The following is a 72,089-nucleotide window of genomic DNA, read 5'->3' on the forward strand; positions in this document are numbered from 1 at the left end:
CACAACTACTGAGCCTGGGCTCTGGAGCCCGCGAGCCACAGCTACTGAGCCCGTGAGCCACAACTACTGAAGCCCGCGTGCCTAGAGCCCGTGCTCCACAACAAGAGAAGCCACCGCGATGAGAAGCCTGCGCACCACAACAAAGAGTAGCCCCCGCTCGCCGCAACTAGAGAAAGCCGGTGTGCAGCAAGGAAGACCCAACGCAGCCATAAATAAATAAATAAATTTTTTTAAACAAAGAAACCACTGTGACATCAAGTCCTCCCTGAAGCTCCAGCCCACGGTCTGCCCTGTGGGTTTCAGACTTGCCAGCCCCCAGCATGATTGGTGAGATCAATCTTTAGATAAAGAAAGGAACGAGTGAATATAGGTGACGTAGATAAGATACATGGACACGTTCGCTTGCTAATTTGTTTGTTTATTTGTCGGCAGGATCCACTGGAGCACCTTGACTGACACGGGGTTTAACCTCTGTCTCCCCATCTGTGTGATGGTAATAATGTCCACCTCATGGGATTAAGAATTCAAGGATGGATTATATCACACGCACGATTATGGGATGCTGCCGGCTGCAAAGTGATTCGTCAAAGCCGGTGAAATCCGTGTTTCGGTGGGTGTGGGTAAGGGATTGTCCCCAGCTGTGGGGTGGTTGGAGGCCCAGGTGATGCTGGGGCTGAGGGTGGCTGGGGGCTAGGGTCGAGTACTGCCGCGTGTCTGCAGAGACCTTCCCCGGGCACAGGAAGGAGGCAATGAACATCGCTGGGCTGACCAGTTCTTATCAGATCTCTTCCTCCTTTGAATGATCACCTTCTTCTGTTTGTTCTTTTACAATAAGAAATAACCCTCTCTTACTCCTAATCTGCTCCGGACGGGTCTGAAGTTAACTTCCAGGGAAGCAGCGAGCAGTCTTTAAGGAGAGGTCCAGGGAAATGCACTTGGGAGCCAGGAGGGAAACTGAGGCCTGGCCCGGTGGGGCCGGTTTCCCAGGAAAGCCAGTGAGGAAGAGGGTGCAGGGGGTCAAAGGCTCCCCTTCTTCTGCCAGGGAGCCCAGCGCCCAGGCGGCAGGACACAGGGTGGGAGGGCTGTCCCTGCGGAGCCCAGGCATCGCTTGGGGATGGTTCTATTGGACCTTGGTGCTTTTCTGCTCTATGACTTTAGCCACCAAGTGTCACTTGCGTGGACTCACAGTCAACACCTCGGAACAGGAAATTGCTTTATTATTATGCTAAACGGGCACTGTGCTTGGATAGAGGAATGGTTAATGAAAATGATTGCACTAACATGCAAGATAAAGTGCTAAAAAATGCCGTGAGAGTCAACAGCCGACGTAATTTGTGCTGTTATTAGGGACAATTTGTGACTTTTTAAAAGTCGAGTGGGTCCAAATGTCAAATGGGGAAAACATTAGTTAAAACGCCCAGGAGTAATGAATGATTTAGAGAAGAAAGAAATCCAGTGAGATTTAAACCTTTCGGTTTTAATTCACTACTTAAAAACGTGCACAACTTCCATCCCACATTAAGTACACATGTCCTGCCCCCTCCTGATGCTGCCTGCCTTTCTCCATGGACGTGTCGCCTGGAAGACGTGAGACTTTCTCCACAAATAAAGATTTTCCAGAAAAGTCATCACTTTCTCCCCCAGTCCCTTCATTCTCATCTCCCAGCCCTTTTGAGCAAAATAGTCCTTGAAAGTCCTGGCTGGTGTCACGTGAGATGAAGGTCTCCCGCTGGACGTGTAAGACTTAAGGATGAGGGAGAATTATCTGACAGCCGTTTATGGCGTCTTCATGGTTTCAACAAAAACCTCCACCCGTGGAATCTGGGAGGTGTCATGTCGCTGAAACCTTGTAAATGCAGAAGGTGGAGGGACTGAGTCGTTCGTTTGTTCACTCATTCATTCACTCAGTGAGGACCTAACAGGCCAAACTCTCAGGATACAAAATGAACAAGAAGAGATACGATCCTTTATGGTGACTTTAGTGTTGTACTGATTTTTTTCCCAGTGCTCAGGCCAAGAGAAACCGTGAACAGGCCTGTGTGTTCAGTAGTTGGGTCCAAACAACGAGAATTTATGGAAATGAAAGAAAACAACAATACTTTGATTTCATTTTCCAATCACCAAAATTCCTCATCAAGGGGATGTGAGTGTCCACTGGGCGCTGAACGACCTAGGGACACCTGTCATCACACTGGGCTCTGTCACAGTCCTTTCCTGTTCAACGTAGACCTTCACACCATACTTGCTTTTTATCTCAGCAACTGTCGAGCGGCAGGCTTTACAAGCATGATGTTATTGGAGGGAATGGAGAACAGCCTGATACTAAAAACCGTGAAATCCCTGGAGCCGACGGCCAGTCTGTGGTGGGCCAGCTGGACCACTGAAGCTGAGGGTCTAGGCCTTTCCCGTGAAAATGCAAACTCTCTTGCAGTGTCCTGTGGGTTCGCTATGACACCCCGGGGCGCCCGGGCGCGCACCTTGGGCACCGCAGTCTAGGCAATGTGATGCAACGTCTGGCTTCGGATGGTTTGATTCCCCAGGGTGCTTGCTGGTCCACGTTAACGCAGAAATGGAGAGAAAGCTTAGAAAGCTTTTCCGTCGCTTGACACAGGGTGTTGCTTCTGATTAAGGCTTGCACTTTGCCTGTGTTTCCTTTTTATTTTTTCTAGCAATTTATTTTCATTTAATTTTGCAAAGGAGTGTCTTTAATGGATTGGAATTAAAAAGCAAACTGGGGGGGCTTCCCTGGTGGCGCAGTGGTAGAGAGTCCGCCTGCCGATGCAGGGGGTGCGGGTTCGTGTCCCGGTCCGGGAGGATCCCACATGCCGCGGAGCGGCTGGGCCCGTGAGCCATGGCCGCTGAGCCTGCGCGTCCGGAGCCTGTGCTCCGCGACGGGAGAGGCCACGGCAGTGAGAGGCCTGCGCACCGCAAAAAAAACAAAAAACAAAAAACCCCGCAAACTGGTGCTTCCCCACAGATAGCTTGCGAAGCACTCTTCTGGGGGGTTCTAACAGGAAAAACAGACATAAAAAAGGATGCTTCCAAAATCTGAAAATAAAAACTAGGCATTATTATTAAATTATCACAACTAAATGCAGCAATTGTAAACCCTTTAAAGGCCCGGTTAATAAGAAACTGCTGATTTGTTTTTGCAAGGTCCTGGAATATTTATTTAGCTAAAAGATATTTTTGCAAATATAGTAAAAAGTTTTTGCACCGCCAGATGAAGCATCAGTTTTATTGTACAAAATAGTTTAAGTTGGAGCTGACCGGCTTTCTAAAGCCTAATTAGAAGTCCCCGGCCACCCTTCCTCCCCCGCCCTCCCCCACTTTCCTTCCTCCCTCCCCTCCCCACCCCTTGCTCTCTTCCCCATCACAGAAATGTTCTGGGTAGAAACTCAGCCTTACCCTTGAGAGCACTGAGATTCTGTAATACCACGTCCTAGTGGTAAAGGTTTATCATTTGGTCACCTGTCCTTAAAATCACTTGAGTGAGACATCACTATACTAATTATTTAATAAATGCTTTTTGTTTGGAATCAGGGAGATGGACTCTTTGAATGTGCTTCAAAGAACGTAAAAGAAGGAAAAAGGAAAACAGAGCATCATCCAGTGTGCTGTAGTACAATGAGTTTTTCCTACATTTGCTAATTGGAACATTATAGCTAGAGAAACTGTTATAAATTAGAAACGTTCACAGAATTTAGAGCCAAAAACAATGACACAGAAGTGTAATTAATTTATCCTCCGGGTTTTGGTGACTCACTTCTAACACTTCTAACATTGTCTTGCGTTGACAAGCGACGTGCGGTTAGGCAGAGAAACGTTTAGTAAATACGAAGTGCATCGCGCTGTCCAGCGGGTGCTCGCAAGGTAAACGTGCCTGGGTCGTTCTAAAGCTGTTTTCTGGGAGTGAAGTGTGTGATGGCGGCAGGGTGGGGCTTGGGGACAGCGGGCGGAGCCTCTTCCTGGGGAGGGCGCCTCGGAGTCTGGGGTCTCACTCTCAGAAGGAGGTGCTGTCACCTCACAGCTCCTGCAAGTGGGTCTGTAAAGACTCATCGGCACTTTAAGGGGAGAAAGTGTATTCTCCCGTCTGCTCTTCTACCCATTGACTATTTTGTCTTTTTGTTGGTTCGTAGCTTTTGATGTTAAAAATAGGATGGATAATATTTGTAATGCCTAAGAGCGGCTTCTGTCTTCTCTTCAGCAGAGAGGGAGTTTCAACTTCTGAATTTTAAAAGTCTTTTGCTTGGAAAAAGCTTTCCAAGATGCAGGAGAGCAAACAGGGCTGCCGTCAAGAGATTCAATGTGGAGAGCGATGTACATTCCTCCACACATCCACGCCACTCCTCAACCTTCCAGTTCCAAGAAGATTCCAATACTGCCCCAAATATTTGATCCTTAAAAAAAAAAGATTCCAAGTGTATGTCAAATGAAATCAAATTTAGCTCTAAGGACACCGACTTCATTTACATTCTGATTTTGTAAGTGCTACCCGGTATGTAGAAAGCTTTTTACCCCCATTTTATAAACCTCTAAAAATCAGGGCATTGAATCTTGCCGTCAATAGAAGGGATTAAGGGTCAAAGGTCAAGTTCATTTCAAACCAGATTAAAACAGTTAGATTCTGAAGTTGGCACGATGAATTTTTTGCACACTACATGAGGTGAAATGTTTCCTTTTTCTTTTTAGATGGGCGATCCTGTTTGTGAGTGTCTTTAAAGTGGAAAATCAAAAGTTTGTACTACAACTCCTTGGTTTTAGAATTCTTCACACAGGATTCAAGTTACAACGTCCACATTTCAGTCCTAAAAGAAATATATTTTTTTCGGTCAGAAGGTGATTCAAAGGAGCTATCATTGAAAATTTCCGGGGAGTCCAGTGGTTAGGACTCCAGACTTCCACTGCAGGGTGACACGGGTTCGATCCCTGGTTGGGGAACTAAGATTCCCACAAGTCACGCAGCATGGGCAAAAAAAAAAAAAAGAAGAAGCTATCATATACAAACACCAGGAGAATATGAATTCTCTAGTCCAAAATGGAATTATTTTCAATAAGAGACACTGTTAGTTATTTACACACCAAGAAGGAACTTGACCATTTAAAAAAGAAATGTACTAATCGTTTTGCAAATCAGAAAAGAGGAAGGCAGAAAAATGCACATACCCCACCGGCCCTCTGGTCTTCGCACGGTCTAAGGTCTGGGTGTCATTCCTTTAGAAGGTCCTCACTGCGTGTCTCCCGGGTGCCGATTCTCCAGGTAGTTTCCTCCTGACCTGTACCCACTGTCGGGGGCTGAGTGTCTAGGCGCCAAAGGCTGCATTTGTTAGGGGCTGTTTGCACGAAGGGCTTGGACCCCAGTCTCAGCGGCTCCTGAACAGCTTCGTGTTGACTTTGGTCAGAACTGACTCACTGTGTTTTATACCGGAAGCTTCCAGGTGTGTCCAGGAAGGGTGTGGGACCGCCACGCTCCTTGTAGGAAGGTCCTCGGGGAGGAGGTATAGTAGGGCTGGCATTTGAAATCTGAGGCGCCCCAGAGATCGTCTCCCCCCTCACTTTGGAAATGGAGAAATTAAGGCTCAGGGGACCAGGAAGTGACTCCCCGCAGCCACAGTGAGTCATTTAATCTGGAGTATATTTTCCTCAGTAATGAAGGCATTTATACTTAAACCGTCTCTTACTAATCATCGTGTTCTTGTCGTGTGTAGGGGTTTCCTCCCTGACGATCTGTTATTAAATTGATGCTGAGTCTTGTAATTAATGATGCCTCAGGCCATACGAGCCGTGAGTATAACGTCCACATCTGTTTTATTCGCCAAAGTGTATCCAGTGCTTCGACCACTGCAACACATGTAAAAACTGGGTACAAAATATTAGCAACTCGAATCCTGCTGTACGTGTTAAAAGAATAATCTATCTTGACCAAGCTGGGTTTAACTCAGGGATTCAAGGGTGCTATTGGGAAAATACATGCAGGTAACTGGTCCCATTTATAGACTAAAGGAGAGTAAATATACAATTATTGCAATAAAGAAAGAAAAGTATTTGATAATCGTCAACATTCAGTAACGCTAAACTTTTAATAAACTAGCAATAGAAAGAATCTTTCTTAACCCACTTGAGGGTATATACCAGCAGCCTTCAATAATGGTCATTCTTAATGGTAAATAATTTCAAAGTGCTATCTCTAAAATCAGGGATAAAGAAGGATGCCAGCCATCAACAATTCTATGTAATCCTGTACTTAAAATTTTATTCATCCAAGAAAAGAGATAAAAGTTTAAGGACTGATAAGGAAAATTATAAAAATAACACTGTCAGAATTTGCAAACAATATGATTATCCACATGAAAAAACCTAGCAAAATGCACACACATTTATATTTAATAAGAGAGCTAAGCAAAGTATGCCCATGTCACAATACAAAAGTCAGTAATAATTTTATTCATCAGCAAACTATAGGTAGCAAATACAGGTTTCAAAAAAAAAAGACCACTTAAAATTGTAACAACAACAACAAAATAATGAACTTGAAGTAGCCATTGATGACATTCACCATTTATTTCCAATTCTTTTCCCAAGCTTGGAGGACGGTCCCTCCCACCCTATGGAGTTTAGCTGTGGCCATGTGAGCAGAAGTGACCCATGCTGAGTGGTCACCACATGTTCGGTACGGCAGCTGCTCCTTCAGCCTGGACAGAATCACCAGCTGGTCTCTATATCCAAGGAACAAGGATGTGAAAAACATCATTGTTGTTTTAGGCCTCTGAGGTTTGGGAATTGTTTGTTACTGCAGTGAAATCCACCTTTATCCTGTCTAGTCTAGAAACTAGTACCAGAAGTGAGGTGCTATGCAAAACCAAAATCCTACAACAATGATGTTTCGAAGTAGGTTCATCCACTGTAACAAACGTACGAACTGGTGGGGGACTTTGATGAGGGGAGGCTGTGCACGGCGGAGCAGGGGGCATATGGAAATCTCTGTGCCTGCCACGCAATTTTGCTCTGAATCTAAAAAAATAAAATCTATTAAAAAATCCGAAATATGTGGCATTGTCAGGGTAGTTAGGCGTTGAGAAGAAGGGAAACTTCCTGAAGGCTGAAAGGCGTCCATCCGTGTCAGGCTGGATAAAGCCCTGGGTGAGAAAGGTCCGTCTTGGGTGCCCAGGGAACTCGGCTCAGGTGTGACAGGTGTGCCTGTGGGTGTGTTAGTGGCCCGGGGCTGCCGTAACAAAAATATCGTAAGCCGGGTGGCTTGAAACAACAGAAATGTATCCTCTCACAGTTTGGAGGCCAAAAGTGAGACATCAAGGTGTGGGCATGGGTGGCCGTGCTCCCTCTGAAGGGTCTGGGGTGGGGTTCCTTCCTTGCCTCTCCCAGCTCCTGGTGGCTCCCGGGAACCTGGTGTTTCTCAGTTCTCAGCTGCATCGCTCTGGTCTCTGCCCCCCTCTTCACTCGGCCCCCTCCCTGTGTGACTCTGGCTGTGTCTTCACATGGCATCCTCCCTGACGGTCCTCTTCCAAGGACTCCAGGGATTAGATTTAGAGCCTATTTAATCCACTGTGACCTCACCTTGATCTCACCTGCAAAGACCCTATTCCAGACGCGGTCACATCCACAGGCACCACTAAGGATGACGACTTCAACGTCTCTTTTTGGGGATGGGGGGGCACACAGTTCAAGCCACAGCAGCTGATGTCTGCATTTGGCAAAGCATTGCATACAGCGTCAGGCTCACAGAAGAGCTGGCTAACTTACAAGCAGGAGTTGAGGGGAAGAGCCTACAAATTCATGGACCTGCAAGATTAGAAAAGACGGCAGCTTCTCCACTCCTAACGGTGAAGAATAAACTCGGACATGCTGTGAACCACTGAGACTGTTCTACATCAGACTAAGACAGCATCAAGGGTGCGGTCATGATACCCGTTGTTAAAACTTCTTCATAGTTGAAGCTGTAAGGGACCCCCTTGGTCAGAGACTCCTTTAGGGTAAATGGAACGGCTCGCGGCAGAGGCTGGGTGAGGCTCCCCCAGCAGGCAGGTCAACGGAGAAAAATGCTGGGGCAGAAAAAGCAGGGAGATAGAGCAAATCGAAGAGGAAGGTCTGGATAAGAACCAAGCGTTCAGCTCTCGGCACCCGGAGCTCAGCAAAATCAAACAGATAAAAACTAAGCTTCATGCACATTTTACTGCCCAGAGAGGCACCAGCCGCGGCTGAAAGAGGCAAAGAGGCTGCGATTTTAGGGACTTAAATGACCTCTGGGTCCCACTGCCCAGAAACAAGAAGGAGACTGGGAAGGGGTTTACATCTCTGATGCTTGTATCGAATGTGACCAAAGGGGGTGATGGAAGAGGAGGAAACTTCTAGAAGGAAGGGCAAGTGGCAGGGAGAACCGTGAGCAAGAAGCCACACCCAGGAGCGGAATCAGGACCTACTTGAGGGATGTCGCCCACCCTGGGAGCAGGGGACCCCACCCTGGGAGCAGGGGACCCCGCCCTGGGAGCAGGGTCTACACATCCGCTCAGCAGCGTTTTGGAAATGTCTCCATTCAATTTAAGAAGTTCTTCTGAGTCCAAAGTTACCAAAGAGGGCAAAACCACAAGCCAGAAATTGGGAAAAGATGTTTGAAACACAAAGAAAACAGCGAAAGTTCGTTATCTAAAATACGTAAAGAAGCCTTAGAAATCGGTGAGAAAGAGATCAGACGACAATAAAATGAGCAACAAATAGAGATGGTCACAAGCAAGCAAGTCTGAATGGTGTAAAATAGGAAAAGACCTTCACTGAGCTCAGTGGAAAGCCAGCTAAGGCAGCGGTGAGAGGATTTCACAGGGCAGAGTCGAAGGGGTCCAAGAGCACCCAGTGCAGGTGAGCACGCGGGGCTACGGAGCTTCCCGCACCCTCTGCTGGGTGTGTAAGTCGCTACAACAAACACTCCGAACTGGCCGACTATTGGCTGTCTTAATCCACCTTTGTTCTTCTAGAATTAAGGTGAAAACACGATCTCCTGGCCGCATCCACTACAATTAAACGTCCACCTGCTTGTGGGATGGTTTATGCTTCATGTAGATGCCACGTGTCCAAAAGTGCATCTGAGGGACAGTAGAGCCGTGAGACGGTCCCCCGCAAGATTTCGTTGTCACATCGCTGCAGTCGCTCTTTCCACGCCTGTCTTTTTCTTTTTTTTTTTTTTTTCCAGTACGTGGGCCTCTCACGGCTGTGGCCTCTCCTGTTGCAGAGCACAGGCTCCGGACGCACAGGCTCAGGGCCATGGCTCACGGGCCCAGCCGCTCCGCGGCATGTGGGATCCTCCTGGACTGGGGCACGAACCCGCGTCCCCTGCATCGGCAGGCGGACTCTCAACCACTGCGCCACCAGGGAAGCCCTCCACGCCTCTCTTAAACGCTCTATATGTTAAGGTGAAAGGTCTTTGAGAAGCTCTGCATTTAAACAGCCAAGCTCCCACATAAACAAAGAAAATGACCTTCCTTCCAACACGTGACCCACGATCCCCGACTGTATTTGACTACGGATAGGAGACAGAGGCACGGCCCCTGCCCTCTGGGGAGCATTCTTCTTCCCGGACACCTGCGATCTATGAGGCTTTCTTTCTCTTAAGCAACAAAGTCTCGATTCTAAATGAGCAGATCCTCCAAACTAGTCGTATCTTTTCCTCATCGCCTGAGCAGCCTTTATCGAAGCCCTTGCAGTTACAGGGTCGCGTGCGGGAGTGAACACTGTCGCGTGTGAGAACGACCACCGATGGACCCGCCGCCTGTGAGAGCAGCGTCCGCTGAGCACCCTCCCCACCGAGGGATGGAATTCTTCACTCTACCATCGTCACGTCCGTACACTTTGGGTCAGTCTCCGCTGACCATCAGATACAGGGCAAACACAATGCAAACTGAGGAGGAAAATGGAAAACCTTGGATTTGGAAAAGATGGAGAATTTTTTGAGATGAACGAGTTATCGGCCAATGAGGATCCGGGCAGAGACGAATTGACCAGAAGAAGATGGACCCGCGGGCTGTCCTGACGGCCCCTCGAAGGGAGTGACGGGAATTCAGGAGCGAGGGAGGCCCTCGGGGACCTTGCTGAGGCCCTTCAGCACTTCGGCAACATGGACCTTTTCGATCGTGAGGCAAAAATCACAAGTAAAAGATATTCTATGTGGTTGTTATACAATTTTACCAGAAACAACTTCACACAGAAAAGTGCGCATAAGATGGAATTTTGGCCGGATTCCTCCGTAGCCGCAGTTGCAGCCCACATTTTGTCAGAGTGCCATAAAGTAAACCTTTAAAAGACACAATGTTTCCTCTTAACAACTTAAAAATCTCAAGCCAGGTGTTTTCAGAGCTCACTGTGAAGTTTTGGCCTCCATGCTGGCTGGCTGTCCCAGCACCGGTTATCAGTCTTATTGTGGGGAGTCAGGCGGCCCCGGCCAAGCTCTCTTCGCAGAAACTGGTGGCATCCTCGGTTCGTGTGCCTGGCGGAGCCTGACCCCGTCTCCCGTCTCCTGGGGACTTCAGCACGCGGCCAGGTCTGCACTGGGGCTCACCGCGCCTGGGCTCTGCCGTGGCTGCAGGATGTGCACCTCCCTGCGTCTCTCTCCTGGGGGCCCCAAGTCTGCAGGGCTCCTGGGAGAGTGGTGCCTCGTGGGGCTGCCTTCCTCTAAGGTCAGTATCAGTGGAGAGCGCGTTTTTGCCCCGTTCTCTGGGGAAAGTCTCTTCTGCTTAGAACGAGGGCTGGGATCGGCTCGTGCACAGAGGCACTGGCCAGGAGGCCCCCTAAGCCCCCTCTGCTGCAGCAGCTCCAGGCACACAGTGTCGCCTCCTGTGGGTGACAGTGAGATTACTGGTCGTATTCTTACCGGGAGGGCCTGGGGTGACCGCAGGCTGGCCTTTTGGTGCTCAGCTCTGTCTGCTCTGCCCCAGGCTCTCAGCTGCTGCCAGTCTTCTCAGGGGTGTGGGCTGCTTGGACCAGACAGGCGGGCAGGGCCAGGGCGCCGTGGGCAGGCAGGCTGGACCGCAGGGTGAGGAGGGTTTGAGCTTCGTTCTGAGCAGCTGAGTTTCTGGGGGTTTGGAGAAGGACATGCAGTGACAAACTAAGAAGTTACTCGATCTTCTGATTTAACTCCGTTGCCCCCGGAAAGCCCAACCTGGGCACCTTCCCTAGTCATAGTTCAGGTCTCCGCCCTTCTCCGACTTCCTATTCAGTACAGTGATGGCTTCGACAGAGGGCCGTGCAGCCTGCGTGTGGGGTAAGAAGGTCCCCGGAGGGTCACGTGTGGGCACCTGCTGACCTATGACTCATGGGCGCAGGTGACTGGCCACCACCGAGGCAGGTTTTGCCAAGATGATCACAGCCTCCTGCTGGCCTGCGAGCCCACCCTGATCTCTTCTTGTGACATCGAGTCGCTTCAGGAGACAATATGTCTAGAAAACTGTCCAAGCTCCCGCCTGGCAAAGAGACCGTGGCCAACGCTGGGGTCTGCGGGGACGTGCGCGCATGGCCAGCAGAAACGTGCAGACACGCTCGCCCCCGGCGTCGCCCCCGCCGGCCCACGTGGACGGCAGCCTCCTCGCCGCCACAGTGACGAAGCGACTCAGGCTCAGCCCGCTGTGTTTCCCCCAAGCTACCCCGATGTGCTGTCACGACAGAGCTGGCAAGGCCTCAGCCCCTGCACTGGCCCCTCTAAGGGTGCTTCCCACCCCTCCAGCAAGGGCGGCGCAAGACCAGACGGAAGGCAACGGCTTCCAAGCAGGAGGCGTGGCTAGTCTTCCAGTAGGCATCTGGGCAAAGCTGTCGAGAAGCTTCACTTCGGAGGATCGTCTCAGTGAGACAAGTTCCCTCCAAAAACGTACGGAGTGGTAAGGACCTCGCCCCTGAGGTCTCGAGAGTCCCTAAGCAGCACAGTCAGCACCTGGGCCCTGGGTCGTCCAAGGTCTTTTCTCAGGGTCCTCATTTTATTCATCTCATTCGCACCCAGCTCAGGGCCATGGAAAAGGTCTCAGCAAATACGTGTTGGTTGACTATTTGGTTTTTCAATTTTTTGCCATCGTGGGAGATCACTTGGCTGTTTCCGAGCTCAGGTGATTAATCACGAGAAGGACAGTAGCTGATATTCTGAGCAATCGCTGTGTACGCAGCACGTGCGGAGCACTTTGTATTACAGTATCTCCCTAATCCCATTATTGGTCTCATTGTACAGAGGAGGGAATTGAGACCTTAAATACACTCCCGTGTCACACTGTGTGCAAGCGTATTTAGGTCTAGTTACAAAGATCACGTTTTTCTTCCGTCATATTTATCCAAACACGAAATGTACAAATTTTCAGGATTGCAAAACTCATTTCCAACAATGCAATTAGAACCGTGCAGCACTCGGCACTTTATGAGGCATTTTAAGTGTATTCTCTCATTTATCAGTAGTTAGAAATCATCCCAAGAGGCGGGCAGGGTAGCACTTGATGGAAAGAGGAAGCTCGAGGGAGGACGATTCCTCAGGGTCACGTTGGGGTCCAGCCTGGGTCCCGTCTCGTGTCTCTGAGACTCTGTCGTTCATCAGAACCGGCAGCAACGCCCCAGAGTGTGAGGGGCCATGAGGTAACCAGGGTTTGAAGCGCGTCTGTGCTGTGCATGTGAGGCAAGACACACAGCTCAGTGACACTGGGGACACACACACTCAGGAGCAGGACCCGCGACGCCGATGGGACGTCTTTGAATTACAGAGGTGAAATAGTTTGTAGGAGGGAGAGGCAGATTCTAAGAGTTCTTTACATCGGCGAAATCTGGCCACTGGATTCAACGAGATGCACGGAATTGTATTTATTTGTTTTCCTTCCGAGCTGTGGCCGACCGTGTGGGCACTGACCCCACGTTAATGCAAAGAAGAACCTCATCTGTTTTCACCAACAGGTTGGGGGTGGGGGTGGGTTGAGGGTCATATTTAAAGTATCGTCTTTGGGTGTAAAACTGATGCACCATGGCGGGGGCAGATCAGGAGCTGAGAGCTGAGCTTCCCGCAGTTCTGCGGGAGGAGAACGCAAAGTCAAAAATACAGAGCTTCCCTGGTGGCGCAGTGGCTGAGAGCCCGCCTGCCGATGCAGGGGACACGGGTTCGTGCCCCGGTCCAGGAAGATCCCACGTGCCGCGGAGCGGCTGGGCCCGTGAGCCATGGCCGCTGAGCCTGCGCGTCCGGAGCCTGTTCTCTGCAACGGGAGAGGCCACAACAGGGAGAGGCCCGCGTACCGCAAAAAAAAAAAAAAAAAAAAAAAAAACACAAAGTTAGGGATCAGCGTGAAGATTTGTTTCGAATGATGAGAAATCACAGCAAAGTACGAATGTTAATACACTGATCAGTTCCTCAGATGTCGTAAAATCTGGGGAAAACGGTGTTACCCGCCTGGCCCTCCTCTGTGAGAACTTTCCTCCATGGTCTGCCTGCCTGCTCTGGCATTTCCCACAGAGAGAAGAGAAATACAGTTCAGTCTTTACTCTTCCAGGTCAATGCGAATTTGTTTTCAATTATTGATCATTTAGAAAATGTTGTTTTAAAACCAGCTTTTTTTTTTTCTTCTTGGCCACACCGTGTGGCCTGTGGGATGTTGGTTCCCTGACCAGGGATCGAACCCGGGCCCTGGGCAGTGAAGGCTCAGAGTCCTAAGCATGCGACCGCCAGGGAAAGTCCCACAGCAGCTTCTCATACACTACCTCAAATTATTTTTATTACATACATGTCAATTTTTTATTGAAGTAAGTTGATTTATGATATATTGGTTTCAGGTGTACATCATAGTGGTTTTTATAGATTATACTCCATTTAAACTTGTAAAAATGTTGGCTGTATTCCCTATGGAGTACAACATATCCTTGTAGATTATGTACGTTATATAGAGTCGTTTGTACTTCTTAATCCCCTGCCCCGTCTTGCCCCTCCCCCCTCCTTCTCCCCACTGGTCACCACGAGTTTATTCTCCGTATCTGTGAGCCTGTTTCTGTTTCCTTATATTCAGTTATTGGTTTTGTTTTTTAGATTTCACATATGTGATAACATACACCACCTCAAATTTTAAAAGATTGTTAGCAAATTTGGGGAAAACCTATCAAGTTTCTTTCCTGTAGGAGCTGTAAGATTTCAATTAATTTAAAATTTTCTTGTCCTGTGAAGAATTCCGATTATTCCTGAGTTGACGGCCCTCACTTCCCAGCCCGGGGTCACAGTCCCCCTTGCACTAAGGAGCCTGTGTGAACCACACAGAAATGTCAACTAATCCAAGCATCATGGGTCCCTAACACCTTGGCCAGGCCCCAGAAAGGCCAGCGGTCACTTGGTCCCAGCACCTCGTACGGGGAAGTGACGCAGGGTGAGGGGCAGTGGTGAGGAGAGACAGGATCTGATGGATTAACGCACCTTCCTTCTGCGAGCTGTGCAAACACGGGCGACCCTGCGAGCCCCAGCCGGGCCCCCAGGATCTCCACTCCCAGGTGTGGGCGGGTGACGGTGGAGGCAGGTCAACGCCAGGCAAGTTCTTTATGGGCAGCACCCTTCACACATCCACAGGGTTTATCCCGTCACTCCCTGAAGACTGAGCCAGGGAACAGGACCGGCTCTGCAGGGCCTCGCACAGCCACAGAGCAAGGAAAAGAGGTCGGAAAAGCCGGACGCAGAAGCATGGCTAAGAGAGACATGAGCAGCCCCTGTGTAGTGGGTTCCGTTGGGCTCGGGCTCAGCTCACGCGGTCCCGCCCCACGGGCTTCCCCCTTTGCCCCCTGACAAGTGAGGTGGTGGCGGCTTCACGGGGTGGATTTCTCAGGCGTTTTCCTTGTACCTAAGATGCTGTCCCCGGGGCTTAGCAGCAGCTGGATTTCAAAAACAACTAGTCGTTTGAGTGGACCTTAAGCAGTCAGTGATGGCCAGGAACGCCACACTGCAGAAAAGAGGGGACCCACGGGCCAGGGGTGTAAAAGGTCAGGATCGCTGACCTGGAATGCTTGGCGTAGCCCCGGGCTGCTCCCAGCGGGCAGGTCTGGAGCCGTGGAGGTGGATGACCGAGAGGTTCCACGCCTTCTGCTGGTTTCCAACAGCGCCAGCTGGTGTTCCTCGCCTCCACCCTACCAGGCTGGACCTCGAGCCAGCGGCGAACCTGACTTGACATTGACAGAATGTGAAGCAACCACGGTAACAGGCACAGGGGAAAAAAGCAGAGAGAAAAGAAGATGTAAAAAGTAACCGTCATTTATATTAATTTCTCTGCAGCCGCCGAGGCTTGGGATAAGAAAAATTGCATCAGGAATAAAATTCTAAGCCTGAAACAGTGGTTAATTTTGCAGTCATTGGAGCAGAAGGCATGCAAAAAAAAATATCATGAACATTTCAGGGGACTATTTTCCTCGTAGAAAGCTTATTCTTATAATATTACCGCATTTCAAAAAATACAATTTTAGAGGAAAAAAAAATGAACTCTAGCTCTTTGCCGTGATAGGCGACAGGTCAGAAAAGCATTTCAGAATAATTTTACACCTTTTAACCTTAAAAAATACTTTGCTGACAATTGAGAAAGGGCCTTAAAAGAACCTCTGATAGGCATTCTCACAGCGGGGTTGCCGCGTCCCATCACCGCGGGCGCTTCTGCATAATGTCTCCTGTAATAAGGAGTGAGCTGCACATCACAGAGGCTGGAGAGCGGTGTTAAGAGCGCAATCCTTGGCAAGAGCCGCTATTAGTCATGACACTGGAAGTTTGTTATGTGAAACTCTTGGGAAGACATAAAGGAAGTAAACTGTTTAAAATTTTGATCTGAGCTGGGAAATAACGACTTTGTCCTAGGATATTGTCTGCATTTAAATGCATACTCAGCCTTCTCTGTTTTTCCTTTCTGTTCATAGTTGGACAGTCTTGTTAAACAAAAACCCTACACGGTGTGGTTACGTGCATGACGCTCTCCCCAATTCTGTGGCTGGAAGAGGTCATTGTCAGAAAACTATGGTAACAATTACTGGTGACGATTACGCGGATATGATCAAGGATGGGGCCACGTTCCCCAGCTGCAAGTCCTATTCAAACTTGGGGAAAACTCGACAGTATTTCACTGTAACAGACACAGAAATCCACCCATCAAGGAAAGATACTCCAGGATTGACATCTGTGCCTATTGCAGCAGGGATGACCCAGAATCACAGGGAGCTCAGACTCGGGAGGGGGAAGGGAGGGGGCCGGGGGACAATGGATTTCTTGTGGTTTTCAACAAAGATATTACTAGAGAAAAGGAGAGGGGGAGGAGGTGGGAGAGACGTGTTTCTCAGCAAGGTTTTCTTCTTTCCCACTGAGAGACCCTCTCAAGGAGGTGGTGGTCCCGGGGTCGCTCTCAGAAAGGAATGTTCTGCCCCTTCCTGCTTGCGGTCCATTTCATGGGAATGGAACTGACCTCGGGATTGGATTTGACTAACTGCTCAGAGACGGAGACCTTCGTCGTGTTATGGGTACTCAGAGATGCAATGTGTGACCAGCCGTGGCTGCGATCCTGTCTGAAGCCTTCTTGGGAGATGCAGAGAGGGGGTCAGCTGATGCCCTTTGCTTTTATTTTATTGTTTTCTTTCTTTTGTTTTTTCCTTCTTTTTAACTTTCTCTTACTGTTTGGATGACAATGTCTCTTTCAAGTCATGCAGGACTTTTTCGAAATTTCCTTCCTCCAGCTCCAGGGCCCACTCTTGGGAGTGCCCGTGGGCATGCTGGGTTTCCTTCTCACTGCAGAGGCCCACAGGGCTCGGAACCGGCGGCAGCACCCTCAGCTGTATCTCAGGAACAGGGGCTTTGCTTTTCTTGGGCAACTAACTCAGTTTACAGGGGGCTCCGTATCTCGTAAACCCGGAGGAACGGCCTGGAGTGGGAGGGATGTGCTCATGGTGTGTGTGTGTGTGTGTGTGTTGGGGGGGGAGGTGGCAGCTGGAGTGGGAGGGATGTGCTCATGGTGTGTGTGTGTGTGTTGGGGGTGGGGGTGGGGGTGTGAGTATGTTGGGGGGGGTGGCTGCTGGCTGTTTGTGCTGCCCGGAGAGGGGCTTCCTAACCATCGTCTGGTTTTGCTGCTAAGAGAAGAATGTCGCAGAGTAAGATCTGGGGTCTCACAAAATCATAGGAAATTGTTCTAAGTTTTTAATTATAGTTTAATAAGTCACGGATAGGCTGTTTTTCCATTTTTTAGTCCTCAAATGACTCTATCCCACCCCAAAACATCGATTGCACGTGATTACATTTGAATATTCTATTTTATGGTGAAATGTGGAGCCTTGTTTGGGACTGAGACACAGTCAGGTAAGTGACTTGTCCCAGGGCTGTGAGCCGTGTGGGGCCCCGGTGTGACTACCCTGCACCCCGACCAGGTGAGGCTGTGACCCACAAGATCAAGGACAACGACACCGGAGCCCCACAGGGCCGGCTCCACAGTCAGTGCCCAGGTCACGCTGGTGTCTGTGGAAATTCCTGCTTGTCAGGAGTAATCTGTCCGTTTCTCTAGTGTTGTTAGGGAGCCTGATACACAGAGGTGCGCACACACCCCCGATAGGAAACTCTTTCAGGACCTACCAGAGACTGCCATTTCACCTCTTCCTCGTGAAGCGTCTCGTGCTGCCTTTCCGGGGGGTGAAATGGCAGCTGAATCAGTTGGTTCTTTCCTAAGACGTCTATTCTTTAAAGAAATGAAAATGATGCTTTGCTCTTGGTACATATTCTTCGAGATTCCCAAATGCTGGAAAATACAACTCTGCCCTCCCCGGTTTTCTTGTCGTGGCTGGTGTGCACCTAGGTAGCCCCGTGTCAGGAATGGACACACCAATCGTACTTAAACTGAGTAACTGATGAATGACCGGGGAGGAGAGAAAAGTCCCCACTTCCCGGACACCCTTCTGTTCACCCTGCTTCCAGCGTGGCTTGGGAAGCTTAACATCTCACGTTCTGAGCACCTCCTCACCGCGTCTAAAGAAATGGCAGGTGAGAAAATGACTGGGCTCCTTTCTCAGCTCAAGACACAAGATTTGCGGTCTACACACAGATTTAGAAAGGTCAGTGCCATGGCAGATGGAGAAATAAATTTCAGTTATTTTAAAACCGTTAATTTTCAGCAAATGGAGTTCTTTGCAGAGACTTCCTGAGGACACTGGCGTTTAGAGGGAACAGATCTCTGCTCCGTGTAAACTTAACTGTATCCTCTGTGCCCGACTCGGTAGCAATGCGATTAAGTTAAAGTCTGCGAACACTTGGGTCTCTATCGAGAGCATCCGGTTAAGCAGAGCCGCTGGGAAGGCCAAGATGTGGGCAAAGTGACCGGTCTTTGGGTTAAGCGGGAGGCACTCAGGACCTGAGCCACTCGAGTGGGGATCCTGGCCCCTCCTCGTGGACCACCCCCCCCAGTCTCAGTGTCCTGGGCTGCGACAGCAGGAGGAGAGGTGAGGCCCCGCCGGTGACGGTGCCGCCAGCACAGCCCCGCGGCGCAGGCCGAGGCTGCCGTGAGCGCCCAGCTTCCCTCCGCATGTCCCTGTGGAGCTGAAGAGGAAATGCCGTGGCCGCCTTTTTATTGGAGTAGAAATACCACGAGCAGCCTTCACCCTCCATACAAAGACAAGCAGATAAACAAGGGGGTCAGACTGCCCGCCTCCCCCTGGTCTGGGCGGAGAGCCTGGCTGGGCATCGGCCCTGCGATCCCCATGTCCCCTTGTCCCCGCGGCACGTCCGCCGCAGGACCTGCGTGAGGGTCCCGCGGGGGAGGCTGCAGAGGGAGCTGTGGGCGGGGCAGGGGGATGAAAGCCAGCATCCTGGGGGGACGATGCCACACCTGGAGGGGAGCAGTGACTGACGGGGCACGAACACTTTGTGTCAAGACCTGATCACGTCGTTCATTTGCAATCACATTCTAATCAATGCTATTTACACATATCACTCACCGCTATGGAGCGATGTGTCAGCACCTTCACACGGGGCCGCCTGGTGACAAGGCCTAATTATTGGTAGGAAATGTCATCCTTTCAAAGCAGCAGAATGAGAGAATTTTCATACTTCATGCCCCGGAACCGAGTCCACGTGAGCTTTGTGCTGAGACAGAGGCTGACGTTGGTACCGAGGAGGGAGTTCCGGGCCAGGGCAAAGCCAAGGCAGGGAGCATTTAGGGGCCCCGCCCCGCCCCCCCGCCCCCCCGCGGTCACCTGCAGCTTGGGCTGACAAGTGACGCTGACTGATGCTTAACTGCACCTTTCATTCAGTCATTCATTCATTCAAAGAATCCATTACATTTATGAAACTTCACTCTCTGTGCAAGTTTGATTCAACCTCCTGCCTCTAGCCAGAATCCCTCCAAGCACGCGGAGGTCCTAGCCCATCCTCTGCTCTGCTTAAATACCGAGGAATCGCGTTTCCTCTATCAGATAAAAGCCCAAGCCCTCAACAACACATTCTGTTGGTGCTGCCGTCCAGTAAACATGCTCACACATCGCTGCGGGCCACGCGGGGCAGCCTCTGCGGAGAGAATCGGCCGCGGTCTAGGAAAACTGCAGGTCTTATTTCCGAGAATCTGTTCCAGGGATACATGGGCAAAAATACAGAATGACATCCACGTGGTTATTCATCGCAGCAATGACTGTAATGGCAAAGACAAAAACTGAATATCCATCAGTTGGGGACTTCTTGAATGAACAACATTCATTCACACCTAGACACAGAGGAGGACCACGCAGTGTCAGAAGAGCTGAGTGTGTATATGGTCCATTGCCATTTACATAAGAAAGGGGGGAGGGCACCTCAAAATTTCTATACATGTATAGATACAGATATAGTTATACCTATATATGCACATCTCTATCTATACACAGAGACACAGATATATTTGTATCTACTTATATTAAAAATGCAATAGGGCTTCCCTGGTGGCGCAGTGGTTGAGAGTCCGCCTGCTGATGCAGGGGACACGGGTTCGTGCCCCGGTCCAGGAGGATCCCACGTGCCGCAGAGTGGCTGGGCCCGTGAGCCATGGCCGCTGAGCCGGCACGTCTGGAGCCTGTGCTCCGCAATGGGAGAGGCCACAACAGTGAGAGGCCCGCGTACAGCAAAAAAAAAGCAATAGAAGGATTAAACTATGAAATAAAAACTTAAAACAGTTACTTATGGGGAAGAAAATAGGTAAAGGGGTCAGAAATAGAAGCTAGACTTCTCTCAAGATCCCTGGCCCTGAAGACAGGGCCGGGCAGCTGCAGACTGTAGGAGGGGCGTCTCCACGGCCCAAGCATGGCCACATCCCCTTAAATTCTGTGTCCTCGGTACCTTGATTGCCAAGACCATCTCTGGTCCTATTTATAGATTTGGCTTTGAAACCAAGTAAATATTGTACATAATTATAAAACAAAATTCAAGCGACATTAAAAAAATTCCAAAATGACATAAATGGACACGATCGTATTGAGTGGAGGCATGACCATGGTGGGTATCTCTTCCAAGTGACTTTAAAACTCCGCCATTGGACAGTGACATCCCCGTAGGGATACATTCTAAGGACAACAGGAACCTGAAACGGTGTTTTTGATAATCATATTGTTGAAGACTCTGTTGGGACTCCACTTCTGACACTGTGCTTTAGCGAGTTCTTCTCGCTAGACAGAAGACACATAACTTCAATATTTATGGACGAAACAATATATGAGACGTTTTTCACGACAAGCTGGAGACGTGGAGCGGAACTAGGCAGGGGTGTAGCTGGAACGAGGGGGGTGTAGGTGATAGTTACCGAAGTCGGGTGATGAGTACACAGGGATTTTTGCACTTTTCTCTCTATTTTGTTGGGGTCTGAGTTTCTTCCATGATCAACGATAAACAAGTTTGCTGAGTGACTAGCCAGCTGCCACCTCGTTGGCCGAGGGGATAAGGTCTGTATCTTAATCAGCACGTCCTCTCGGTGTGCAGGCCCTCCCTGCTGTCCTCAGGAAGCCGTTCGTCGGCCCTGCTCATGTGGCGTCTGGGCTCATGGGAGCCGTGCTCTGTCTGGGGTGGGCGCTCAAGAGCTCTGCAGCCCGGCTGTCGCCCACACACCCAGGCGCCCCAGGGAGCCGTGTAGAGCTCTCCCCTGGCTGATGCCCGCTGAGCCGAGAGCATCACTCTGTCTTTGTCCCTCAGGTAGCCAACCACACGTGGTCCATGCTCTCCCATGAATGTAGCATCACGCCAGGACTAACTGGCTGCAAAAGGGAGCCAGGACACACCCCTGCACGCAGACAGGCGCCTCATGGGAGGGCCGGATGCCCCACAGAGGAGACCATGCCGCTGGACACGTCATCCGCACCCCAGGACGGGCAGCTGCCCTGGACACTGAGCCTGTTCTCTGCTCCTCACAAGCAGAGGTGAAAGTACAGGCCACATGGGCCAGCTCACACACTGACCACACGTCCACGTGGCATTACCCGGAGCCCATGCAGAATTCGTGACCAGGACCCGGCCAGAGGGACAGCCATCTCCCTCTGATATCCTCAGGGTCACTTCAGCTCAGACGGCGGAGCTGGTCTTTGGGAGGAGCTCAGAGATTCGGGAAGGGCTCGGTCTTCCTGCTGCAGGAGCTGGTGGTGCGTCCCCCTCGCCCCCCGGGGTTGCCTCCTCGCTCTGGGCCTTGGGGGCCTGTGCTCTCAAATCATTCCTCCCGGGCCCATGGCTCGCTCATCTGCTTGATTAAAACAAGTCACAGGGATCTCTACTCAGTACCCTGTAATGGTCTATATGGGAAAAGAATGTAAAAAAGAGTGGACATGTGTAGATGTATAACTGATTCACCGTGCTGTACACCTGAAGCTAACACAACATTGTAAAGCAACTCTACTCCAATATAAAATAAAAATAAAAAAACTTAACCCCAAACTCTAACCCAATTAAACGTTAGTTAATAAAGAAAGAAAAGTGGTGCTGTGAGCAATTTGAATTAGGAAAGAAAAAAAAAAGGAAAGAACAGCAGGCATGGCCATGGGCTGCCCTTCACCCAGAGTCACCGGTTCTCCTTCACAGAAAGGACAAAACCAGAAGAGAGAGGACGACCCCAGGAACCTGTATATTGTGGGTCACACCCTCCATGAGCCTGAAATCTATCCAAAGACAAACGCTTCTGATTTCAGAATTGCATGCGCTGTGCTCGTGCAGGCTCTGAGAGGAGTTGCAGTGAACACTCAGCGCCTTCTAGAACCAAGGAAGATACAGTCACGTTCGTAACTTCAGGAAAAGTCCAATTGGAATTGCAGCATTTGTGATGACTTAACAACTATCGCAGAAAAGTCTATGAGCTTGAGATGGAATTCAAAGTGACAAGCACTGTTTTAGTGTCTTCTGGAAACTCCCCGCTGTTCCTGATGTGAGACAGAGGGGGCTGGGGGCAGATGCGTCCCTTGTGTTCGGGAAGGGGACCTTTGTCCTGCAGTCGGAGTCCCGTAGGGCCACACACCAGGGGCTAGAGAGGACAAGACGCGTTGTTTCTCACTCCAGAGGGCTGGCTCCAATGCTAGGGAGGAGCTGTTCCGTGCTCCCCCAGCTCTGGTGGTTGGTGGCCACCCTGGGCTTGTAGAAGCATCATCTGTCTCTGCCTCATCTTCACATGACGTCTCCCTGTGTGTCTGTCTTCCAATGTCCCCTTTTCATAAGGACATCGCTCATGCTAGGTTAGGGACCACCTAACGCAGTGTGACCTCATCCTAAACAGTTACGGCAGCAATGACCTCATTTCCAAATAGGTCACTTTCTGAGGTCTTTTGGGGTTAGGACTTCAACTCATGAATTTGAGGGGGGACACGATTCAGCCTATAAAAGGAGGTCACAGCTGAAAGCACCGTGTGACTGAACTCAGAGAGGATGGGGTAGGAGCCAAGCAGTGGAACGTGGTGTTTCTTTGGACCAGAGCTGACAGGTTCTCGTGCTTCTGATTCCAACCCCTTTTATGGGGGGAGGGGCACCACTGGGCAGGGCTGTGGAGGGGGTGGTCCCTGAGAATAAACACACGCACGCACACGCTCATGCACACGCTCACGCACACGCACGCGCACGCACACGCTCACGCACACGCTCATGCACACGTACACGCTTACGCGCTCATGCTCACGGCATGAGCACCTTCTGAGATTTTGAACACCTCTTCAAAGGTGATCTGATGACACTTAAACATTAATTTGACCACAGCTTTCCTTGGAGTATTTAAAAATATTCTTTGCCCATTTAAGATGATAATTTAACCCACCTGGTGCAAACTGAAACCCAGACACACAGAAAGCGAGGAAGTTGAGGCCCCGTCTGGATTCTTCAGGGCCGGAGGCCGGTGTTCACAGAAGCACCCAGGCACCCGAGTCAACGGGGGGGTCCAGCCGAGTCGACGGTGTTTGTCTCCAGTTTTCATTTTCCTGCTGGACGTAAACTCTGTCTCCCGGGGCCTGGGGTCCAAGGTCATCACCGCACACCCATCTCCTCCTCTCAGCACTGTGACCACCTTCTGGGGAACTGGGTGGGTGAGTAAAGGCTAGAGTCATTTCCATCATGAAAGAAGCCCTTGAAATTACCCGTTTGATTCATTTGAATTTAAAATATAGACCAAGACGTCAGCAGCTCTTCAGCTGTGCTGTCTTCCTCGATGTGATGCTCGGGAAAACCTACGGGGAGGTGGCTGGACGTCCTTAAGAGGTGATGCTGCGGATGCTGGTGGCCCATTTCACGGATGAAAAGTTGACATAAAACTAGGTTAACTAGCAAGAGATCGAGGGGTTTAGTGCATTTCTTGGTACGATCTTCAGCACACTTAATTACTCTAAGTTCAACCCGTTAGCCTAGAAGTGGAATGCAGGTGTTCATTCATGTAGATTCCTGCATCTTCAAGGAAGTAGCCTCGGCTCCCGTCCTGACAACCGGCCTACGTCCACTGGGCCAGCCTGAGGCTCCGCCGAACGGCGCAGAAACCGTGTGCTTTCCCTAGGACAGAGGGGGCATGTGGCACGCGGAACACTCAGCATCCTCCTTCAGTGCCTTGCTGCCTTTGGCACTAAAGCTGAAAAGAAGGAATACATGTGTAATTACTAAAAGATATGCCTGTGTTTTCTAATTTTATTGCTTACCTGCATTTGCCTGTTTTTCCTGTGCATTTTAGAGCTTGTTTTCCTGCATGCAGATCATGGTTGTGGAGAATGAAATTCTCACGGATTCCATTTAGAAAGCACGGCTGTCAGGCGGGCTTGGAGGACTGGGCTCCGTGCACTCCACTCAGCACTTCTAGCCTTTCTAACAGTCAACCTAAGACACTTCCTCCTGTGTTAGAAATAGCGTTGATAAAACAATTACGTTTGCAACTTCTCCTGTGTTTGAAGTACAGTGCAAAAAAAATTCAGTGTGGAAGAATACAGTCCCTGAGTTTATCTGAAAAAAAGGAAAAATGTTAACGACGATATATTTGCAAAACCTTCCAAAAATGAGTTTTGTTAGAGAATAATATACTCCTGTAATTTATATTTTAAATCTCATAAAACCATGCATAAACTTTTAAAGATTATTTTAAAGGTTTCCTGGAAACTATGTGAGACAGTTGCCTTTCTCCTACCTAAGACAGAGCTCACTGCTTTTTCCTTTTGTAACGTATCATAAGTAACAGAATAAAACCTGATACACTGTCAGTGTCGACAAAGTCTGTTGCGAAAAAACATAGGCCACGTATCAGAATCATGTTTTCGGTTTTAAAACTATTTCCACACAGGAATTGTATTGAAGCCTTCCCTTTTTTTCATTCCTGGGAAAGCAGGAATGCTCAGATGCCTGTGCTCCTGCAGCAGACGTGGGGAGAAATCGCATTGTCTTGTTAACTCAATTCCTCTTTAAGTTGTACCTGAAAGCAGACTGGCGTGATGCTGTTTATTCACAAAGAGTCCCCCACAGAAACAGAACTCGCCGCACTGTAGAGCAGCGGACTTTCTGGAGGGGAACCTGTGAATCTCAAACCATCGGCAGCAAGGAAATGCAGGTTCCTCACCCAATAACCATCCCATGTGCTCCGGATCCTGGGTCAGGACCGGCTTCTTATTTTTACCTTAAAGGGGCTTTGAGTTGATTTTTTAAAATATCTTTTGTTTTCAGGGGAGAAAAGGCTACCTTGCTGTCAGGACACAGTGTGGCCTTTCTTGTCTTCAACTATCTGAAGCCCCTATTGATCTATGAATGTTGGGCTTTTCACTGGCTTTTAAAATTAATGTCTCAAATAGATGAACAGAATCACACAAGTTTAAAGTGGGAACACGATCTGTGTTCTTAGAAAAAGAAACCACAAGATAAATGGGCACTGAGCTGCCACCTGTCTTCTCTGAAAATCGGTGTCACAATATTTGGGGAAACGCTTTTCCTTTTTCTTAGAACCGGACGAGCCCCTGTGGAGGGTGTAGGGAAAGGGGGTCTCAGGGCTTGGGCGTGCGGGGTGTCGGGTCTGAAGGAGAGCCACCTCCTCAGAGACACCACCCTGAAGGCTGAAGAGCTGCGTCACGAGCGACTTGTAAGATTTTCTTGAAAATCTGTACCGTGTGTCAAGTGACGTTACGGAGCACGGTGAGCCCCCAGCCAGTAGACACGGCCCCTCACTGCCTGGAAACGGCCACAGCGATGGCCCCTTCTAGACAGAGCTCAGCTTTATGCGGAGGTGATCTTTGTGTGTTTGTGCAGACTTGCTTCCGAGAAACCCCTTTTTACCTGCCGGAGTTTCAATCCCATCTTCCTATCCCCAGCCCGGGGCTCTGCGCAGGGTCCCTGCCTTCCTGCTGATGCCGTGTGGCAGCATCCTCGGCCCGGAGCTGCTCTGGCCTTGTCCGCAAAGCCCGAAGGGGGCCGGGACGGAGGGGCGGCTGGGGGCCCAGGGTGACGTCAGCGTACTTGCAGCAGCGGGACAGGCTCCGCTGTCCCGGCCAGGCCGCCACCCCGCGCTCTCCGCGCCACATTCTTCCGTCCGGTTCCCACAGATCAGGGCGGGAGGTCAGAGGGGCCGAGACAAAGGGGACCCCCCGCTGCCGGGCCTTGGCGGGCTGTCAGCACCCCCATTCACGACCTCACCTTTCATCTGCAGATGCCTCAGGGGTTAAAAAGAGACGCATTTTACAGCTGACAAGACGGAAGGGGCCCCCGAGCTGGGGAGGGGCAGGGACGCGAGACACCCTAACATTTATAGACTCAGACCGCCTGCTAAACATAGACATGTGCAGCGTCTTTCCTGTGCTGGCCTCAATTCCTCCCCACAGAAGGGGACACATTTCAGAGGCGGCGTTGTAAACAGGCATCTGCGGTCTCTGGACGTTGTCGCGTCGGGTAGGTGGGGGAGAGGATGAGCTGGAAGACACAAGAGAGGACACAGAACTGCACCCAGCCCCCGTCCAAGGTCGCGGCTCTGAAGCTGCCGTCCGAGACCCTGGTCCTGCTTCCTGTGTCTGCGGCCTGACGCTTGAGCTGAAACTCATAACTGGATGAAATAATATCAGACCAGTCAGCGTGCACGCACACCCAGCGTTGATGGAAGAAAGAGCTGAACAGGAGGAAGCGAGACGTGTCTTTTAAAGAGATTCTCGTTGTAACAGGGTGTTCCCCAGTGGCCCCTCATCTGTCTGCTCTGAAACCAGCAGATGAATTAATTGAACGTGTTTTTACTGATGATGGACATTACGTCTCCCCCAGTCGTTCAATCTAATTTTCTTTCGGTCAGTAGGGGCATCACCTTCTGGAAGGAGGATGTCCGAGTATTTTTAGGTAGTGCTTTGAGGGTGCTGGGGGACAGCCTCCCAACGCAGTGACATTTGTAAAAGGAAGGGCATAGCGTGTGCTTGTGTGTGCGTGTGTATGCATGCGTTCACGTGCGTGCCTGTGTGTGTGTGAATGTGTGCTGGCGTGTGAGGGTTATACCTGGAAGCTTAGCCCCGGGCAGCGCGAGGACCCTGGGACCCCGAGCAGAGCTGGGTTTGACGCCACGTGGTGTCTGCAAGTGCGAAGCAGGTGCCTTCGGGGTCCCCCGTGGCAGACACTGTGCCTTCAGCAGCCCCTCCCCACGGCTGCCTTCGGGTGTGGCCATCGTATGAGAGCCTCTCAGGACCGACGTCCCTATTTGTCATCCAAGGGCTTATTGATCGTCGACTCAGGAGTTGGCGTCTCTCTTAGTTATGAATGTGGTGCGCGTACATACATTCCAGAATGTCGAGAAAAGAGGTGAAAAAGTACAAACAGTACCCAGCTATGGAAGCTGACGCTTATAAATGATGAGCTTTCGACAAGCGCGTTGCCAGGCCAGCAGCTGGACTGTCAGGGCCCACCCCGAGCTCTGCCTCTGCAAACCGTTCCTGCCTTCAGGTCCACAGAGGTTAAGAATCCGGCTTTCTGTTTTCTTGGCAGAAAGCAAGCCAGGGAGGGCTACTAAGATCAACCCGCTTGTTTTCCTGCTGGGCGAAAATTTCCCACAAATGTAAGCACCTTGTCTTCTCCCCACTCTCCTTTCCCAGGGTCTCTGTCACAAGTTCCTTCTCTGACTGCTGACTCTGGCTCACCACGTGTGATTTCAGTATCTTCCAGGAGGGCCCACAGCTTCGCGGAGGCCGAGTGACTAGGGCCGAGCAGTGGGCACCCCCACTGGGTACACACGGCACAAGTATGTGTATGTCCTGAGGACGTTTGGTCCGAAGGGAAGCGAAGGGAAGAGAGGTGCTGGGGACCTGAGCGCCGTCACACCGGCAGTCTCCCTCTGCGCGGGGCAGGACCCACGCGGCCCTTTGTCCTTAAGGCCGCCCCCTCTGGCCCCACTCCCTGAGGCAGAGGCCAGGACAGCATCTTCCCTAGGCCACCCCGCCCTTTGTCATCAGCACAATCTTTGGTGGTTGCTCAGAGAAGCAGTTGTTGGGGGGAGTGGCCGGGCTCAGATTTGAGATCTGGGGAAGGAAGATCAAAGGGGACGCCCTCTGGGGACACGTCCCACGTTGTCAGCCCGGGAAAGCCCTTCCCTCCCCACCCCTACAACCCTTTCAACCTCAGGACCACCGAGGCCCAACTGAAGGGCCAGGCGACAGCCGGTGAAGACGAGGCCCCACGGAGCGCCGGCCCTGAGCTGAGGAACGCCGGCTCTGGAGAGGCCAGTGTCCTTGGTGACAGGGTCCCTCAGCCCTGCTGCCTGTCCCGCGTCTGGGACCTGCAGCCAAGCGTGGAAAAGGACTGTCACCTCGCCGACAAAATTCCTGAGAAATTCCTGACCTAAAAAACGACTTTGTGCAAAGTAACGGTCACGTGGGGGTCGGCGAGTTACACACCAGGAGCTCACCTTCTCTGCCCGGTGTGGAAGCTCTGACGCTGGGAAACGCCACCTCCCGTGAGCGTCCGTAGAGCCTGCCCATCCCGGGCCCCCCAAGGGCATTCCCTTTCCTGTCCCCCTGCCCCGTTCCTCGGACCCCTCCCTCACAGTGGCTGTGACACGTGGAGGGTGGATGGTTCCCAGAAAGCACAGTCCGGTGGCCGCCACCAAGGGGGGGATCGTTGGCCATCGGGGGCCCAGGGGCGGAGAGTCGGGTCCCCGGAGAGAAGACCTGGGCGTCTTGATCACCCGTGTGCCCCATGTGGGCCGGGGTCATTCCCGAAGGGAGGAGAGACCTCTGGCTCCGAGTCCCTCCTTTGGGCCATAAACCAACGTCCGAGCGCTCCCGCAGACGGGCGGGCGGCCGGCTGCCCAGGTCAGGCCTTGCTGCTCTACCACTGCCCGCGATGCCCGTAACAGAAGAGGGGGCCCTTCCACCTATGGTCAGAGTGCAGCATCAGCAGCTGGAGGACGGAATCCAAGGGTCTCTGCTGTGTTTTCCCAGCTGTGTGACCGTGGACAAGCACTCTGGTTTGCACAGCGGTGGTGGTCCACCTGCCTCCCGGGGGGTTGCCAGTTGAATGAGTTCTCGTGCGGGAAACAGAGCGCTGGCCTGTGGTGTGGCCACGCAGGCAACGCTGAGCTTGTTTCCCTGCAGCCCCTGGGGGAGCTGGCCCGGGACACCATGTGGCCTGGGGAGAAAGGACAGGGATCAGACAGTTAGTTTCCGAGGGAGGATGAAGAGGACACGGCAGCAAGGCCTCCACCCTGGGCAAGGGCCGCGGGCCACCGTGACCCCGAATCTCTGCCCGGGGCAGCTTGAGAGCCCATCACGAGCAGGTGGCCCATTTCCGGGCCAGCCAGGTCGCGGAACACTCACAGTCTGCGCCAGGGTGTGGGCCTCGAATGTCTCACCTTGTAAACCCAGCACGATTTTGAGATAGACGCACAGCTGGCAAACCTGTCCCTACTTTGCAGGTGGGCAAACTGAGGCCAAAGGGACCCCGACTCGCTCCTAGTTGATGGCAGGGCACGGTGAGACCCTCGCTCGAAGTTCCCTGCTGTCCCCCACACTGTCAGTTTAACGCCGGTGCTTCCAACCAGAAGGAAACCCACATTTCCCCAGAATGAAAACTGGAGCAATACCTTTTTATTGCATTACATTTAAGGTGAAGCAAAGTTGAAAGAAAGGTGAGTGTAAATCAATTCTTTTATTGAAAGGCATTTAAAACACAAAATTTGTATAGAACTTAAAAAAACACCCTGATGAATCTTCCGTAAAGTGGCAAATTTTTTTGACATGTGAATAGTCAATCTTAATGTTTCCGCTCTGTAGGGTTTCTTTTTCCCCCTCAAATATCACCTTCTCTTAAAACAGGTCACACCTTTGCGAATGGTCTAGAAGAGAAAGGATTCGACAGGGTGGGTCTCCTTCATGGGGGCTTTCGAAATAAATGCAAATAAAATAAATCTTTAAAAAAACGAGGATTCTGGGGCGGTTTGTTTCCTGGTATTTCAGGGTGTCTGTGGCCAGGCCCATACGAGCAGGCCCTGGGCCGCTGTCACAGCAAAAGGGACGTGAGCTGCGGGGGGCCGGGCCCCAAGGTGGGGCGTGAGGGAGATCTCGGGAGACACCAGATTCAGGCCATCGCTGACCCTGAACTCCAGGGCCCTAAGCAAGTTGTCGGCGCTTACTGAATACCTTTTACAATGAGATTTGAGAAAACCAGCAGATTTTGTTTGAGAACTTTTTTTTTTTTTAACCACCGTGGAAATTAATTTTGTTGGTTTGATGTTTTCAGAGACCTCAGTGTTGGATGTGAGGGAAAATCTTTGTGAAAAACTCATTCTACAGTGAAAGCAGCGTTTACAACCCGCAGGAAGGGGAGGGTGAGTCATGAGGAAGACTCTCCTTCTTTTCTTCTTTGTAAGTCATTCCGCGATTCTGGGACCCGAAACCGTCTTTGGCGATTTCTAACGGGGCTCCTTCCTTTAAACAAGAGCCACACGGGGTGCTTTGTTTTCTGCTCTGCGGATAACGGTCTCTTTAGCTGGACATGAGGTTATCAGGTCCTGGCCCTTTAGAGGGAGTTGGTTCCAGCACCTGGCTTTCCAGGTGGAGAAACTGAGGACATTCATGTCTGAGCTGCTTCAGGGTGGGGAGACTCAGCCTCTGAGGCCCACAGCTGTGCTCCCCGCCTTTTGGAGCTCGTTCTGGTGGCCTCTGTGGCCAGAGGCTTCGATAACAGCCAAGTGTAACCCCCATGACTGCAGAGACCCCAAAGGGCCCTGACTGCAAACCTGGGAACACCCTGGACTTCAGCTGTGGCTCTCGGAGTTGTCAGGTGTGTCTTGACCTGCAGCCCTCGCGGTGTTAGTTGTCAGGGAGATCTCTCACTGGGGTAGAGAGAGAGGGAGAGAGAGAGACGTGCATACAGGTGATACAGACGCAGATGATGTAGACAGAGACACGGACTCTCCAAGAGGACCGAGGGCGGCCTGGTTTGGGGTTTGCTTCCTCGCTTCCTACCGGCATGTCCAGGCCCCTCACCGTCAGCGGCCCCCCCGGAGCACGCACAGCATCCCGTGCTGTGGGCATCTGGAAGCAGCCTGAGTGCGGAGGGGCCCCCACTGTCTGGGTCTGGCCTTGGGGTGACAGTCAGGCTTCCTGCTCGACCTGCAAACTGCTTTCCTGGAAGCCCCTGGATCCTGAGATCCCGTTTCTCATTCTGACCAGCCTCTGCCTAAGGGCCCCTTGAGACCACACTCTAGGGCCTTTATGGAGAAAGAATGAGAGTTTCTTAAATGCCCGTGGATGGTTTTCTACTGAAACAAGTCTCTCTCTCTGCCTGTCTGTGTCTCAACCTGTCTCTCTCTGTCTCCGCCTCTCTGTCTCCATCTCTGCCTGGCTGTCTCTCTTCCCGCATGGTGTGTACAAGCCACTCTGGGTACACAGCATCCACGTGGTGGAGGTACCTGAGACCAAGCACGTGGTGCCCTGAAGGTACCCCCACACGGAGGGTGGGGCTGGGTGACGTCAGGAAGGCAGGTGCTGGACGGTGGGTGGGGCTGTCTGTGGGCATCAGGAGGCCGGGATCCTGGCTCCGGGTGGACCCTGAGCAAACCAGGGCCAGTTTCCATTCAGCTAAAGGGTGAACCAGACCAAGACCAGATCTGATGAAAGCGTGTAACCCAGAGCTCGGGAGTGAAGGGGCTGCAGCTCCTCTCCGCGTCAGGGGTCAGCTTTATTCCACTTCCTGTGCCCGGATCTCAAGCCGGCAGCTCGGGAAATTGTTCTGTTTACTGACGCTTCCTTCATCAGCACCGTGACTGGAAAAAGGCTGCTTGAGCCCCACTTGTTTTCCTTTTGCCAAAATAATAAAGACGGTGATGAATGTTTGTATTAATACCCACCTACCCCCTTTGGGGGAAGAGGAGAGCAAAGAAAAAGCAGGGAGGAGGGAGCAATAACCACCTTAATGTAAGTGGGAAAAGTACAGTGGGTGAGTAATGGATCCAGCAGTGACGGGAGCTGGGGGTTCTGGGGAAGCAGGAGATGGCGGGGAGGGGAGGGAGGATGGAGGGAGAAGGGGCGGAGGATGGAGAGGAGGGGGAAGGGGAGGGGCGCAGGGCAGGAGGGATGTGTGTTACACTCTCGTGTGCACAGGGCTCTCCACAGCCCGGAGAACAGAGACAGGGAAGGCAGAGACAGAAAGGGGACCCGGTCGTCGTGTTCCTAGGAAAGGAGAGGACGGGCCGTGGAGAAGAGAGAAGACCGGAGGAAGCGGGAGGGAGTCGGAGCGTCAGGGTGGACCACGCCCGCCTCAGAACCTCCTACCCCGGCTCCTCTCATTAAACTCAGGATAGCGGCTTCGGGGCAACGAATACTTCTGGTAACATTTTTTTTCATTTTGTGATCGAAAGCGTCTGGCTGTCTTGTTTGTTTTTTGTTTTTGTTTTTGCGGTACGCGGGCCTCTCACTGTTGTGGCCTCTCCCCTTGTGGAGCACAGGCTCAGCGGCCATGGCTCACGGGCCCAGCCGCTCCGCGGCACGTGGGATCTTCCCAGACCGGGGCACGTACCCGTGTCCCCTGCATCGGCAGGCGGACTCTCAACCACTGCGCCTCCAGGGAAGCCCGTGTCTGGCTGTCTTTTGAGCGAGTTTTGTCTTTCGGGAGGAGGGTTACTTTCTTCTGACACTTCCGGTTCCTGAGGCGCGTCTCCAGAGCCCCAGGCTCTTGTCGGAGACCCTCATTCACAGGCCTGTGGATGGAAATCAGCAGCAGGTTCCCTAATTCTTTCCTCCGAGCAGGAAGGCACCACCCACAGCCTGATGACCACCCACGGGGATGGGGGCGGCAGCACCTCCGCCTCTTCATGGCGCCCAAACGCCCTGGGAGGGGGTCCGCATCCTGAGGCATCCCTCGGGGCTGGGGGACCATTTCTGTGGGGCTTCTGAAAAAGCATAGAACACACACGATCGACAGGAACCTGCTCGGATTCTTCCTGATTCCTGCTGGCCTGAGATAATATCCTCTGAGGACGGAATATCGATGGAAGGCCGAGGCCCCGCCCATGGGTCCAAGAAGCCGGGATGCTGCATGTCAGCCTGTGCCGGGCTCAGGCCAGAGTGAGAGGGGCCGCTGCCCTCTGCGACCAGTGCCCCAGGTGACCGTGTGGCATCACGGGGACTCCAGGGACACACGCCTGGGGCACGGAGGACACTCATGTGGCTTTCCGTCTGTCTGTGCTCATCACCCAGAGGATGTGCGCCCACTGTGGTGGGGGACCACTGCCCGTGTGTTCCCAGGTGCCCACCTCCACCTGTACATGCTGGTTCACAAGCTGCTACGCCAGCGAGACGGTCGGCTATTGCTTGTTTAGTTACCGAGTCCTGCACTGCAAGACCCGGCTGGGAGCCCGGAGTTCTGGGCAGTGGTCCCCCCTGCAAAAGACGTTCCACGTCCAACCCCTGGAACCTGTGGATGTGACCTTACTTGGAAAAAGGGTGTCTGCAGATGGAATGAGGCGAAGGATCTTGAGATGAGATCACCCTGTGTTATCCGAGTGGCCCGCCATCTAATGACTGGTGTCCTCATAGGAGAGACGCAGAGGCTGATGTGAGACAGAAACAGGAGAGGCCACGTGACGACCGAGCAGAGAGGGAAGTGATGTGGCCGCAGGCCGAGGACGCTCAGAGCCAGCAGCAGTGAGAGGGGCTGGGAGGGACCCTCCCCTGGAGCCTGCGGAGGGAGCACCGCCCTGCTCACACCTGGCCCTCAGGCCTCTAGAACTGCAAGGGGATTTCTGCCCCGTTTGGCTCTTCTGACTCTGTTTTCATCTGTCTCTGTCTCCACTTGTTCCACCACTGGGTATTTGCTTCCTTACCACTGAATCAAGCCTTTCAAGCGGAGTCAGAAGGTGGCCTCCATCCCAACGCTGGTCTTTCTGGCTTTCTCTCCACCCCACCGAGGAGCACGGTCTTGTCTAACCCTAAAACCCTCCTGCGCCCCACCCTGGATTTCTCCATCTCAGCTCGCGGTTATTTTCGCTCTTCTGTAGGTATTTGAAGGCTGGGGAGGGGCCTCGGCTAACAGCCCCTCTGCCTCGGCCTTCAGAAGGAGCCATGCCTCACCCTCACAGGTTCGGTTCGAGCGTCTTTTCAGACACAGCCCATCAAATTCAGAACCAAGCCTATGTCTCAGGAGAGCATCAGAGCCTCTCGAGACTGGGACATTTCCCCCTCTGCCCCTTCTACGCCCTGCACTCTGGCCACGCCAAGCTCCCTGGGGATCAGTAGCTCTGATTCAAAGCTCTAGGAAGCCTATGTGAAACCAAAGGGGCAAGCTCATATTTATGGAACTGGACTCAATGAATATTTATTAAACCTTGCTCTGGGCTAAGCATTGTGTCGGCCCCGGAGCTGTGCAATACAGAAGCTGCAGGAGGAGATTCCCTTGACACTGACTGAAGGAACCCAAGCAACGGTCACAGGAGGTGACGATCAAGCAACCCGCTCTGTCAGTTCAGCATCTCAGAACACGAGGCACTTTCAAGTGCACTTTCTGTTCTGATTCTTACAATACCCGAGGATGTGGGCTGCTACCCGTCGTTCCGCTTTACAAATGAAGAAACTGAAATCCGGAGACATAAAGAGATTCTCCTAAGCAAACCGTTTGAGAGTGTGGGGTGTCGAGTACCCTAACTCCCAGGGTCCAGGGGTCTCTCTTGCCTGCTCTGCTAATGAGTCATTGACCCCATCGGCCAGTCAGTGAACAGAAGTCTACTGGGCACGCCCCGTGGACGGGGGGCTGTTTTAAGGCCTTGTGAGCCCGGCAGGGAGGGTGCACCTGTTGTCGTGGACCTAAGGTCCAATGCCCGGGCACTAAGGAAGGGCCCCCTGCCAGTGGAGATGTGAGGACAGACCTACAGCCCCAGGCTGCACATAGAGCTGCCTTGGGGGGGGGGTTCTTTGTGTCTGGACAGAGAGTGGGATGGGGATTCAGACCTGCAGCCGGCTTGAGGCTCCCTGGGGAACCTGTGCCCTGCGGTGTGGCCCAGAGGGCTCTGCAGTTATTACAGAGAAAAGAGATCTCCTCGGCACCTCACTCCCCCTCTGTCAGACCCCCCGCTTTCTCTTTCACGGAAGACCAGCCTTGTATGGCAGCCCTTGTGTTTGTGCAGCCGGCCGGCCGCGCGGGCGTCCTGCTTCATTCGAGATGTGGGCATGCACGTGGTGTGACGATTCTCCTGTCTCAGTTCACCGAGGATGCTCTAGGGTACATATGGCATCAGTCTTTTTTGTTTTGTTTTGTTTATTTTATGGAAGTATAGTTGATTTACAATCTTGTGTTAATTTCTGGTATACAGCAAAGAGATTCAATTATACATACGTACATATTCTTTTTCATATTCTTCTCCGTTACGGTTCATCATAGGGTATTGAATGTAGTTTCCTGTGCTCTGCAGTAGGACCTTGTTTATCCCTTCTACATACAACAGTTCAGATACCAGCAGAGGTCAACCCTTCATCCTCCGCGTGGTGCGGAACGCACGCTGCCAGCTCTGTCAGCGGTGAGCAGACTTCACACCCACAGGAAGACTCTGGTTTATTAAATAATGTGTTCAGGACTTGAAGCAGTGTGGAACTGGGCTTTTCTATTTTTGCTTCTCATTACAAGACAAAGAGAACCCTCCTAATATTATTCTTAGCTGTTAAGTAAAAGAGTGCCTTTGACTAATAGTTATGGAAAGCCCTCAGGAGACAGTATTTGGTGTTTTCTATCCCTGATGCTTTAACCACATGTCATCGATTTTGAACATAAAACCCACTTCTTTATGTCTCTTATTTCAAGTGGGTGAAAGTGTCCCAAAGGAGACACTATTGGCCCAGCTTTAAGACGCTATGAAAGTACTAACATGGCCACGACCGTGGTTGTCTTTATGTGAATTTATTCACCGTTGACTAAAGGACGTTCATGAAACAGATCCTTGGTTTTCCACTTTCTGCCACAGACTCAGCTTCAAGCCAGCTTAGCTGGCTTTCTAGCCAGTGAAAATGCAGCCCAGAAGGAACATAGGACAGAGAGGTAAAAATCTTTCCTCTGCGTTGTCCTGATAGCATATTCAGGGGGAATCAGACTTGCAGGATACATTTAATGACTGGGGAGGGACCCTTTCAGAAATATGAGTGGTGTATCAGTAGCTGTTCAACTGAAAATACCAGAAAATACAACTGTGCTAGAAGGAGGAGGGATATTTAATCAATTAACATAAGGATATCTTTCAGGGGGCTGCTCTGGGGAGAGGCACCATGGCTCAACAATGTTGTCAAAACCCAGGCCTTCTCTCTCTTTCCTCTCTGTCATTCTTAGTGTATTTATTCTTCCCATCCCCTGCCCCAAATCTGCTCACATGTTATACAAACTCGTTGAAGAAAAATGAGAAAAAATGTTACCCATAATCCCCCCATTTGAAGATGACCAGTGTTGACATGTTGGTCTACAACCCCCCACTTACTTTCTGTTTTCTACAAACAGGGACACGTTCACAAAAAATAGTCCTGACAAACTATTTGTAACCTGCCTTGTCCACTAACAAATGACCATAAGCATATTTCCTTGCCAATACATATGTCTATGGTTGTATAATATTTCATCATATAGCTATTTCTATACTTTTTAGTCCTTTTAAAATTTTTCATTTCTTTCCTTATTTTTGTTCTTATCAGTAACTGTGTTAATATTCACAGAAATATACTCTTGAGCTTGCCTTTTTTTTCCTCTAATTTTGTTGACTGGTGGTCACAAGATAGCCGTCTCATCTCAAAACAGCCATATCTCAAGCAGAAGTGTAAGATGCAGTGGAAAAAGGGGAGTTTTTCCTTGAGAAGAGATGCCTTTTCATCCGGAAAAGAAATATTTCCCAGAACTCCTGTCATCAACTTTCTCTCGCACCTCATGACCAGAACGTATGAACCTCAGGCCCTTGCAGCGGGGAGCCCTCGACCGCTTCACTCCAGTCGTAGTTTATCTCCTGTACCTGAGGAGGGAGCTTCCCTCTTCCCAGATCAAGGGATTTTCACTGACTCTGAATAAAATCGAGGCTGTGACAGCAGGGAAGACGGGTGGAGTAGCTCCTGGGCAGGAGATGCACCGGGCGGGCTGCACCAGGCCTCAGAGCTACTTCTCCTCACTTGTGGTTTTCATGCCTCACTTAGTGGTTTCACTAAGCAGCTGTCCTCTCTCCCGGTCTAAACGGCAATGCTTGGAACCCAGACGGGGGAGGCCTCAGCCACTGGCACTGAGTCCCCGACGGGGCGCCGCTCCCTGGGGAGATTGTCAGCCAGCTGGAGGCAGGTCGATGACACTGGACCACTGCCATCATGGATGGAGCAGCGTTTTTGTTTTGTTTTGTTTTGTTTTGTTTTTTTCTTTTGCGGTACGCGGGCCTCTCACTGCTGTGGCCTCTCCCATTGCGGAGCACAGGCTCAGCGGCCACGGCTCACAGGCCGAGCCGCTCCGCGGCATGTGGGATCCTCCTGGACTGGGGCACGAACCCGCGTCCCCTGCACTGGCAGGTGGACTCTCAACCACTGCGCCACCAGGGAAGCCCAGGAGCAGCGTTTTGATCTTACTGGAATAGACGCTCTCTTTGGCTGTGGGTTTCCTTCCTTGCGTGCAATCCTTCTGCCAAAACTGCCCTCCACAGACTTACAGACTGCCCCATCCACCACCATGACGCTCCACACAGCAGGGAACTTCCGACCAGGGAACTCACTTCGCAGCCAAAGTGAGGCATGGGCCCCCGAACCCCGTGCTCCCCACCATCTTCAGTCAGCTGGCTTGTTAGAACAGTGGAGTGGCCTTTCGAAGGGTCAGTTGCAATGCCAGCTGGGTGGCAGCACCCTGCAGGGCTGGGCAGGGCTCCCCAGGGTGCCGTACAGGCTCTGAGTCAGCGTCCGCTCTATGGTGCTGTTTCTCTCGTGGCCAGGTTCGCGGTCTAGAAATCACGGGGTGGGAGTGGAATTGACGCCCTCATTATTGGCCCAGGTGACCCGCTGACAAGGTGATAAGGAAGAGAGTGGTCTGAACGCCCGCGGGAGGAGTGCTTCCATCAGGAGACGTGACGGGGTGCGTGATCTCGGCGTCCAAGGGGAAACCTGGCTGCTTCTCCACAGTGCAGCTGAGGAAGGGTGTGACTGCAGCACAGGAGGCGGCTTAGGCGTCTCTCAATATCTCCGTGTCCTGGGACTGAGGTCGCTGGAAAACTACAACCCAATCCAGGCAGGACTGCTAATGGCCCAGAACCTTCGGGGATGAAGGTTTGGGTCACCCCACTGGGTGAAGAGCCATGGCCGGCTGAGATGCTTGCAAAGGGAGTACAGACGGGGTAGTCAAAGAAAGTAGTGCTAGATACCAGCCACAGACACATGGTCAGCTGCAGAAACCAGAACTATCGTTTGTGTGAGTGTTTCTCCCTTATTTAAGTCATAGGATGTCAAGGCAGAGAGTGGACATCACCGAAAGTTTCTCCCATCCTCTTCTGGAGAAGGAGCACGTTTTCGGTTGTATTGTGTTGGGCAGACGTGTGGCTCTGCTGTTGTCTTCATTTGGGGATGAAGTATGGCTGAAGGAGATGCCTGTGAGTGCCATGCAACCGGGGGTGAGCTGTGGTGTCAGTTGAGGACGCTGACCTCAGTGCTGCTGTGAAGGTCGGGGACCCCTATAGGTCAAAACACTGGTCCAGCACATCGTGTGTGCCAAGCACTTCATTTGGTTCCACAGGTTGTGTTACAGGCTGAATTGTGCCTCTCAAAATTCATTTGTCGAAGCCCTAACCCCCCAGTACCCCAGAACATGACTGTATTTGGAAGTGGGCCCTTTAAAGAGGTGATTAAGTTCAAATGAGGCCACGTGGGTGGCCCTGACCTGGTCTCACTGGTGTCCTTGTGAGAAGAGGAGGTCAGGACACAGACACACAGAGCCGACCCCAGGAGGACACAGGGAGGAGACGGGCGTCTGCACACGGAGGAGAGAGGCAGCCATGTAGCATCTCTTTATTTCTTCTACATCTTCTATGAGCTTTTGCCCACCTTTTCGGTTTGTGTATAAAGGTGCTTTTTTTAAAAACAGCTTTACAGAGACAGAATTGATACAAACGTGCGTTTCCTATACGTTTTTGTTCAAAGTAAGCGCCTTACCACGGTTTGAGAGCCACTGTCTCTCGCTCACTCTTTGTTGTGCATCCCAAGCACTGCCTCCCCTGGGGAGCCGGGCCCTGAGCCTGGATGCTCCAGTGGCCATGAACTCTCGCATCCCTGGACAGTCCTCTCCCCACAGCTCAGTGAGGAGTGCGCTCCCTCTCCTTGAAGACACCGCCCTGCCCTCCCTGCCCGCGAGGCTCTGTTTCTCCATAGGACACACACTGGTCCTTCCTGGTCCCCAGATGTCAGAGCACAGCCTCCCCTGAGCTCCCCTCACTCATCTCTAGTGCATCCACCTGCCCAGGTTTGTACCCTCTTCCCCCTCAACTAAAGGTGCGGGGGAAGCAGATACACATGACCCCAGCAGGAGCTATCCCCGGGCTGCTGGGAACTGGTGGGATCCCATGCGGCCGACAATGACGGGCCTGGACTCTGAAGGTAATGGCTGACTGTCTGCCACAACAAGTGGGCTTTTGCTGTTACTAGTGGTGGGTTCCCTGCCCCCAGAGCTAAATACTAAATAAATACTATTTCCTGGCCTTAAATAGCGGGTTAGAGCCTGGCTGGGCAGAAGGCAGCCGCTGGCCCCATCCACACTCACCCCCAGGGCGCACGGCTCACAGGTGGGGAGATGAGACAGGGAACACACGATGGCTCTACCGTAGACCTGAGGACACGCCTTTGTCCGTCCCCACTCCCTTCCCTCTTGAGGACCCAGAGCACCGGAGGTCTGTACTGCAACCCTGTGACTCAGTTTCAACCCTCTGTGCGGAAGTGACAACTCTGGGTTAGGAGGGAGGCTGATGGATGGAAACAGAAAGTCGTAGCCGTGGCAAGTCTGTCGTGTGGCTTGTTCCATTCCTCCCTCCAAACAGCTTTCCGTTGGCAGTGGGCCCAGGAAGTTATTTATAATCAAATAAAAATTAAAAGGACTTACAGGGAGGATTTACTTATAGAGTGGACTGGCTCTGGCCCGTGGCTCGTCGCTAATGCTAATTCCTTTTCATTGTAAAAGTTCCGAATATAGAGCCTTTCTCTCTACAGAGAGCTTAGCAAGTAAACAGCTGAGATGGAGAGCTCGTTTTTTATTCAGCCCTGGATACTGCAGGCACAGCACAGTGTCTTGGGCACGGTAGGTACCAGCACACATTATTTAGTGATGATGACATAAAACATAAGAAGAAAGCTAGACAGTTGTGATTGTCACGGTCCCAGATAAGGCAGGATCTTATTTCGGTATAAATAGAACACACTGAACTTGCAGGCTTCCAACAAAAGAAAACCTCCACAGATTATTAGCATTTCATGAGAAGCCCAATCATCCTGGATGCTGTGAGGGCAGCTGGTGTGTCAAGTGCTCTAACCTCAGCCCTTTCTTCGGCTTTCATTCATTCATTCATTTATTCTATACCTTATACCCTAAAGGAACTTGAATGCCTTCTAAAGCACGCCTAAAACAAGACCCCAAAAAGGATGCGCGTGACAGTTAGGGTGTGCTGCTGAGATAAGCCTCCAAGAAGTCCCCGCGAAGACTGTTCGTGAGATGAAGCACAGCAGCTGTTTGGACGGCACGTCTACCTTCTTCAGACCGTGACGCACAGAAGACGTGAGAACCTGGACGTCCTACACCCTGAGCTTTGCAGATGAGGTCGCCCACAGCCCTGAGGGCCCCTGTCCCTCAGAGGTGTTGCATCTGGGCCAGCCCCCCGGCCCCAGAGGTGAGGAGAATCCACAGCTCCTGGTGGCCAACAAGCTGGCTGAAGAAAAGAGCCTTTTGTGGTACCAACATCTATCAAAATCCTGTGGGCACCGAGGGGTATAGAGGAATGAGCTTCAACCAAATCTCTGTGAGGTGCGGAAATGAACCTTTAGGGTTGCTTCCCATGATACCTCTCAACGCAGACTGTACTAGTTTCCTCCTGCTCCTGTAACCCATCCCCACAGACCAGGCAGCATACAACAACAGAAATTTGTTCTCTCACCGTTCTGGAGGCCACAAGTCCAAAATCAAGGAGTCAACAGGGCTGGGTTCTCTCCGGAGGCTCCGGGAGAGGGTCCTTCGTGTTTCTTCCAGCTCCTGGGGCCCCAGGCATTCCTGGGCTTGTGGCCGCATCACCCCCATCTCTGGCGCCCTCCTCACAGGGCTGTCTTCTTCCTGGGTCTCTGTCTTCTTACCAGGACACAGGGTATTGAATTAGGGCCACCCTAGGGTCTCCCCTAACTACATCTGCTGTGAGCCTAATTTCCAAATAAGGTCGCGTTCACAGGTACCAAGGGTGAGGATTTCACCCTATCTTTGGGGAGACACCCGGGGTGGCTTCTATGATGTCGTCGTAGTGAATGACGAAGTGGAGTTTGATGACAGCAGAGAGCTGTTGACCATTTTTCAAGTGAGAGGGAAACATGAGAAAAAACAGTCTGAACCCTGTTTGTTCTAGGATTTAAGAGATCTTCAGAGTAGGGAATGGTCTTCTTAGGCATAAGGAAACATCCGTCAGTTACAGTATGAGAGCTACTATAAGCGCTCATAGAATTCTGTATCTACCCAGAAGTATCTTTTATTGTAGATTTTTTATCAACTGGCACAAAATCTTACATTGGGCCTATTAGAAGTGTTTCCCTCATGTGTATTTGAATCAGTCCATATAAATATCGTTAAGTCAAGTTCAACCGGCAATACCGACACATTTTTGACCTAGACAACGTGGCAATTTTATGGTTAATATAATAACCGTAAAGTATGAGACCCTGATTTAATTCATTAGTCTTAAATGGGGATTACATACGATTAGGTCAATTTTGGTACATGGCTTAATATCTAAACAAGTCTTGATCCAAAGAAAATTTTAAAGTTCTGAAACTTATGTATGATATTATATATATATATATATATATATATATATATAGTTTTTTTTAAATTAATTAATTTATTTTTGGCTGTGTTGGGTCTTCGTTTCTGTGTGAGGGCTTTCTCTAGTTGCGGCGAGCCGGGCCACTCTTCATCGCGGTGCGTGGGCCTCTCACTGTCGCGGCCTCTCTTGTTGCGGAGCACAGGCTCTAGACGCGCAGGCTCAGTAGTTGTGGCTCACGGGCCCAGCCGCTCCGCGGCATGTGGGATCCTCCCAGAGCAGGGCTCGAACCCGTGTCCCCTGCATTGGCAGGCAGATTCTCAACCCCTGCGCCACCAGGGAAGCCCCTGAAATAATATATTATTCAAATATTGTTTATGACCATTCAAATATTTTATTAGTTCACGATTTCTCTAGATGTTAAATTTAGCTATTTTGTACTAAAAGGCTTGGAGCAGAGCTATGATTTTTTCTGAATGTGTGTTTCCTTGGGCACCTGTTTGCCACTCCTCCTAGCCTGAAGACCCCTTGAGGGCGGGTGATTTGTGTATTGTGAGTCTATAGGCAGCAGTGCTTTGCTCAAGACTTGGGGGTTGTGGAGTTGCTTGGGGCGGGGTGGCAGGGGGCGGAAGTAACCCCAAACCGAAACCAAAACCAAACAGAAGGAGCTGGCTCTGCAGCCCATCACGCTGCCAGGCTTGTGAGAATACCTCACCTCCCAGTCACAGAAACCAAGCAGAGAGCGGTGAACACAAACTCTCCTTCTGTGTCCTGGATCCGCAGCACACGGCTCAGTGTGCCTTGTCTTCCGCAAGGAAACTTTCTCCGCTCATGTAAAGTCCCTCCCCACAAAGACTGAAATATATTTCCATCTTAAAGAAAATGTATTCCTCGAAACATCCGATTGCTCTGATCGGAGGGTGAAATCCAGCTGTTACCATCCATTCTAAGCCCCTCTTTTCCTCGGAGATGGTGGAGGCATTTTGTGTAATTATCCTGCTTGTTTTTCTGTGTTTTAACGATTTTCCCGGTAGCTCCTTGGATATTTTTTCCTGGTTAATTGCTCGCTTTGCATCTCGCCTCGCCATGATTTCAGGGGGTGCTGTGCTCCCAGAGGGTTTGCTGGGCCACCCTTGACTGCAAGTCTGATCCTAACGTGATGGAGACTGCTCCGGGGAGAAGACAGGCCCATCCGGGAGGCCGGCGGATTGCGGGCCTCGCCTCTCCGAATCTCGGACAGCTGAGCTCTCAGCTGCCGTCTACCCTACGCCCATCCCTGCGGCCAGCCTTGGACAGAGGACACACTGTTTGCCCTCATCCACTTGGGCTAAAGTGACTCAGCCGCCACTGACCTTGGATGAACCCTCAGAGAGGCAACAGAGATAAAAGGAAGCAGGCGAGCGCCAGGCAGCGTCTTTGCGTGTCCCAGTGGCACTGCCCCACCTGGGCCATTCCGTTCGTCCAAGGCACAGCTCTGCGGTGCTCTTTTCGGGTCCCCTTCCCCTTGCTCTTTGGTGGCATTGCCGAGCAAGTAGCCTCTTTGGCAGTCCGTCCAGGGTAAGGAGGCCAGGCGGTCTGTCTGTGTGGTCCCCCCATTGTCCGTCAGTCCGGGAAGCCATCCAACCTGCAGCTTGAACCCCAGATGTCCAGCGACGTCTCAGACGTTGGCCGATTCAGGCTGGCACAGGGAATAAGCATTTTTTTCGCGACTTGAGGGCTTCCCCTGGTTGATATTTGGAGGATTTACAAAATATGTCCCCTCTGAGGTCACGGTTGTAGGGGAACAAGAAGCTTGGACTTGCTTTTAAATAACATAAACTTTTAGCCCCTAAAAGCACAGTGATACAGGTTGAACTGCGTCCTCCCAAAATGATATGTTGAAGTCCTCAGTACCAGAGATGCGGCCTTATTTGGAAATGAGGTCATTGCAGATGTAGTTGGTCAAGATGGGGTCATGCTGGGGCAGGTGGGCCCCTGATCCAAGAAGGCTGGGGTCCTTATGGAAAGGACACAGGTGCACATACGGGGGAGCAGCATGTGAAGATGAAAGCAGAGCTGGGGGTGACATGTCTACAAGCCAGGGGATGCCCAGGGCTGCCAGGAGCCCGCAGAGGCGGGGGGCGGGGGGAGCCTGGGCAGGTCGCCCCTCGCAGCAGACCTGCAGACACCTTGATCTCAGACTCCAGCCTCCAGACTGTGAGACAACACATTTCTGTTGTTTAAGCCACCCGGTCTGTGGGGCTTTGTCACGGCCACCCTAGGAAATTAATTCAAACAGTATCTGGCTAAGCAAATACAACAGGACCGGGAATGTTTTCATTGTATTTTGGGTGAAAATAGAATTATTATTCGCTCATTTTTTTCTACAAAAGCATACTCCTTCCACTGACCCTGAATTCTTTCCTGACTCCCCTCGCGGGGACTCAGCGGGAAGCCCCAGGCTCCATCCTACTCCTTCTCCCCTCCCAGCCCACACGCCCGTCTCGCTGGTTTCTCACGATTCTTCTTCAGGGCCTCCCGCCTCCCGTCCCCCTCCATCACCTGCTGCCGGATGCCAGCCTGTCCACCACCCTCCTCACCCAGAGCACAGCAAGAGCAGCTCTGGTCTCACCTGCAGCCAGCGTCCCGTCCTGCACCGCACCGCTCCTTCCTGAGCCCCTCCCAGCATCTTCCCACCTGCGAGGGTCCGTGCGCTCGCTCGCCCTGTTCCTTCCACCTGGCGAACGTGTCCTTCCTGCCCGCCCGGCTCCTCCCGTGCTCAGCATCCTTCCGGGCTCAGCACAGGTGCTCCTTCTTCAGAAACCCTTCCTGGCTCCCCTGCCAGGGTCACGGTTGATGGCCACAAGTCGAGAACAACGCACTCCAGGCCACAAGGCTCTGTAAGTATTCGCTCCCGGACTGAATTCTCACTTATGACACACGTGTGCAGGATTCACTCCAGTGGTGGAGGGGGCGGCTCTGGCGAGCCAGGGATGCCCCGCGGCCCCGTGCCCCCTGCCGTCTTCCCCACCCCCCTCCTTTCCTGACCTGCGCCGTGGCACCTGAGAGGCTGACGTCAGCTTCCGTGGACACACATGGCCAGAAAGACCCCCGGGGGTCACCTGCAGAAGGAAGCTTGGTTCCTCCCGGTTGTCACTCTGGGGTGTGCCTGGTCTCCTGGAATTCTTTTTCTTTTATTCTTAAAGGTCAACCCAATGTCTAGGTCTACATTCAGGCCTTTTCCTTCATTCTTTCCTTCATGGCAGGTCATTGCCTTCCTGACCTGCCATGGGAACGAGAGCGGCGTGGGATAGAGCCACCACACCCCCTGCTCCGAGGTCGCTGCCTGATGCTCAGAATCCGCTCGTTTAGGGCCTGGCGTCGATTGTAATAGAGATACGGCAGCGATGACACAAACGCCTCCGTAAATGGTGAGACGGGTCCCTCCCCCGTCTCCCGGCTGTGCCCCCCTCACGTCCCAGCGCAAACCCCCTTCATGGAGGTCATTGAAAAGACGTGACCATAAAAAATAGGAAAAAGAAGATAAAGAAAAAGAAAAGCTCGTCGCTTCCCAAGGCTGCGGGTGGAAAATCTCAGAGGCACATCACATCCAACAGAGACGCACCCAAGGCGGTTCCGGCGCGGACTGGGGGTTGTTGCCGCTGGGCGTGGGCACCCCCGGGGCCCACCTCCCGGGTGGCGGGTGGGGCACCCAGCACAGCACCTGGGGGGCTTGGCCGCCCGGGAGGCCTCCCGCAGCTGCTGCTTCCTCCTCAGTGCCTCGTCTTCTCAGCAGCGACCTCCGACCCCCCTGCCGCCCCGCCGGCCCGCCCTTCACAGCTGGGCTGGCGGGGCCCCTCCCCGACCCTGCAGCCTCATTGCCTGCTTCCCGCTGTCCTGGTCACCTGGGAACCTCACAGGGAAGGTCCTGAGGGAGGGATTTGATAAACAAGACTATTTCCAAGCTGAGCCTTTGGTGGGAGACGGTCCAGCGTTGGGTGGATGCTCTGGGTTACATGCTGTTAAAAAAGCGAGAACCATAGAGCAGGGAGCAGGGGCCCCGGGACGGGCTTTCTGGGTCCGGACCTGACAAACGTTGTGACGTTAGAGAACCAAACACATTTAAATGTAGTCAGCTGAATAAATGGACTGAGTGAATACCATCCACGTTAGCACCCCACTTTTAAATTAATACCTTGTGCATCTGGGGTAATAGAATTAAACTACTTTTAATTTATATAAACCTTTCTACGAGCTGGAGGGGAGGAAAGACAAGACTGAATTCCTAATTGGACCATCAGAGCTTAAGGAGAAATATAGAAACAGGCAATGAAGATGAATCAGATAGAAAGTGTTTTATGTACTGCCATACTCTGAGGACCTAGCAAAATCTCTAGGATCTTCTGTCAGACACTCCATAAACATTTGTTGAATTAATTAATTGATTATTAACGTGAGTAAACTCAGGATAGTACAAGGGGTTCTGTGAATGAACAGATGGACCCCTGACCTTCTGCTGTTTACTGATGGAGGTCAGGCTCTCTCATGTGTGAAAATACTGAGGCATTTTTGAATGGATTCTGGTGTAGTCTTTTTAATATTCTTGTTTACGTGGGAGAACATAAAGGAAGAAAATGACATACGTTAACAGCAGAGAGAACCCCGAGATTTGATCCTCAGTAAATGCTCTTGCATAGAAGACTAATTTCAAATAATTATACGAGCAGTTCCCACTTCACCTGGCAACTAAAAGAGATTTCTCTCCTGCCTCGATGAACTTTGAATGAACTTTTCAGGGACTAGCTATGGAGGAGGACGCACTTGTGTGGTTTTGATCAGTGGAGGTTTCAAAGCGGACACTCGTCCTTAGGTGGATTTTTAAAATATCTTAATTCCGTGTGCAGTTCTAACGGTGATATTGCAAATCCAGTTGTTGAAAGCAGGGTGATGCTGGCCTGGACCCCAGATAGTTGAAAGGGACTCTCTGCAGATGCTGAGGCTCAGGTTCTCCTCCAGAAACTCTATTTAGGAGACAGCCTTGTTCTCCAAGCCTCAGGCTCCCCGTTTATAAAGGGGGGCTGCCAACAGTACCAGCTGCACAGGGCGGGGGGCAGAGAGGGGGGATCACGCCCAGGGGCCCTCAATGATGTCAACTGCTGACATTCATTGTTCCCAAGGTAGGACGTGCCACCCACCAGAGCAGAGGCTTTAGCGAATGTGAGTCTATCTGGAGGAAGAAAAACCTACGTAGTTTCAACAAATAGCCCAACTTCGGGAAAGAGCGAAGGAGAGAGAGACAGAGACGGAGGCTGAGAGACCCACCTGGGGAGGAGACGTCTCGCCCCGCAGTGGCGGTTGCACTGTCAGCAGACGTCAGAGCCCACGTTCTCGTCTGTGCTCATAACCCTTGGAGACCTTTTTCTGCCCCAGGAGCTAGTGACACACGAAATCTGATTAAAGCGCAGTTTATACACTTGCAGCTTTTCACTCTGTACTTGAATAACGATCAGCCCACAAGCCAAATCGTTGGCTCCGGTTTGCATTAAAGTTTCCCCCAGTTTAGTGCGTAGGACTAATTTCTGTAACCAGCCTCCCTAACATGCATGCCTGGCCCTTTGTGTCCCGCAAAGGTGTTAGCAGCCAGCAGAGGAGGTGCAGGGGAATTGCGAACACGTATTAAGCGTAAAAGACCCTCGACTTTTGATACCATTCATTCGTTGGCCCTGAAACCTGCAGTGTTGGCTTTTCCCTGGGAAGGTCCCGAGAACGCCTGTCCCTAAGCATGTTCTACAAATACGATGCTTTGGGCAGATGGACAGTGCGGGGAACTGTGGACAGTGCTTCCTCCTTCCAGAAGCCATTCCGCTGCAGAAATGTACGCCTGTTTTTATTCTCTCCATAGGGAGTCCTTTTCTTGTCCTAAGGAGCTATTTTAGTCCATTTTTTCTAGTGTGGACATTTTTCATAATAAAAATTATACTATTCTATGTGTTACACAGGCATTATCCCTATCTGGGATGACAAGACTATTATTATGCCCATTTTACAGATAATAAAACTGGGGCTTAGTTAAAAAAAAAACACAGAAAAGAAAAATCAGGATGTTAATGCAGTGTACATGTCTAGTCAATGCCATTTCTTCATTGTTCTCCCTCATAACACTTCCTAAAATCTGGAAGAGGTTTTTCCAGGGATGCAAAGAGAAAGGGCACGTACTCCCTCTGCCCAGTCTGGGTTTTCTTTGCTTGTGTTTTGATGTTGGAACCCCTGCCTCACGTTCAGAGATCTGAGCATTGCAGGAGGCGGACCCCCATACCTCAGGACCAGAGACACTCCCGAGGCCACTTTCAGTGAGTCTGGTGCCGGGGACCCAGATGTGGGACGTGCCTTTGCTCCCTGTGTCTCCCTGCTTTCTAAAGATGCCTTTCCACAATTTGAAGACGAGGGCTCTTGTTTCGCTTTGGTTAAAAACGATGTCCAGTCTGGTGCTAGCCTGCCTGTCTGCACTTACCAACAGGCTCTGAAAAGGCAGCCCAGAACAAATTTTTAAAAAGCAGGAGTTTAATAAAATGACATTCGCTTTAAAAGGTAAATGCATGATCCCAAGACAGAGCTTATTTTCCAGTGTGTGCTTAGGACTCACAATCATTCGCAAGTCACGTACAATTTTTGGAATAATTCCTTAAGAAAATACTTACCATCTATTTTCCTTCGTGAGGACAAATCACATCCTCTTTGCCTATTCTTAAATTTCCGAAGGGCAGGTTTCTTCCTTCCTTCCGGGGATAACGTAAGTTTTGTTACACTTGCATCTCCCTGTGTGGTATAAAGGCCACGCCCCACCCCATGAAAATTCCCATAGAGACTCCTGAAGACCCCCTAAGAGTCATCAGCTAAAACTTCCTTTACCCAGCGAACCCATCAAGCCCTGCTGGTGAGCAGAGAAATGGTCCCAGGTAGCACCCTGACTCTGAAGCGTTTGTGTCCTGGTCTGGTTTGAAATGTCCGTGCCTGTGGTGTGCATATTTCCATCTGCTGGGTTCCTTCCTTCCCTTCTGGACCAGCCAGAACTTGGGCCTGTGCTGAGTCCCTCACCCACCCCACGGCCCCTGCGGGGGAAGGTCAGACCTCTCAGCCCAAAGCTCCATCCTCAGATGACCTTCGTCCCCGAGTCAGGGCAGCCAGGGGTCCCCTGAGCACTTGATGGAGAGACTAACTGGGCTCATCACCATCATTTGCGTCCTTTTTCATCCTCGTGTTAACAGGAGAGACTGCAATTCAAGAAATGATATGTTTCAAATTTGTCTTTATGACAATCAGAAGCAGTGAGGGTTCGGCTCCCGAGATCTACCTGCGCGACCGTCCCCACACTGGCAACCCCAGCTGTGCGGCTCCGGCCGGTCGTTAGAAGCCGGCGAGCAGCACCCTCTGAACCTATCTCTACAGCCTTCACAGCATCCTGAACCTGCCTTTCAGAGAGGTATTTTCTAACGGGTATTATTCTGCAGATGCACTCTTGGAAGGAAAGGTGCACGCCAAGAGATGTCGCCAAGACCAATGGGCCAGGATGGCAAGGGCTCAGGTACTGGGTGTAAGGAGAGAGTCACTAGGCCAGCTCAGCCTGAAATCTGTAGCTGCGATTTAAGTTTTATTGAAATAATAATAAGTGGGGGTGAGGGGGGGAGGGGAGGGGAGGGGGAGGGGAGGGGGAGAGGAGGGGGAGGGGAGGGGGAGGGGAGGGGAGGGGGAGGGGAGGGGAGGGGAGGGGAGGGGGAGGGGAGGGGAGGGGAGGGGGAGGGGGAGGGGAGGGGAGGGGGAGGGGAGGGGAGGGGAGGGGAGGGGGAGGGGAGGGGAGGGGAGGGGAGGGGAGGGGGGAGGGGAGGGGAGGGGAGGGGAAGGGGGAGGGGGGAGGGGAGGGGGAGGGGAGGGGAAGGGGGAGGGGAGGGGAGGGGGAGGGGAGGGGAGGGAAGGGGGAGGGGAGGGGGGAGGGGAGGGGAAGGGGGAGGGGAGGGGAGGGGGAGGGGAGGGGGAGGAGACCTCCCAGTGGGCTGGGGAAGGGGACAGAGGAGATGGGCTCCCAGTTCTACCTCTGCTCATGTCTCTGTGACTTCGGGTAAGTCACTTAAGCTCTCTGAGCCTTGGTTGCTATATCTGTGAAAAACAGGATTTGGACTAGATGAACTTAGTATTTCTAGCTCTAAAATTCCACGATCTGAACTTCTAAATAGTACCATGGGTTAGGAACATGTCAGCATAATTCTAACATGCTTCCCTTTCTATCATAAAAAGGTTTTTCTCATATATCACGCAACATTTGGACCCAGCTTGACTGCTTTTTTATTTAATTGAGTGAGTTCGAGTTAACAAATGGTTTGACTGCCATAGTTACGATCTGAATTTTTTAAATTGAAGCACACTCTAGTTATCTGCAGGATTTTAACAACTTTGTGAGTTAGAGAAAGCAATCCCATCTAAAAGTTCATCATCGAATTAAATTAGCAATTCATAGCGACTCACCAATTAGCAAGGGATCAGCTGTCTGATGTTTGATTGTTATTGCCTCCATTTCTGAGGAGAGACTAAAGAGTTAAGTGGTCAGCCAGAGCCAGAAGTAGAGAAAGAGGATTCAAACTCAGCGCCAGTTTCCTGGAGCCTCATCTGTGCTCAGAACGTGGGCCCCTCCCTGGAGTATCCAGTCGTGTTGAGCTTGTCAGCTTCCAAGCAGCCAAGGAGGGGCCAGCACACTCTTTTCCAAACTCCCATTTAACCCCGAAAATCTCCCAGCCTTCAAAATAAAAGCTACAGTTGATCGGAGGACAAATTAGGGACTGCAAGGAACGCGGCACAACCCTGGTCCGACGGATCCCGCACCTGGTCTCTGGAGGTCTGGTCTGGCACTTGAAAGCCACAGAACCCTTTCACTTAAGAATCCATCTCCCACTCACCCATCTTTTGTTGCAAGTAATTCAACATCTCATTTGCTCCAATTTTCTTTCTTTATATTTTTGTATTTGAGCTTTTTGTCTCCTCCATTCATGTCCCTTGCTAATTGGAAGGTCTTTTAAAGAACGTTCTCCTTGGCATTAGTCCCTTGGTTATTTTGTTTTCCTCTTTTTTTTTTTTGAATGGAGAAGTTTTAGATTCAAATAAGATCTTAACTTTTCTCCCCCCAAATCCTAAATATATTGATGTGTAAAACTAAATTTTTTAAAGAATATTTTTGTTATGCAAAGAGCGTTTTTTTCTGAACAAATAACATGACTGTTAGTATTAAGTGGAAGCACCCTATAGTATAAATGCAAAACTCTTCCAAATCCTTTTTTGGGGAAAAAAATCACAAAAGTCTTAAATTAGCAAATGAAAACATCGCGTCCAGCGATATTGTTTCCTAAATATGCCTGAAACCTGTCATAATCTGTTTTCCTGGAACAATGAAGAAGTGGTTCGAAGACCCACATCACTATCATTCTCCAGACAAAGGTTATCTGTGCATTATATTCAATATAAAACTCTCAAATTTTGAAACATTTTATTATTACAGTAACGGCTATTGCCGTTTCTAACAGACACCCTGTCAGAAGGTTTAAAAAATGTATGCCTCGGTTCATGCAAAAAAAACACAAAGGTCAAAACTTTTAAAATGTCACTTCTTCTGCAGTTTTGCATAGAAAATACACTGGATCAGTGGGAGGGCTCCTTGCCCATAGAAACAGGCTGTAAGGAAAGAATGTTACCCCGCTGCTGAGTTTCCACTTTCCCTGCAGCTGCGGGCTGAGCAGAAAAGCACTGTGGGAGCCTATTGTTACCCCAGCTGGGTAATAGTTTTCTTATTTTACAGTCAGCAGCCAAGGGGGGCTGGGGTGTCTCCATAAAGTGCCTGAAAAAAATATATAACTCCTGCAAATAGATCACTTTCCCCCTCTTCGGTGAGAAACAGGAGTCTGTACAACGTGTGCTTCATTTGGCCCGAACGGCCTAATTAAGCAGCACAAAGAAAAGCGACCCCAAGGACGGGAGCTTCAGATTCAGCATCTTTCCTTAACAGACCTGGGCTTTGGGGAGAGCGGGGTCTGCAGGGTCTGCAGACACCTCGATTGTTTTCTCCATCTCCCATCAGCCAATTATTCCCTCCTTTTCGCGTTCTTTGAAAGTCACCTGCCATACAGTGGAAGGCGAAGGCATGGAACTGAAATGTTCATTTCAAGTGTTTCAGCGAAGCAGAGCTGCAGGCGCTCAGCTCCCGGGACCACCACTGTTCAGGACTCGGGTTGCCGAGTTTCTGTAAATGGTGGTTCGGTTGTGGGGTAGATCCTTCTGGCAAAATATGGACTTTCTGGCAGCGCCTGGACTTCAGGCTTGTTTTGCTTTGGTTTGTTTTGAACTGCGAATGGTCCGTCGTATTTTTGTTACCATGGAAACTCGTTTTCTAAAGGTGAAAAGTCATGGGCCTCTTACCATTTCCGCTGCAGGAATAAATATTCTAGCAGCTTTGGAAGGTGAGGCGGTGATGGCCTCACGGTGAACGATAGCGTTTCCAGCCGTGAAGGCGCAAGATGACCGTGCTCACGTGTCTCATGAAGCCAAACCACCTCAGATTGGATGTTTCAAAACCGACTAGACTGTTTCGTGCAGGGACTTAAGAAGGAAGAGTTACGATGGGCAGAAACCACGTTGGCTTTTCAGAACACCTGGTGTACCTTCCCCATCTCCCAGGAAGTCGCCAGGACTGAGTCTGGAACTGGTCACTTGGTTCACCTGATCTCTGGGAATCCAAGAAGTGAAAGTTTTAAACTAGAAACTAATAAGGAACAGTCCTAGAGGGTGTGGGCAAATTGTAACCAGCCTGCCTGGAGGCTCAGAAAGTTGAGGAGAAGCCTGATGGATTTTTCTTTTAAAAGTACTAAATCAATGAGATAGGTTGTTTCTTCTTCTGCCTGGTCCGAGGAAAACTTAGGTTTCAGGCACTGTTCTTGGGAAGGAAGAGAAAGCTCTCTCCTCCTGTCACTGAGCACAGACACGGCTCCGGGCAGGGACACGAGAACGCCGGGGGTGTTCACTGAGCACTCGGAACGGAGCCCTAAGTGTTGCTCTGGAAAGTTCCAGAATGATGTTCATTTTGGCAAGACTGACAGTGAATCGACAGGTGGGCGTCCATGAGGATGCAGAGGCTCTTCACTCTGGGGGGTTGTTTTACGATCGCGTGATGGCATCGATCTAAGAAGAGGATTCTCAACATGTGACCCCTCGAATATGAGGAAGCGGCAGCAGCAAGAGGCAGAGATGAGGAAAAGGGATAATTTGGTGTTTTGGCTTTTTAATGTGTGTGTGGAGGGGGAGAGTGCCCCAGGAGTCCCAGGGCGGCTGACCGGCCCGGCAAAGGCGTGGGAGCGGGGGCAGAAGGTGACAGGCTTTTGGCTGGAGCATCTTCCAGCCGCTCAGCTTTCACCTGAGACCCGAGAGGTAAGGACGTGATCTGGGCGCTGAGCACAGGGCAGGGCGGCTGCCCGCATCTCCCGGGGGGACGGTGTGGACTGGGCCTGACAACTTCTCCTGCGTGACTCCCTGACCCAAATTTGCATAGTTGTTCCAGAACCTTTCTTTAAGGATGGTGTGCAAAGCCAGCCTAGACAAAGGCAGCCAGTGACCCCCCACCAGCTGGCACAGCCTTGGGGGGCTCCAGAGCAGAGGAGAGGCTGAGTTCAGGCCTCCGCTGATGTCAGGGGCACGGGGCAGCCCACCTTCCGTGACCTTCAGAAACAGTGCAGCCCGCAGGGTTCGGGGACTTCAGTTTTCTTGCCTGCTTCCCTATCAGGCTGTGAGCTTCTCCGTAGCAAGGATGGGCTCGTGTGTCCCTGCATTCCGACTCCTAGCCCCGTTCAGAGATGTCTATTGAGTGAATAGATGAATGAGTAAGTGAACGGATAAAGGAAATCACAGCACATCACTGCCTTCTGGGGCAAATGAGAGAGAGACTGAGGGTAAGGGAGCCCCCAGAGACCTCTTCATCCCCCCCAGCCCACCCTACCCTACCCCATCCTGCCCACTCCACCCTGCCCCGCCCACCTCATCCACTCTCTGGTACCTACTAACACAAAGAAACACAGTTCAGACAAAACAATTCTTCCTCCTGAAGAGACACTAAAAACTGTGATGCAAGGAAATAAATGATTTTGAAGAAGATTAATGTTCTGTTTATGTTGCCTCTTTTATATAAGCTTTGCTAAACTCAATTACTGCAGATCAATTATCCTAGTATTCCTACTGGGACAGCAGAGTCTCTTTCACTTAAAGTGTGTTTTGTTGAGATCCTGGTATTTAACCTTAATACGTGGACGGCCTCAGAGACTACTTTGGACAAATTGAGGAACTCCTTTTAGCAAAGCTTTTGGAGGGTGGGGTGAGGGTACATGGCATCAAGGTGCGATTGTGCTTCAGTTTTCTCTCCAGTAAATGGGGATGATGATACCTACTGTCCCATATCCACCAAGTCGTGAGGATGACAAGTGGACGGTGGCAGTGAGTGCTTTACAAAGATTCAAGTGAAAAGCAGAGTGAACTTTCAAAACAAACACACTTGAGTGTCAGCCTTCTACTGGCTGCCAACTTTAAGAAAGGAGAAGGTAAATAAGAGAAGTACTGGGTAGCAATGAACTTTGTATCCTGTAGCGTTAATTCCAAATTAATATTAATAAAGTTTGAACATTTGTAATAAAGGGTGGATTATATTGTTTTAGGAGAGAAAAGGTAGGCTTCAAAGGAAAATCTAATAATATTTTTGCACTGAAAATGCTAAACTGTCTCAACAAAAACTAGGAGTTACAGGAAGGGAACAGAGTAGAAGATTCCAATTTTTTTGTTTTTAATCGTATTTGCTTTGTGCGAAGGGAGAAATGAGGGAATAGAGTATTTTGGTTTCTGGTTTTCATCCAACGGTTGGAAAATGTGTATGAATTCTGAGTGTGAGGAATGGGTGGATAGTTACCGGCTCAATGGAAAAGCTCAGAAACACCAAATTAACAAAAGAAAAAATGGGAGTGAACATTAACAAAATCAAACCATCCAAAATGAGGAAAAGGAAAAAGAAGACAGAGTAAAGTGTAACAAACAAGGATCATAAAATATGACAGAGGAATAAAATAAGCACATTCGTTATTACACTAAATGTGAACGAGGTAAATTGCTCTATTAAAACCAGAGGTTGTCAGACTGTGTTTAAAAACAAAACAAAACAGGTATGTGTTGTTTCAAAGAAACCCTTCTAACAAGGTGGTAACGTTGAAAATAAAGGAGCAAGCAAACAGATGTTAGCAGATGCAAACAGAAAGAAAGATGTGGTGATATTAGTATCAGACAATGAAGAATTTAGGACCAGTGGCTCTAAATCAGATGAAAGCAGGCATTATGTAATAATAAAAGTCACGATTTGTTAGCATGAGCTGGATGTGCCAAACAATGTAGTGACTAAATATAAACAATGACAAAAATAAATAAACTAGTAAATAGCACAATAGCAGTTTCTATTATAATGGGGCTAAAACATCCCCAAACAAATGAGCATCGACCTAGATGACTTGTAAATGGTAATGGGGGCCTTCATATACATTCAGTGGCCAATCAGTAATTAGAACGTCCTGAATTTCAAACCCCACCTGCACTCTTAATGTAGATCATAACAGTCAACATAAGAACCAGTCTCCAGAGCTATCTCTGGGTTCTCAGGCGCCCCAAGAAACCCCTAATGGTAATAGGTATCTCAGACAGGTAGGCAGCTGTCATCTAGGTGGTTGACTAGTCAAAGACTGGGTGGTGCTATGTAGGAAACCCTTTCACCACCTGTTTTCAGGGCACCTAAAGCTCACAGAACGATTTTGCTTCCTTAGGAGAACTAGGGCCATCATGAACATATTCCTTACTAAGTTCATTTTTCCTCAATATATATTGCCTTGCTTCCTGCATAGACACGTTTGTGAGAAGTTTTATGTAAATCAAATCCCATTTTTCAGTTCACTAACCTACAATTTCAAGTTTATTTTCTTTCTTTCTTTCTTGATTGATTCCCAGTTGACAGTGGCTCTTACATTTTAGCTTTGAGTGTTCCTTCTTTCAGCCTTTCTACTCAAGCATCAGTGATCACTAAACACGCGATGAGCTGCATTTGGAGACAACTGCCTAAAGGAAACCTTCAGTGAACCCTTCTGTAAAGTCTCCTTTTGTTCAGTGAAGCCTCCTCTGCAATAGTAACAGTAACCCCATAATTTATCTGTTTGGAAAGAGTAGTGGATACGTCTCTTTGTTCTGGGGCATCTGTAGGCCTCCTCTGGTAACTATACCTTTGGTAGCGAAAGCTCTGCAAAATCATCCATTCTTACTCCATGTGCTCCCAGCCCGGGATCCCATTCCCAACTCCAGGGCTGGAGGATACAGCCCAGGATCCGTTCCGAACTCTCCAGGCCCCACCAGAGAGAGCAGCGCATCCTCACGCTCTCACGGCGGGCAACTTGCTCAAGCACAGCCAAAGAGATGCAGTGAGACTTCCGACTGTGGATTCTGGAAGAGAGAAGCTTGTTTGCCATTGGAACTGAGCCCCACGACGATGCTGGGGACAGAACCACTGACTCCATCGCGTTAGCACAAGAAGAGTAACGTGGGAGAAGTCAGGGCAGCTCCTGGTGCTGCTGACTGCTGAGACCCTCAGACCTGAAGCCAGCTCTACTCCAGAAGTTTTCAGCTTAGAAGAGCAAATTAATTCGGTTTTTTATTTGTCAGGTTTAGGATAGGTTCTCCCTCTGTCTTGCATGCCTTCAGACACTGAAAGTCTGAATTTTTGTACACTGAATTTTTTTATAAAGAAGCATCTGTCACAAAATTAAAACCAGTATTTGAAAGTGGAAAAGTATTAAAATATTACGGACAAAAGAAGCATCCGCTTCTCTACCCAAAGTAATTGCTGACATTTCTTTAATCAACACAGTTCTAATATTTGTGCACAGAGCAGCTGCTCCTAGGAGCAAGGTTTTAGAATCGTTTTCACAGTCTTTCCCAGAACCCAGTGATCCCCAGAGGTTGAAAGACGATGTCTGGGTGTTTTCTCTGTGAAGGGATAAGAGTTTTCTAACGGCACAGTTGAGATTTCCAAAACCTCAACTCCTGAGCTTTCCAAAGTACTAAATCATGTATTCAGTGGGTTGAAAGCACTTGAAAGAACCTACATCTGCATGAGAACTTAGAAGCCAGGGGGTTCTGTGAACGTCTGGACACGGAGAGCCCTCGTTCAGAGTGGAGACACCTCAGACAACTGCTGTATTTTATTTTCCAAGACAGTAGCAGCCACTGGGCTCCAGCCATGATACTTGGAAACAGATCGTGGCCATAGCCCAGATCAAAAAATGGATTGACAGTGTCTCTCAAGTATCCAAACTCTTCCCAAGGTTTCTGACTCTCAAACAGACAGTGCTTTTGCATTCTGTTGGTTAAAACATGAATGGCATAGGACTAAAAATGAAAATGTGTAAGGTATTGAATTCTGTGCCCTGTCAAGCAATTGAAAGTGCATTTACCATCAGCTCTTTCTCCCTTACCCCTTTCTCAATCAAAAATAAAGATTTGGGTTCTACAGGAGATCCTAGATCCCTCTTTTGGCAGTGATCCTTGAGTGAGTATATGTGATAGGAAAGGTGCCCAGAAGATTCCCTCATCTCCAGATATTGCCAAATCCCAAGAACCGGCACATTTGGTTCTTGGTGAGGCCTCTCCTCCTGGCTTGTAGACACCTATCCTCTTGCTGTGTCCTCACAGGGTCTTTCCTTGTGCAAGAGTGTGAGGGTGTGTGTGCGGGGTCTTGTCTTTTCCTCTTCTTCTAAGGGCCCTAACTGCATCATGGGGCCCCATCCTCATGATCTAATCTAAGCCTAGTCTCCTCCCAAAGGCCTCACCCCTAACACCATCACATTGGGGGTTAAGGCTTCAACATATGGATTCAGGAGTCACACATTCAGCCCCTGGTAGCCCCTGTTGGTCCTCTGTCCCAGTCTCCAGGCTTCTGCTCACATCTCTCTTCTCCGCTTGATCTCTAGGGTTCGAGAAGGCAGGAGTTCTGTCTGTCTCTGTCTGAGCTCCTAGCACACTGAATCTGCACGTATTACATCCTTAATAAATGTTGGTGGAGTCAATCAATGTGTCACTGAGTTTAACTCAGTACAGCAACCAGTCCATCACCAACCGTCGACAGTCTCCGTGGAAAGAGTTTGGAAGGAGGAATCTCAACGCAGAGAGGGCCTGCGACATGAAGGTTTGCAAGGTCCTTCTGGACAGTTGGCTTCGGAAGCAGCTTTTGGAGCCTGGGCAGTTGGAACTTCTGATGCACTGCGGGCCCAAGGAGCAGGATGGGGTGCTGAGGAGGGGAGATGTGTGCCTGCACAGAGGGTTGGTCTAGGATCAAGGGAGAAGGTTAAGTGGTCTGTATTTTTCCTTCTTGTTTCTTAGCTCATCAAAGAGACAGAAACTCAGGGTAAATGTTGAATCTAGGAGTGTGCCTTTGGGTGAAACATCCCCAGGATTCCGTCCTTCTGGAGTCTAAACACTGAAGGTAAGGTACATGAAAGTGAAGAAATTTAACATCATAATTTCTCCAAATCCTGCCATCCTTTGGGTTCCATTTTTCTTTCTTCCTGACTTTATCACTTAACACACAACTGTAACGATGTTCGATTTACCTAGAGCGTTTCACTCAACTCTTAATCACAGTGGGAGAAGGTATTGATGAACTTCTGAATTCTGCATTCTATTATGGTGAAATGCTTGAATATTTTTGGTGAGTTTGTATGGCTTTCATAATCAGAAAATAATAAGATGTCTAAAATGAAGTTCAGTGCTGGGAAATGCCATGGGATCATACACCCAGCGTGGCTGAGTGCAGCAGATCCTACTTTTGCATCAAGCTTGGTACCCTTGTTCCTTCCAGCCCCGATGTGATGTGTGTAGAGGACTTTGGGAGTATGAGGGGAAGGAGGGTCAAAAATGGGGCAAGAGAGTCCTTCCAGATTTGCGACGTTAGCTTGGATTGGTTCTGGTTCCAAGGTACACAAAACCTACTCTGCATCCCTCAGAGCGGCAGCTGCTGGTGGTGTGCTGGCTCCTGGACCAACAGGCTTGCCACCCCTCTAGTCTGCTCTCCCATCGGCACAAATCTGAGATCGGGTGAAAAGACCACTTTCTGTGTTTTTACTCTTATCTCTCACACTGACAAACCATATTCCATGTAATATATACCAAGTCAAATTGCAGGACTACGGCCTTCTTTTGAACATCATGTAGCTCATCTATGTGAGGGTGTCCTAGGATTCACCTCGGAATTTTATCAGCCAAATAACTGAGACCCAATGAGGTCATTTCCTCCAGCTGCTGTAACAAATTACACAGCCGGGTGGCTTAAAACACAGGAATTCATTCTCTCACAGTTCTCAAGGCCAGAAGTCCAGGAGCAAGGTGTCAGCAGGGCTGTGCTCCCTCCAAAAGCTCCAGGGGAGGGTCCTTCCTGCCTCTTCCCGTGTCTGGTGTTTGCTGGCGATCCTAGGCTTTCCTTGGCTTGTAACTGCCCGGCTTCAATTTCCCCCTGGGTGTGTCTCTCTTCTTTCCTTATAAGGAAATATCGTATCATATCGGATTAAGGGCCCACCCTACTCCGTTATGACCTCATCTTAGCTGATTGCCTCTGCAATGACCCTGTATGCAAACAAGGTTTCGTCCTGAGCTACTGTGGTTTCAGGCTCCCAGACATCTTTCTAGGAGACACAATCGAACCCAAGAAATTCAAGATTTCACTGTTTGTAGCATAACTGGACTCACCACTCAAGTCTCATGGTGGACTTTGTTTCACTTGTTTTAACATTTTTTTGTTTCCTAGTCACCTTGACTGAAAAGATACTCCTGAGCATGAAATATTGGGAAGATTGCTTCACCTGCTCTGCACCTGACTGGCGTCCTCTGGTAGCAGGATTGCCGCACCGCCCACACCAGGGATGCCGTCGAGGTGAACTGATGCCACGGCACGAGTTCCTCTCCACCCCTCCACACCCCGCTCTTCCAGAATATGGATGTGACCATTGCCCGAAAGGAAAACAACATTTGGAAATTGCTCCTAGGAATTGTAGAAGCAGGAACACTTAGAGCAAAATGCGGGAGCTGGAGGACTTAACTTCTGATCGCTAAGTGCCCTTGAGGCCTCTCTCCGAGGACAGGATGGGCAGGGCGGTGCCGGCGCCAGGGGGGCAGACACTTGAGTGCTATTTCTGGCTCTTCCATTACCTTGATGCTCGACCTTGCAGAAGCTGCAGTTTCTCCTTTACTGTCTCCGGAGCTGATGATTTCTTCCTCTCTTTAAAGTGCAGGTGGTAGTCGCGAATATTTGTTCCCTGCAGGTTTGGTTCTGTAAACCTCTTCTCGGATAAAAATGCCAGGCAGCTGTGGAGTATTGTTCTTATTAATAACCTCATTTCAGCATAAACTCACCCACTTTCATGCTTCATATTAATATTCCACTGCCGAAAACATGCTACAATAACAACTCAGATACCCTCTGTCTTCTCATTTTGAAAATGATCTGTACACAAAACTGTTAAGTTGTCCTAAAGCAGAACACCTTTCTTTTCTCCTTCCATGTCCATGTGTAAACATGGCTGCATCTTCCATATAAAAACATCAAGTTGATTCCTCTTGGTCCAGCTCTTTGTTGCCAGTTGTGTTGGTGGTCCTGGGCTGCCGTGACAAGACACCGTAGCCTGGGGGGCTTAAACAGCAGGAATTTATGTCTTAAAGTTCCAGAGGCTGGGAAATCCAAGATCAAGGTTCTGGTTGATTTGGGCCCTTGTGAGGGCCCACTTCCTTGTTCATTGATGAATCTGTCCTCACATGGGAGAGACAGAGAGACAGAGAGTTTCTTAATCCCATCATGAAGGCCTCATCCTCATGAGCTCATCCAAACCTAATTAGTGCCCAAAAACCACATCTCCAAATACCATCACGTTAGGAGTTAGGGCTTCAACGTGTGAATTTGGGGCGAGGGACACAATTCAGTCCACAGCACCAGTATTAGACTATTCACAAACAGAATTGCTTTGTTTCAATCAGCTCAAGATGACTTGTAGCTGGCATAGGTGGTTTGTTGTGGGTTTTTTTGAAGCAGATCTAGAGATTATCAAAATAATTCTTTCATTGTAAAAACACACCACTGTCCCCCGGGGTGGGCCACAGTCAGAGCTGCCCGCAGGTTGCCCCCTGGGCTCCTTGAAGAGCTCCAGGCCTTTTGTGTAGGTGCAGAGGGGGGACCCTACCCCGTGTGAAGCAAGGATCTGAAAGCCTCCACCTTGCCTAGGCCTGGGAGGCAGGACTCCCTGAACAGCAGGTATCTGAGCTCACGAGGCAGGCAGTACAAGGCATCCCGCCTGCGGGTAAGAGAGGTCGTGAGCCTCCCGTTCTGGGCTCTGTTGGGTTAGAGGACATCTCATCCCTTCTCGGCTGCTACGGGCCCCAGATGTGCAAACGTCTGGAAGCCATGGGGCAACACAGAGCCGTGTCTGCCTGCCAGCATCCTCCCATCACTTACTGCTTTGCACAACCCCCTTTCAGCTTTGGGATAAAGTGAAAGCGACCTTGAATCAAGTGCAAGACCGTGCGCAGCCTCCCTGAGGCTGGCTGGTGCCCTCTGTGTTCTCTGGGGAGCGGGCGCCGGCTGCACCCGTCACAGCCAGGCCGTGCTCCTGCGGGCACCTCCTGGGGGTGCTGGTGGACACAGTCCGGCTTCGCATGTGGCAGCGATGAGAGAAGTCGCTCAGATACTTGGTGTCACCAATGAGGATTTCCCACTTTCCCAGGAAGTTGACAGCACTAGGACATGCAGACACGTACACACCAGAACTCTTCCAAATTATATAGAAGCAAAAAAATCTAAGTGCTAAATGTTTGTGGGTGTCAAGTTTGGTAGCCCAAACTTTGTGGGTAGGTTTGTTTCCAGGGGTGCTGGCCACCCTAGATCGTGAAGAAAGTTGTGGTCCTTCTCCCCAAGCCCTTGTCTGTCCATCTGGTTTTCAGGTCGGACCTTTTTGGGCCGGATGGAGTGAGACAGGGCTGCAAGCAAAAACACAAAAACCACGCATCTCAGGAAATCTTTTCCCCTGATGAGTCCCTTTCTCATAGATGTGTTTTTCCATAAAGTGCAATTAATAATCCATCCAGCCTTTGTCAAACTTAACTCTACTGTCTTTGGACAGAATGTGAAATACCCACAAGTGTTTGGTGCCGCTCCTTCCAGACAATGAGAGCAACCAAAGCAGAAGGGCTCTGCTAAGAAGGCCGCTCCGATGCCTGCCTTTGTGCTGGTGAAAAGGACGCAGAGCAAACCTAACAAGGGCTGGGCACGGAGGGGGAGGGCCAGGCAGCAGGCTCACAGGCTTCTGCGTTGCCCCTTTGACAATGATTGAAAAGGAAATCGCTTTTTAATAAGTGTGGTATTCTCGGAGGAACGGGGCTAAAGGGTTAATTTAATGCTTGACCCATTAAAACCGTTGACGGCAGTGAGAAGCTCACAGGCTGATCGGATGACTGTTTCTGCAGGAGAAGGGGTGGAAAACTGAGCCTCGGCTGGACCGGGTAATCAAGGGAGATCGGCCTCGAGCAGAAGACAGGGCCAGGCAGAGCCCGGGCGCTACCTGAGATTCCATTACTTGTCGTCTTTCAAGCATAATAATGAGATTATGGTAACCCTAAACTGGCTGAAAACAAATCTGGCGGCCTGTCAGGTTCATTGTGTCGAGTTTTACAACAATCCAGGTCTGGTTTCCCTGAACCTGTGACGATTATCCTGGGGGGAGGGTCTCGGAGAATCGTGGTCAACCCTCAGGCTCGCTCAGATTCTCGCTTCCGACCTACACACCACTGTGGAGCGCATGGAAAACCTTGCTAACGTTGAGTTTTTCACCATATGATTTAAAAACGAATAATAAGGAGATATTGATGTAACCCTTACTCTCCACCCCATATCAGCGGCAGATTTTCTGTGAGTCCTGAGAAGGCGTGCTGTGGAGGCACGAAGCCCTGGATCCAGCCACACCTGCCCGTGCTGGGTTCACACCCACCGCCGTCACACGCCCGGGAGTAACCCTGTGCCTATGTTAACTCCATCTGTGCAGAGAGGAAGTAGGAAAATAAAGGGGCAGTAACCTCGTTCATCCTGGAGGAAAATAGTTTGTCTTCTTGGGACGCTGACCAGCATCCTGTCCAGTGGGTTACCCTGCGGCCGCACTGCTGAAATGCCCAAGCCGTCCCCGCCATCGTGGCGGTGACGTTTCTCAGCACTCAGGATAATCCTGGTAGCTTCGGGCGCTTGGCACAGGCCGCCTCCCTCCAACCTCACCAGCTGGAGGCCCTGCCACCTGTGCCACGTGCTAGATCGAGGCTCCGGGGTAAGGATGTGCCCGAGGGCCCATCACCAGCAGAAGGCCAGCTCCGCGGGCCACAGCCCCTCGCGGCATGGTAGCTGGACCCTGAAGACGGATTCTCAAGAGAGGAATTTTGAAATGTCTCGTGTTCTTTTAAGCAACATAATAACTTAGAAGAGCAAACAGGGACGATTCACAGATGGCTGGTTCTGCAACCACAGTGCTTTATAAGCACAGACGCGGAGGGAGCTTCTGTAAACGGATGCCCAGTATCTGTAATTTTATCCTTTAACAGACTATTTATTAATTAATATTCATGATGAATGTCAGCCGGCTCCAAGACAGATTAAAGGGAAAGAAACTCCTCTGGATAAAGTAGAACTCAGCCTCAATCCCCAGAAGGGCAGCAGCAGTGTGCACACGTTCAAGTCTCCTGCGCAGAAAAGGGAGCCGGCAGCATCGCGATGAGGGGGCTGAGACAGCTCAGGGCTCCGGCCCTTCTCCTCTAGAATGTTCCCTTGGCCGTGGATTTGCCCTGAGTTTACCTCTGCCACTTTGCACCTCGTTTTTCCCGTCTGTAAAATGGGGACAGTAGTTCTCACCTCCTCAGGTCACATCCTCCCCACAATGACCACCTCCCTGAGGTCTTGTGTGCTTCAAACGAGGCGACTGGGTGGAAGAGACTTGGGAAGTCTAGCGCCTGACACACGTGAGGACACGTGAGGCTGTGTGTCTGCACCCACACACGGGGGTCACACAGCAGGACTCTGGACCTGAGGTCACACAGGGAGGCGGTGGAAGCGTCCTCACCCATCCCTTGCATCTGGCGGCGTCCGAGTGGACCACAGGCAGTCAGATGTGCGCACACATGAGCAGGGCCCTGCAAGCTCTAATTCCACCTCTGCCCTCACCCCAGAGGGCCCATCAGCCAGGGCAGGTTAAAGGAACGTCCCTGTCTTCCCCCGACCTGATTTTCTCCTGTCCATGTTTGGAGCTGTGGCGCCCCCCCCCGGCCCTCATCAGCTGCCCCAGCAGGTGTGCGGTCCTGGCATGCAGGCCTGCAGTGGGGCTCCCCTCTTTGTCACCTGAGAACTTCCGCTTCTGCAGGACCAGTGGGGCCTGGGCTGGGCTCCCATCCCACACGTGGGCACAGATGTGAGGAGTGGTCCCTGCACCGTCAGCCCCAGACCCAGCAGACCATCCTTCCCTTAGTATCGTCCTGCCCTGGCCCGTCACTGCTGACCATGGCAGCCCTCCTGACAACCCTCTTGTGGGACTCAGAACAGAGGGATTCCTCACTCTCCCCTCCTGTGGGGGGCACAGGACACATCATAAACAGCACCATGACCATCACAACAGCCCAGGGGTCAGTGGTGACGTCACGGTGATGGCGGGAGCCTGGGTCTCCGTCTGCTCTGATGCTGAGGGCGTGTCTGAGGCTAGTTGGCCAGGGCTTCTCACTCCCATCCTACAGAACCGGACCCGCCCAGCACCCTGCTAGTGATGGCGCTGAGCTAAAAGGCAGGGCCCTTTGTCATCCCTCCAAGACTGTCCCCTCCTGACTGTCCCCCACCCCAGGTCCCTGTGCAGAGCCTCAGCCACAGAGACGACCTCCATTCCTCCAGCCCAGGGGTTTCGATAACCTGCTCAGGGCTGCCCCCTGTGGTGGATAAAACGCCGATCCCCAAACTGGGAGCACTTACAAGCCAACAGCAGGATTTGGTGTCCATAAATGACCATTACAACAACATTGTAGGAGGGACCTTCAAGATGGTGAAGGAGTAAGACGTGGAGATCACCTTCCTCCCCACAGATACACCAGAAACACATCTACACGTGGAACAACTCCTACAGAACACCTACTGAAGGCTGGCAGAAGACCGCAGACCTCCCAAAAGGCAAGAAACTCCCCACGTACCTGGGTAGGGAAAAAGAAAAAAGAATAAACAGAGACAAAAGGATAAGGACGGGACCTGCACCAGTGGGAGGGAGCCGTGAAGGAGGAGAGGTTTCCACACACTAGAAGCCCCTTCGCGGGCGGAGACTGCGGGTGGCGGAGGGGGGGAGCTGCGGAGCCGCGGAGGGGAGCACAGCCACAGGGGTGCGGAGGGCAAAGCGGAGAGATTCCCGCACAGAGGATCGGTGCCGACCGGCACTCACCGCCCGAGAGGCTTGTCTGCTCACCCACCGGGGCAGGCGGGGCTGGGAGCTGAGGCTCGGGCTTCGGTCGGAGCGCAGGGAGAGGACTGGGGTTGGCGGCATGAACACAGCCTGCAGGGGTTTAGTGCGCCACGGCTAGCCGGGAGGGAGTCCGGGGAAAACTCTGGACCTGCCGAAGAGGCAAGAGACTTTTTCTTACCTCTTTGTTTCCTGGTGCGTGAGGAGAGGGGATTGAGAGCGCTGCTTAAAGGAGCTCCAGAGACGGGCGCGAGCCGCAGCTAACAGCGCGGAGCCCAGAGACGGGCAGGAGACGCTAAGGCTGCTGCTGCCGTCACCAAGAAGCCTGTGTGCGAGCACAGGTCACTATCCACACCCCACTTCCGGGGAGCCTGTGCAGCCCGCCACTGCCAGGGTCCCGGGATCCAGGGACAACTTTCCCAGGAGAACGCACGGCGCGCCTCAGGCTGGTGCAACGTCACGCTGGCCTCTGCCTCCGCAGGCCCGCCCCGCATCCGTACCCCTCCCTCCCCCCGGCCTGAGTGAGCCAGAGCCCCCGAATCAGCGGCTCCTTTAACCCCGTCCTGTCTGGGTGATGAACAGATGCCAGAGGGTGACCTACACGCAGAGGCGGGGCCAAATCCAAAGCTGAACCCCAGGAGCTGTGAGAACAAAGAAGAGGAAGGGAAATCTCTCCCAGCAGCCTCAGGAGCAGCGGATTAAAGCTCCACAATCAACTTGATGCACCTGCATCTGGGGAATACATGAATAGACAGCGAATCATCCCAAATTGAGGCAATGGACTTTTGGAGCACCTGTAGACTTGGGGTTTGCTGTCTGCGACTGACTTGTTTCTGATTTTATGTTTATCTTAGTATAGTTTTTAGCACTTGTTATCATTGGTGGATTTGTTTATTGGTTTGGTCATGCTCTTCTTTTTTTAAATTACTTTTTTATTTTAATTATTTTATTTTATTTCATTTATTTATTTATTTTTAATTAATTTTTTCTTTCTTTTTCTCTCCCTTTTCTTCCGAGCCATGTGGTGGACAGGGTCTAGGTGCTCCAGCCTGGTGTCAGGCCTGAGCATCTGAGTTGGGAGAGCCGAGTTCAGGACATTGGACCACCAGAGACCTCCTGGCCCCATGTAATGTCAATTGGCGAGAGCTCTCCCAGAGATCGCCATCTCAAAACTAAGACCCAGCTTCACCCAATGTCCAGCAAGCTCCAGTGCTGGATGCCCCATGCCAAACAACTAGTAAGACAGGAACACAACCCCACCCATTCGCAGAGAGGCTGCCTAAAATCATACTAGGTTCACAGACACCCCAAAACACACCACTGGATGCAGTCCTGCCCACAAGAAAAACAAGATCCAGCCCCACCCATCAGAACACAGGCACCAGTCCCCTCCACCAGGAAGCCTACACAAGCCACTGAACCAACCTCACCCACTGGGGGCAGACACCAAAAACAACAGGAACTACGAACCTGCAGCCTATGAAAAGGAGACTCCAAACACAGTAAGTTAAGCAAAATGAGACGACAGAGGAATACGCAGCAGATGAAGGAGTAAGGTAAAAACCCACCAGAGCAAACAAATGAAGAGGAAATAGGCAGTCTACCTGAAAAAAATTCAGAATAATGATAGTAAAGATGATCCAAAATCTTGGAAACAGACTGGAGAAAATACAAGAAACGTTTAACAAGGACCTATAAGAACTAAAGAGCAAACAAACTGATGAACAACACAATAAATGAAATATAAATATAAATTCTCTAAAAGAAATCAATAGCAGAATAACTGAGGCAGAAGAACAGATAAATGACCTGGAAGATAAAATAGTGGAAATAACTACTGCAGAGCAGAATAAAGAAAAAAGAATGAAAAGAATTGAAGAGAGTCTCAGAGATCTTCGGGACAACATTAAATGCACCAACATTCGAATTATACGGGTTCCAGAAGAAGAAGAAGAGAAAAAGAAAGGGTCTGAGAAAGTATTTGAAGAGATTATAGTTGAAAACTTCCTTATTGTGGGAAAGGAAATAATCAAGTCCAAGAAGCGTAGAGAGTCCCATACAGGGTAACTCCAAGAAGAAACATGCCAAGACAAATATTAATCAAAGTATCAATAATTAGATACAAAGAAAAAATATTCAAAGCAGCAAGGGAAAAGCAACAAATAACATACAAGGGAATCCCCATAACGTTAACAACTGATCTTTCAGCAGAAACTCTGCAAGCCAGAAAGGAGTGGCAGGACATATTTAAAGTGATGAAAGGGAAAAACCTACAACCAAGATTACTCGACCCAGCAAGGATCTCATTCAGATTTGACAGAGAAATTAAAACCTTTACAGACAAGCAAAAGTTAAGAGAATTCAGCACCACCAAACCAGCTTTACAACAAATGCTAAAGGAACTTCTCTAGGCAGGAAACACAAGAGAAGGAAAAGACCTACAATAACAAACCCAAAACAATTAAGAAAATGGTAATAGGAACATATCGATAATTACCTTAAATGTAAATGGATTAAATGCTCCAACCAAAAGACATAGACTGGCTGAATGGATACAAAAACAAGACCCATATATATGCTGTCTACAAGAGATCCACTTCAGACCTAGGGACACATACAGACTGAAAGTGAGGGGATGGAAAAAGATATTCCATGCAAATGGAAATCAAAAGAAAGCTGGAGTAGCAATTCTCATATCAGACAAAATGGAGTTTAAAATAAAGACTATTATAAGAGACAAAGAAGGACACTACATAATGATCAAGGGATCAATCCAAGAAGAAGATATAACAATTGTAAATATTTATGCACCCAACATAGGAGCACCTCAATACATAAGGCAAATACTAACAGCCATCAAAGTGGAAATCGACAGTAACACAAGAATAGTAGGGGACTTTAACACCCCACTTTCACCAATGGACAGATCATCCAAAATGAAAATAAAAAAGGAAACACAAGCTTTAAATGACACATTAAACAAAATGGACTTGATATTTATAGGACATTCTATCCAAAAACAACAGAATACACTTTCTTCTCAAGTGCTCATGGAACATTCACCAGGATAGATCATATCTTGGGTCACAAATCAACCCTTAGTAAATTTAAGAAAATTGAAATCGTTTCAATTATCTTTTCTGACCACAATGCTATGACACTAGATATCAATTACAGGAAAAAAACTGTGAGAAATACAAACACATGGAGGCTAAACAATACACTACTAAATAACCAAGAAACCACTGAAGACATCAAAGAGGAAATCAAAAAATACCTAGAAACAAGTGACAATGAAAACACGAAGACCCAAAACGTATGGAATGCAGCAAAAGCAGTTTTAAGAGGGTTTTAAGAGTTTTAAGAGTTTCAAGAAAAATCTCAAACAACCTAACCTTACACCTAAAGTAATTAGAGAAAGAAGAATAAAAAACTCCCAAAGTTAGCAGAAGGAAAGAAATCATAAACAGCAGATCAGAAATAAATGAAAAAGAAATGAAGGAAACAATAGCAAAGATCAATAAAACTAAAAGCTGTTTCTTTCAGAAGATAAACAAAATTGATAAACCACTAGCCAGACTCATCAAGAAAAAAAGGGAGAAGACTCAAATCAACACAATTAGAAATCAAAAAGGAGAAGTAACAACTGACACTGCAGAAGTACAAAGAATCATGAGAGATTACTACAAGCAACTATATGCCAATAAAATGGACACCCTGGAAGAAATGGACAAATTCTTAGGAAAGCACAACCTTCTGAGACTGAACCAGGAAGAAACAGAAAATATAAACCGACAAATCACAAGCCCTGAAATTGAAACTGTGATGAAAAATCTTCCAACAAACAAAAGCCCAGGACAAGAAGGCTTCACAGGTGAATTCTATCAAACATTTAAAGAAGAGCTAACACCTATCCTTCTCAAACTCTTCCAAAATATAGCAGAGGGAGGAACACTCCCAAACTCATTCTACGAAGCCACCATCACCCTGATACCAAAACCAGACAAAGATGTCACAGAGAAAGAAAACTACAGGCCAATATCACTGATGAACATAGATGCAAAATCCTCAACAAGATACTAGCAAACAGAATCCAACAGCACATTAAACGATCACACGCCATGATCAAGTGGGGTTTATCTCAGGAATGCAAGGATTCTTCAATATAGGCAAATCAATCAATGTGATACACCATATTAACAAACTGAAGGATAAAAACCAGATGATAATCTCAATAGATGCAGAAAAAGCTTTTGACAAAATTCAACACCTATTTATGATAAAAACTCTCCAGAAAGTAGGCACAGAGGAACCTTAATAAAGGTCATATATGACAAACCCACAGCCAACATCATTCTCAACAGTGAAAAACTGAAACCATTTCCTCTAAAATCAGGAACAAGACAAGGATGTCCACTCTCACCACTATTATTCAACATAGCTTTGGAAGTTTTAGCCCCAGCAATCAGAGAAGAAAAAGAAATAAAAGGAATCCAAAACAGAAAAGAAAAAGTAAAGCTGTCACTGTTTGCAGATGACATGATACTATACATAGAGAATCCTAATGATGCTACCAGAAAACTACTAGAGCTAATCAATGAATTTGGTAAAGTAGCACGATACAAGATTAATGCACAGAAATCTCTTGCATTCCTATACACTAATGATGAAAAGTCTGAAAGAGAAATTAAGGAAACACTCCCATTTACCACTGCAACAAAAAGAATAAAATACATAGGAATAAACCTACCTAAGGAGGTAAAAGACCTGTATGCAGAAAACTATAAGACACTGATGAAAGAAATTAAAGATGATACAAATAGATGGAGAGATACACCATGTTCTTGGATTGGAAGAATCAAATTGTGAAAATGACTATACTACCCAAAGCAATCCCTATCAAACTACCAATGGCATTTTTCGCAGAACTAGAACAAAAACTTTCACAATTTGTATGGAGACACAAAAGACCCTGAATAGCCAAAGCAATATTGAGAAAGAAAAACAGAGCTGAAGGAATCAGGCTCCCTGACTTCAGACTATACTACAAAGCTACAGTAATCAAGACAGTATGGTACTGGCACAAAACCAGAAATATAGATCAATGGAACAGGATAGAAAGCCCAGAGATAAACCCACGCACATATGGTCACCTTATCTTTGATAAAGGAGGCAAGAAATGGAGAAAAGACAGCCTCTTCAATAAGTGGTGCTGGGAAAACTGGACAGCTACATGTAAAAGAATTAAATTAGAACACTTCCTAACACCATACACAAAAATAAACTCAAAATGGATTAAAGACCTAAATGTAAGGCCAGACCTTATCAAACTCTTAGAGGAAAACATAGGAAGAACACTCTTTGACGTAAATCACAGCAAGATCCTTTTTGACCCACCTCCTAGAGAAATGGAAATAAAAACAAAAATAAACAAATGGGACCTAATGAAACTTCAAAGCTTTTGCATAGCAAAGGAAACCATAAACAAGATGAAAAGACAACCCTCAGAATGGGAGAAAATATTTGCCAATGAAGCAACTGACAAAGGATTAATCTCCAAAATATACGAGCAGCTCATGCAGCTCAATAACAAAAAACCAAAAACCCAATCCAAAAATGAGCAGAAGATCTAAACAGACATTTCTCCAAAGAAGATATACAGATTGCCAACAAACACATGAAAGGATGCTCAACATCACTAATCATTAGAGAAATGCAAATACAAAACTACAATGAGGTATCACCTCACATCACCGGTCAGCATGGTCATCATCAAAAATTCTACAAACAATAAATGCTGAAGAGGGTGTGGAGACAAGGGAACACTTTTGCACCATTGATGGGAATGTAAATTGACACAGCCACTATGGAGAACAGTACGGAGGTTCCTTAAAAAACTAAAAATGGAACTACCATATGACCCAGAAATCCCACTACTGGGCATATAGCCTGAGAAAACCATAATTCAAAAAGAATCATGTACCACAATGTTCACTGCAGCACTATTTACAATAGCCAGGATATGGAAGCAACCTAAGTGTCCATCAACATAAGAATGGATAAAGAAGATGTGGCACATATATACAATGGAATATATATTACTCAGCCATGAAAAGAAATGAAATTGAGTTATTTGCAGTGAGGTGGATGGACCTAGAGTCTGTCATACAGAGTGAAGTAAGTCAGAAAGAGAAAAACAAATACTATATGCTAACACATATATATGGAATCTTAAAAAAAAAAGAAGGTTCTGAAGAACCTAGGGACAGGACGGGAATAAAGACGCAGACGTAGAGAATGGACTTGAGGACACGGAGTGGGGGAAGGGTAAACTGAGACAAAGTAAGAGAGTGGTATGGACATATATACACTACGAAATGTGAAATAGATAGCTAGTGGGAAGCAGCCGCATAGCACAGGGAGATCAGCTCAGTGCTTTGTGACCACCTAGAGGGGTGGGATAGGGAGGGTGGGAGGGAGATGCAAGAGGGAGGGGATATGGGGGAAAATGTATACGTATAGCTGATTCACTTTGTTATACAGCAGGAACTAACTCACCATTGTAAAGCAATTATACTCCAATAAAGATGTTAAAAAA

The sequence above is a fragment of the Pseudorca crassidens genome, chromosome 18 (genome assembly GCF_039906515.1).
Source record: "Pseudorca crassidens isolate mPseCra1 chromosome 18, mPseCra1.hap1, whole genome shotgun sequence".
Lineage (NCBI taxonomy): Eukaryota > Metazoa > Chordata > Mammalia > Artiodactyla > Delphinidae > Pseudorca > Pseudorca crassidens.